The sequence below is a fragment of the Amblyraja radiata genome, chromosome 29 (assembly GCF_010909765.2).
Source record: "Amblyraja radiata isolate CabotCenter1 chromosome 29, sAmbRad1.1.pri, whole genome shotgun sequence".
Taxonomy (NCBI): domain Eukaryota; kingdom Metazoa; phylum Chordata; class Chondrichthyes; order Rajiformes; family Rajidae; genus Amblyraja; species Amblyraja radiata.
This window is the reverse complement of record NC_045984.1, coordinates 33,614,325-33,686,413: the sequence shown is the minus strand read 5'-3', so window position 1 is coordinate 33,686,413 and position 72,089 is coordinate 33,614,325. Positions and strand designations below refer to the sequence as shown.

The 72,089-nt window shown below is 45.9% G+C and overlaps 1 long non-coding RNA gene across 1 annotated transcript; it reads left to right on the top strand.

Annotated features, from left to right (window-relative positions):
• Positions 1 to 35,525: 35,525 nt before the first annotated feature.
• On the top strand, positions 35,526 to 50,471 carry LOC116989714. Its single transcript, XR_004416302.1, has 3 exons — positions 35,526 to 35,669; positions 37,330 to 37,477; positions 50,373 to 50,471. It is a non-coding gene; the product is annotated as an uncharacterized LOC116989714 (long non-coding RNA).
• Positions 50,472 to 72,089: the final 21,618 nt, after the last annotated feature.

Here is a 72,089-nt window from a genome sequence, read left to right as displayed (position 1 = left end):
TATGGGGCTGTGAGGCAGGGTCTATGGGGCTGTGAGGAAGGGTCTCTGGTGCTGTGGGGCAGGGTCTATGGGGCTGTGAGGAAGGGTCTCTGGTGCTGTGAGGCAGGGTCTGGTGCTGTGAGGCAGGGTCTCTGGTGCTGTGAGGCAGGGTCTCTGGTGCTGTGAGGAAGGGTCTGGTGCTGTGAGGAAGGGTCTCTGGTGGTGTGAGGAAGGGTCTCTGGCTCTTTATACATCCAGATATTCTGGGTCAAGCTCTGTGAGGATATCGGCTGTATTTATTTACAGTGGAGAGGTACACATCAGATGAACGTCGCTCAATGTAAAGATAACTGTCTCCATCACAAGGGAGCAAAGCATTAAAAAGGAATAAAGCAGCAGGTGAATGGATTGACACTGTGACAGGTCGGCCTGGCCTGGCCTTCCACATTTGGTGCTGGATATTGACTGTATCTGGGTAGATGATGATGAGGCTTCGAGCGGTGACATCACTCACCCCCTGACCTCTATCCCTTTGTAACGCTTTGACAAATGAACTGCTGGGATTGCTGAGACACAGCCTGGCTCCACTCCCTGTGTTCTGCCACTGCTGGCTGGCTGCCTGGCTGGTGTTTGCGGCTGCAAATTGGACTTTGATTTGCTCCTTCCGTCTGTCAGTTTGCCACCTCCCAGCATCTGGGCACCGTGCAGCTTCTGCCAAATATGTCACTGAATTATTCACAAGCTGCCACATTCCATCACACGCCTTCATCTCCTCCTTCAAATCCACACTCACTTGCTCTCTTTTTTCTTCTGATTTTGTTCTTTTGAGGTGGGGGGGAATAAACTCGGACTATTCATTCCATGAATCATTTCTGAGCTGAGCTGTAGCACTGAATTCAACCTGTGAGTGACAGAGTTGGAACGTTATTAGTCATGGAGTTGGAACGTTATTCAGCGTGGCAACAAGCCCTTGGTCCCAGCACATTTGCATCAAACATAGTAACATAGAAACATAGAAAATAGGTGCAGGAGTAGGCCATTCTGCCCTTCGAGCCTGCACCGCCATTCGATGTGATCATGGCTGATCATCCAACTCAGTATCCCATCCCTGCCTTCTCTCCATACCCCCTGATCCATTTAGCCACGAGGGCCACATCTAACTCCCTCTTAAATATAGCCAACGAACTGTGGCCTCAACTACCTTCTGTGGCAGAGAATTCCAGATTCACCACTCTCTGTGTAAAAAATGATTTTCTCATCTCGGTCCTAAAAAACCTCCCTCTTATCCTTAAACTGTGACCCCTAGTTCTGGACTTCCCCAACATCGGGAACAATCTTCCTGCATCTAGCCTGTCCAACCCCTTAAGAATTTTGTTCAAAAGGGAACTGCAGATGCTGGAATATCGAAGGTACACAAAATTGCTGGGGAAACTCAGCGGGTGCAGCAGCATCTATGGAGCTGTCTGAAGAAGGGTTTCGGACCGAAACGTCGCCTATTTCCTTCGCTCCATAGATGCTGCTGCACCCGCTGAGTTTCCCCAGCAATTTTGTGTACCCTTAAGAATTTTGTAAGTTTCTATAAGATCCCCCCTCAATCTTCTGAATTCTAGCGAGTACAAGCCGAGTCTATCCAGTCTTTCTTCATATGAAAGTCCTGCCATCCCAGGACCTCAAACCCTCATTTACACTAATCTGATTCATTTTATTCTTCCGCTCATCTAAACACCAGGGAAAATCGAAGGTGGACAAAAATGCTGGAGAAACTCAGAGGGTGCAGCAGCATCTATGGAGCGAAGGAAATAGGCAACGTTTCGGGCCGAAACCCAAAGGAAATAGGCAACGTTTAGGGTCGAAACCCGGAAGGGTTTCGGCCCGAAACGTTGCCTATTTCCTTCGCTCCATAGATGCTGCTGCACCCGCTGAGTTTCTCCAGCATTTGTGACTGCTCTCCTGTTGGCCAGAGAGAGTTGCAGAAAGTTCAGTGCAGCCAAGCTAATGCGAGTGAACATTTTACAAATAATTAGACTGTTCTTGAAACTTTCGTGTTCTGCTCTTGCTCATCAAAGTGCCAGGTAACAGGCAGCTATTTCTGTACAATACATTCTGATTGCAGCATGGCGATGTTTGCCAATCATTGTGAGGAGCATTTACCTTCCACTCCACAAATCCCTTCAAATTAGTTTTAACTATACAACAACTAAAGCCTGGAGCCCTGTGATGTGTTCTCATGATTAAAAGGCCTTCATGACCTAACAGTAAATTTAGTTGAAGCTATCAGAGATGTAATTGCATGTGTAATCTCTGGGGTTGAAGTACAAGGTGTTCATATTGTGATTATGGTTCAAAGACCTCATAAACAGAAAATAATTAAGTTATGATGCTTTGAACTGGATTTTTAATGAAATATGGAGAAGATTGCATGTAGAAATGTATTTTAATTGCTTGGGAACTAATTCCGTCTTTCATATTTGTTCGTGCCACAGCTGTGATGATGGAGTCACTTTGTGGCTGGGTGAAGACTAGTTTTCGATGAACAACACTTCCTACCTTGCCTCTCCTCTGCTGCCTAACCTTCATCACGCCCATGGTCAGGGGGGGTGTGAGTTGGGTGGGTATCATCGGAATGGACATGGTCCGATACAATACGACACGACACGATACGATAGAACTTTATTTATTCCAGGAGGGAAATTGATCTGCCAACAGTCATAAAACACAAAATACATGAAACATCCCTTCTCTCCAGAGATGCTGCCTGTCCCACTGTGTTACTCCAGCATTTTGTCTACCTTCAATATAAACCAGCATCTGCAGTTCATTCCTACACTAGAAATTAAAGTGACAGTGGAAAGGATAGGGGATGTGCAAAGATTGGGGTGGTGGGGGGAGGGGGGGGGGGGGGGGGGGGGGGGGAGTCAGTCTACTCCACGACAGAAGGGGGAGGAGTTGTACAGTTTGATAGCCACAGGGAAGATGGATCTCCTGTGCTGCATCTTGGTGGGACCAGTGCTGCACTGCATCTTGTTTCCAACTGTATCCATGAATACATGAGCAGATGGATTGCCTATTGGACAGCGGTAGAGTTGCCACCTCACAGTGCCAGAGACCCCGGTTCGATCCTGACTACGGGTGCTGTCTGTACGTTCTCCCCATGACCGCATGGGTTTTCTCCGGGTGCTCCGGTTTCCTCCCACACTCCAAAGACGCGCAGGTTTGTAGGTTAACTGGCTTGTGTAAATTGTCCCCAGTGTGTGTAGGACAGTGTTAGTGTGTGGGGTGATCGCTGATCGGCAAGGACCTAGGTATACAAAGAGTTGCCACTTAAAGGGCACCGACAAAGTCACAACATACGCCTTATTTTGGCCCAATGGTCCCCCCCCCCCCCCCTCCTCCACCCCCTTAGTTCTCAATTCCCTCCCCCACTCCTCACCCCCATAGTTCTCAACCTCCCCCCCCCCCTCCTCCACCCCCTTAGTTCTCAACCCCTCCCCCCCCCCCTCCTCCATCCCCTTAGTTCCCAACCCCTCCCCCCCCCAATGCCGGGCCCCCCTTTGTTCTCTGTGGCCCCCCCTTTGTGACCTGGGGACTCGGGCCCCAGGACTCCAGCCTCTGACCTGGGCTCTCCGGTAGATCGATGATACTCCAGTACCAATCCCTGTCACACAACCTTAATTCAACGTTCCCAACCAGACACCGACCCGTTTCACTGCCTCTCTGCTTCATGACATCCAGCTGCTCCTCATCTCCGCCAATTAGTTCTCCTTTTATATCCCTTCAGTAGCAACATGCCTGGTGGACATTAGGTGTAACACATCCACTGCCCCCCTTCAGCTACAACATATGTTACCTCTTCAGAGAGCTACTGTAAATTGTTTAAACATGATTTTCCTTTCATAACATTTTGCCCTGTGTCCATGCATTATTCTAAGTGCTGTAATATAGAGCTTTTAATAACAGCTCCAGGCATTTTCCCCGTGACAAATGTACTAACTGGCCATTACTTTCCTGCTTTTTACTTTCCTTTTTGAATAAATATTTGTTGTTTCCAGCTGTAATGGAACTTGCCCGAGAGCGTGCATTTGTTTGAGAGATTGAACCCAATGTATCAACTATTCCACTGCTCCTTCTCTGAAGGTCCTGCGATGAAATGCAGAAACTTACCAGCCCTCAGCTACAACCGTTTGCCTGGACCAACTGCTGGATGTAATCTTCTTCAATCCTTCTGTCCAATCCTATTCTTCACTATCGCTATTTACGGGATGTTACTTGTTTAGCTTTGTTTATTATTACCACATTTACGATAAAAAGCTTTCTTGATGCATGCTATCCAGTCATCAGAAAGACTACACATGAATGAATAAATGAATGAATGAATGAATGAATATGTTTATTGGCCAAGTATTCACATACAAGGAATTTGCCTTGATGCTCCGCCCGCAAGTGACAACATGACATACAGTGACAAAGGTCAGGACATACATGATCAAGCCGTCCACAGTGTACAGATCCTCTTTAGTGAAAAACAATGCAAAGGATATATTTAATACAGCTGCCCCTCCCTTGCTTTCAAATATGAATTCCCCAGCTTCATTGTATTTTTGACCAGCCCTTACTTTATAAAACCTATTCTATGTATAAATATCTTTAGAAATTCTTGCTGCCTGTTTTGTTTTATATTTCAGGCCAGTTTTATTTTATACTCTGATTTTTCCTACCTTATTAATTCTGCAAACATTTGATTTTTTTAATATCCGTTCCAATGTTCTGTCCTGCCATCTGCTCTATTTTTAGGTTTGATGGTATCTTAAACCGTTTTAATGGTCAAATCATCTTTAATCATTCCTCACTGGAATGCATCTATTTTATGGATTCTCAAAAATCTCCTTAAAGAGTCAGAGTGATATAGCGTGGAAACAGACCCGACTTGCCCACACCGACCAACATCCCCATCTACACTAGTCCCACCTCCCTACACCGACCAACATCCCCATCTACACTAGTCCCACCTGCCTACACCGACCAACATGCCCCATCTACACTAGTCCCACCTGCCCACACCGACCAACATGCCCCATCTACACTAGTCCCACCTGCCTACACTGACCAACATGCCCCATCTACACCAGTCCCACCTCCCTACACCGACCAACATGCCCCATCTACACTAGTCCCACCTGCCCACACCGACCAACATGCCCCATCTACACTAGTCCCACCTGCCCACACCGACCAACATGCCCCATCTACACTAGTCCCACCTGCCCACACCGACCAACATGCCCCATCTACACCAGTCCCACCTGTCTACACCGACCAACATGCCCCATCTACACTAGTCCCACCTCCCTACACCAACCAACATGCCCCATCTACACCAGTCCCACCTCCCTACACTGACCAACATGCCCCATCTACACTAGTCCCACCTGCCCACGCCGACCAACATGCCCCATCTACACTAGTCCCACCTGCCCACGCCGACCAACATGCCCCATCTACACTAGTCCCACCTCCCTACACCGACCAACATGCCCCATCTACACTAGTCCCACCTCCCTACACCAACCAACATGCCCCATCTACACTAGTCCCACCTGCCTACACTGACCAACATGCCCCATCTACACCAGTCCCACCTGCCCACACCGACCAACATGCCCCATCTACACTAGTCCCACCTGCCCACACCGACCAACATGCCCCATCTACACCAGTCCCACCTCCCTACACTGACCAACATGCCCCATCTACACTAGTCCCACCTGTCTACACCGACCAACATGCCCCATCTACACTAGTCCCACCTGCCCACACCGACCAACATGCCCCATCTACACTAGTCCCAGCTGCCTACACTGACCAACATGCCCCATCTACACCAGTCCCACCTGCCCGCATTTGGCCCATATCCCTCTAAACTGGGGGGTGGGGCTAAGGGAAGAGACGGGGAGAGAGAGAGAGAGAGAGAGGGAATATTGCGTTTGCGGACCAGGCCTCCCGTGTGACAGGGACCCAGCGTGTCCCACTTGCTCTAGTGTTCCTCTAAACCTGTCCTATGTACCTGTCCAAATGTTTTAAAACGTTGTGATAGATGTAGAAGCATAGAAATAGACAATAGGTGCAGGAGTAGGCCATTCGGCCCTTCGAGCCAGCACCGCCATTCAATATGATTATGGCTGATCATCCTAAATCAGTACCCCCATTCCTGCTTTCTCCCTATATCCCTTGATTCCATTCGCCCTAAGAGCTATATCTAACTCTCTCTTGAACACGTCCAGTGAATTGGCCTCACAGCTTCACAGGTTCCTTGTGCCTGCTTCTTACTTATGATCTAATGACCTAATGACCATGCCAAGCTGTTTATTCCACAGCAGCCTGTTCCACAGATACTGCAGGAACTTTTCACAAATGCCACCTTTGTCCATCTGATCTTCCCAGTCAATATGCAGGTTGAAATCTCCCATGATTATTCCTGTAATTTTCATGCCACATCACGTGACTTGTTACCTGTATTACTTCTCATCTCCACCCTAAATGCTTCTATCTCCTGGTTTCCTGAACTTAAATCATTACTTTCTGTCAGATAGATTCTTGATTAGTACGGGTGTCAGAGATTATGGGGAGAAGGCAGGGGAATGGGGTTGGGAGGGAGAGATAGATCAGCCATGATTGAATGGTGGAGTAGACTTGATGGGCCGAATGGCCTAATTCTATGGCCTCTCACATGATATGTTTGTGCCGAGACATTTATTGATTTACAGCCATATCTGCAACCATTACCTGGCCTCCTGTCCTTTGTTAAATTCACAAACCTTTCAATATTTTAGTCCCAATCTCTGCCACGCATCTGCCATGTATCTGAGATAGTTTTCTGGTTACACTTTAAGTCCATTTACAGTCCGTGTTCATCTATTTCAGTTTGATTGCAGCGTGCATCCAGACGCTTTGATTGTGTCCTGTTATTATGGGTGAAACCTCTCGTCTTATCTAACAATTTGCACCGAGATTTGTCCTCTCTTTGGCTTCCCGCCACAGCCTGTTTATGATTTCCTTTATGAATGCTTGTCTCTCAAGCCATGTCTCCTCTTGTTGTGGATCGCGAGGCTGCTGGTCCCAGCGTGACTGAGACGTGGACCATTCCTGAAGGTGCTGGCGATCTGGTTCGGAGGGGACAAGGTGTGTGACAGGACTTGTCTGGAGCAGATAGGCAAGATGTCAGAGCCCAAGCTCACTCTCAACAACTGGGGAAAAGGTGCTCGTCGTGTGGGAGGCTGTACCTGACGCAGGTGTGGCATGTCATAGGTTCATCAGTGATTGGAGCAGAATTAGGCCATTCGGTCCATCAAGTCTATCCTCTATTCAATCACGGCTGATCTATCGCTCCCTCCTAACCCCATTCTCCTGCCTTCTCCCCATAACCTTTGACACCTGTACTAATCAAGAATCTATCTATCTCTGCCTTAAATATATTCACTGACTTGGCCTCCACAGCCGCCTGTGACAAAGAATTCCACAGATTCACCACCCTCTGATTAAAGAAATGTCTCCTCATCTCCTTCCAAAAGGAATGTCCTGTAATTCTGAGGCTGTGACCTCTAGTCCTAGACTCTCCCACTAGTGGAAACATCCTCTCCTCATCCACTCTATCTATAAAGAACTTTAAATGAATAGCCAATGTTAGCGTGAAACAAATGGCTTTGCTTTGCTCCTGTAAATAAGTTGCAGATGTTTAAAATGTTAGTAACACTACTACAATTTGGCGTCTCTCATTGAGCCTGAATTTACTACCTTGTCAAACCGCATCAGAACTTTGTGTACGTCAACTGATGAGCTATAATTTCTTGTACTCCAGAATCTGTTTCTTTCTGCTTCAACGTGGCTTGTGGGATCATTTCCCGCCCCGTCGCTGGGATCAATCTGGTGATTGTTTACTGCGCTGCTTGCAGTGAGGAGAGGAGACCTGTACACAATATTCCAGATGTAATCTCACAAGAGCCTTATATAATTGCACTGAGATGTTTTTTGCTCTTATGCTCAAAGCCTCTTGTAATAAACAACACACAGCCCACATTCCTAAACGCACACACAAGCTGGATATTAAATTTCAATGACTTGTGTACAAGAATACCCCCATCCAAGTCCCATCCAACGTCAACAACTTTGAAAATCACACTGTTTAAAAATCATTCTGCCTTTCTGTTTTTACCATCGCAGTTACTCATGATATCCCAATTCAATTGTCCCTTCGGGTAAATATAGAATCATAGAAAACAGGTGCAGGAGCAGGCCATTCGGCCCTTCGATCCAGCACCGCCATTCAATATAATCATGGCTCATCAATCAGAATCAGTACCCCGTTCCTGCTTTCTCCCCATATCCCTTGATTCCGTTAGCCCTAAGAACTAAATCTAACTCTCTCTTGAAAACATCCAGTGAATTGGCCTCCACTGCCTTCTGTGGCAGATTCACAACTCTGTTTTTCCTCAGTGTTTAAGAAGGAACTGCAGATGCTGGAAAATCGAAGGTACACAAAAAAGCTGGAGAAACTCAGCGGGTGCAGATGTCTGAAGAAGGGTTTCGGCCCGAAACGTTGCCTTTTTCCTTCGCTCCATAGATGCTGCTGCACCCGCTGAGTTTCTCCAGCTTTTTTGTGTACCTTCTGTTTTTCCTCATCTCAGTCCTAAATGGCCAACCCCTTACTCTTAAACTGTGACCCCTGGTTCTGGTAGATGGTGGTGCAGCGGGTAGAGCTGCTGCCTCACAGCGCCAGAGACCCAGCTTCCATCCTGACCTATCCGCGTGGAGTTTGCACGTTCTCCTTGCGACTGCGTCGGTTTCCTCCCACATCACAAAGACGTGCGGGTTTACAGGTTAATGTAAATTAGCCCTGATTGTGCAGGGAGTGAGAATGTTGGATAGCGTAGAACTAGTGAGAACAGGTGATCGCTGGTCGGCATGGACCCGCTGGGTTGAAGGGCCTGTTTCTGTGCTGTATCTCTAAACTAAACTAAAGTGACATGATTTTCCCCATGTGCTTAGCCTGCCCATCCACTCCACTGTCGGGCGTGTGTTCCCCGCATCTTGTTCACCCACTCTGGTGCCCAGGGAGGCATCAACAGAAATGTTATCTATTACGGTGCCTCTATCTAAAACAACGACACATTTACTCCAAGATTCTACTCTCTATACGTTAACCAACCTTAATTTGTGCCAGAATATCACCCCCTCCTTGTATCATCACCTCCTGAACCACAGATTCTCCAACTATTTCTGAAAGTTCATATCGACCAAATTCACTCTCCCATATCCACTCTGATCAGTAAAACCTCAATCATGATAGACACAAAATGCTGGAGTAACTCAGCGGGACAGGCAGCATCTCTGGAGAGAAGGAATGGGTGACGTTTCGGGTCGAGACCCTTCTTCAGGCATATTGAAACAAGATGTCCCTTTCATAAAACCATGTTAATTCTATTATAGTTTTCCAGTCACACTGTTATCTTTGCCCCTCAATAATACTCTCATGCATGTTCAGTGTGACTGGCGTCAGGCTAACTGGTTTGCTGTTCTGTCTGACTTGAACCCACCGCGATCAACAAAATACAGAAGATGGTGACCAGTGTTCCATTATCTCATTTCTAAACCTCAGCGTGGTGGCCAGAAGGTCGTGAGGGTGTAAGTCATGTATTCACACAGTGTGGAAACAGGCCCTTCAGCCCAACTTGCCCACAACAACCAACATGCCCCATCTACACTTGTCCCACCTGCCTGCGTTTGGCCCATATCCCTCCAGACCAGCAAGGATTATCACCCCGGCCACTCCCTCTTCTCCCCTGTCCCAACGAGCAAGAGGTACAGAAGTGTGAAAACGCACACCTCCAGATTCAGGGGCAGTTTCTTCCCAGCTGTTTTCAGGTTACTGAACCATCCTACCACAACCAGAGAGCGGTCCTGAACTACTATCTACCTCATTGGTGACCCTCGGACTATCCTTGATCGGACTTTGCTGGCTTTATCTTGCACTAAACGTTATTCCCTTATCATGTATCTGTATGCTGTGGACGGCTCGATTGTAATCATGTATTGTCTTTCCGTTGACTGGCTAGCACGCAACAAAAGCTTTTCACTGTACCTCAGTACACGTGATAATAAACTAAACTTAAACCTATTCTATCCATGTGTCTCGATGGGCTGAATGGCCTAATTCTGCTCCTATGTCTTATGGGTGCACTTTGGCAGGTCGAATGTAAAGAGGAAGTATACAGATAGTTTAGTTTATTGTCACAAGTACCGAGGTACAGTGAATGAATCCCTTCAAAACCGATTTATTTTGCTAAAGTTAGTGCTTTCAGCTACGTCCAGGCCCAGTGTTTTCCACATTTGCTGGGAGATTCTTTTATGTTTTTTTCCATGAAAACAGACACAAGATATTAGTTCCCTTGTTGTACAGACGCAGTTAAAGGCAGCAGTCCAGTTTCAGGACAAACTCAATCCACCACACCTGCTGACAGGTACGTAGGGATGTCAGCAGTTCAGCCAACAATTCTCAGAAAAATCCAGGCCGATAAAAATGATTCATGAACTGCTCTGTGAAAAACTGTTCTTTGGGGAACCAGCTGACTTAAGCAAATTCCCCTTACACCTCCGTGAACGCTGTCATTCCTCGTTAAAGCTCTTTGCATTTCACTGCCAGGTACAGCCAGTTTTAGATTTTCAAATAAGCCTCATTGTTTAAACATTCAGTGGTAACTATGAAACATTACTTGGATTAATATTGTCACGCCTCTGCTGTTTGATGTTCTGTATTTCCTTTTACTTTCTCATGTGGATAGGATGTTTCCATTAGTGGGAGAGTCTAGGACTAGAGGTCACAGCCTCAGAATTAAAGGACGTGCTTTTAGGAAGAAGATGAGGAGGAATTTCTTTAGTCAGAGGGCGGTGAATCAGTGGAATTCATTGCCACAGACGGCTGTGGAGGCCAAGTCAGTGGATATTTACAGACTCACATTCAGAGCGTTAAGCTCACCCAGACACACTCAGACTCATGCTCAGAGCATTAGACACACCCAGACACACTCAGACTCACACTCAGAGCGTTAAACACACCCAGACACACTCAGACTCACACTCAGAGTGTTAGAAACGCAGACTCACTCCATGATAGTTAAAGCCTCTGCTCCTTCACTACATAACAAAGAACACGGGCCGATTGAGGGAATATAAAATGCCCCAACATTTGAGGCTGGTACCTGCTCCCAGGAAAGGAATGACTGGCTTGAGTGACTGAAGCTTCAGCTACTGGCTCTGTGTAACTCTGCACTGCACTGCACATTGATGAAGATGGATTGCTAGTGCACCTTAGAATGACCTTGCCTACAGTCTGCAGACTCTGTGAAGCTATCACTTCATCAATTTTGTCTGAAAGAAAAGAAAGCACAATTGTTTATATGGAGAGAGACGGCTTTACAGAAGGATCTGGGCGTCTTTGTACATGAAACCCAGGAAACACAACTACAGTATTGGAAGCAAATAGAACCAGTGTGGAACTGGAAGAAACAAGCCCTTCAGCCCATCTCCTCCATACACACCACAGTGTGGCACGGTGGCGCAGCGGTAGAGTTGCTGCCTCACAGCGCCAGAGACCCGGGTTCCATCCAATCCCGACTACGGGTGCTGTCTGTATGGAGTTTGTACATTCTCCCCGAGACCGTGTGGGTTTTCTCCGGGTGCTCCGGTTTCATCCCACATTCCAAAGGTGTGCAGGTTTGTAGGCTAATTGGCTTCTGTCAAATTGCAAATGGTTCCTAGTGTGTAGAATAGCGCTGAAGTTGAACCAAAAATGCTGGAGTAACTCAGCGGGACAGGCAGCATCGCTGGATAGAAGGAATGGGTAACGTTTCGGGTCAAAACCCTTCTTCAGACTGATAGTGCCAGTATGCGGGGATCGTTGGTCAGCATGGACTCGGTGGGACGATGGGCCTGTTTCCACTTACCCACACCCGTTCCTCACCCAACCTTTCCTATCCACTTACTTGTTGAAATGTGTTTTAGATGTGGTGATGGTACTAATCCCCTACAGCTTCCTCCGGCAGCTTGTCCACATATAAACGCACCCCCCTCATTGTGGAACAGGTCCCCCTTTTAAACCTTACCCCTCCTCCACACAAATAGATGGGCAAAGCCAAAGGAACATTGCAAGTAATTAGCAAAAACCAAGCTAGGACATGGGACAGTTTATAGATAATAACATAACATCGCAGTGCATTGATAAATGGAGAATCCTTCATGCCAGTAGCGATACTGCTGGAGACATTAAGGGCATTCGAAATGGCAAATAACCAGCAACCATCTCAGAATTCCTGGCTGTAGCAGGTGAAACCATTTGCTTCACTTGTTTTCCAGTGGCATCATTTGTAATCATAAACAGGGCTTCTGAATACCGAGTGGATACAGTTGTGCAGTGCAGTCAGTGGGCCAGAAGACTTGGGGAAAGTAATGGCATATTAATGGAGCAACTATTAAGAGCTCATTAAAACTCCAACAAATGAGGGCGATTCTCCACAATTAGCTGGATGATTTGTGCCAATCTTTGACAAAACTGAAGAAAGGTAACCTTGTCATGAAGCACTGTGGAGATTAATGACGTGTCATGAAACTGCTGGATTTGGGCCATTAATAAAAATGAATCTTGCTGCAGTCATTCGGATCTGGTCATTCATGTCAAAGAGGAACTGACTAACGACATGATCTGGAGTCGGGGTATGTCACTCAGACTCAGAAGCTCATAAAAACAATCATAAACTCCTGGAGCCTCTTCCCGATGGCAGTAAATTGTTTCTATTGGGTTTGTTCAACATTGGCCACACTTTCATCCAACCTTCCCCTTCTATGTTATGCCCATTGTCACAAGCTTATCACTTTCAGGATTAAAAAGATAGACACAAAATGCTGGAGTAACTCAGCGGGTCAGGCAGTATCTGTGGAGAACATGGATAGGTGACGTTTCACAGAGTGCTGGAGTAACTCAGCGGGTCAGGCAGCATCTGTGGAGAACATGGATAGGTGACGTTTCACAGAGTGCTGGAGTAACTCAGCGCGTCAGGCAGCATCTGTGGAGAACATGGATAGGTGATGTTTCACAGAGTGCTGGAGTAACTCAGCGGGTCAGGCAGTGTTACGACTCCCGAATGCAAGTACTTCAGAGCCACGTAACACAAGTCAAAAACCAGGTTCAGGTTCAAAAACAGTTTTAATTATTCACTGGAACCCAAAACTCAAACCTGATATAAACAACCCAGTCAGGGATATGGATAAACCGACAAACAATTTTACAATGCTCCAGCCAGCCACTCCATGGGCCGTCGAACCGGAGATTCCAAAACCTGCCCAAAGAGATACAACCCTGAAACCAAAATACATGTAAACTCTAAGGTCAGCCCTTATCCGTCCCAATACAATATCTATCAACAAGGAATGGTGAAAATACACAAAGTTCTATGCCATGTGGTCAGGCTGCCTCGGCCCCCACCAACAGACTGCTTCAGTCAGAGTCCACGACGAAGAGCGAGAATTCTGGGAAGCTCTGGTCTTTATACTCCAGATGAGTCACCCGTCACCTGACGCAGCTGGGCCAATCGGGTACAGGAGCCTTTGACCCCTCGATTCCAGACTCACAGCCACGAGGCCTGTACTTGGGATAGAAAACAGAGAAGTAAGTACATAGCATTCACCAGGGGGGGGAAGCGCCTAACACCCCCACCCAAAGATACTGAATAAGTTTCTGAAAATGAACAAAAAAAACACCACCAAATTTCAGCAACTATTCAGTAACACAGACATCACTGGCGCGACAATGCATCAGCCAATACATCATCCTTGCCACGGATATGCCAGTCAAATGAGACAACCGCAAGGGAAGCGTCTCCAAAGCCTCAGAGTTACTCAGCTTTCCCTGCGTTACTGCCACAGACAACCGTGCCTCCCCCACATCACCACCCGTGTCAGGGGGCAGCACCACTGCAGCCAAAACATGCTTAGAAGGACATAGCTCCGACCCATCAACCTCCACAGGCTCCTGCTCATGGTACTTTTTCATCATGTTAACATGACAGAGCTGAGTCTTACGCCTCCGATCAGGGGTACCAATAACGTAATCCCTCTCACCAACCTTCTTAACCACCTGATAGGGACCGCTATACCGAGCCTGCAGACTGGAACCAGGAATAGGCAACAACACCAGGACCTTGTCACCCGGAGAAAAATTCCTACTAGAAGCCTTCCTGTCGAACCAGTCCTTCATCCTAGACTGAGCAGAGGCAAGATTACCCATTGCCAGTTCGCATGCCCTCCTCAGTCTAGAGCGAAAAGTACAAACGTGGTCTAAAACACTACGTTTTGTATCCTCCTGCAACCATTTTTCCTTCAGGACCCTCAAATGTCCACCCAGAGGACCATCATGAGCCAAACAGAGTATCTCGTCCCTATACCGACGAGGCATCACAATCTGATCAACCACGCTCCAATCATCATGCCCAGATATATCCAAGGGAGACCACTTTCGCATCAGTAAGCCATCCCTTAGAAAATACCCCTTTGCTGTGGAATCCATATCCCCCTCAGGCACTGCGCAGTCGCACAGATCAGATAAACCTGGATCACTCTTTTGCTCCTCAACCAGCCGGTCACGTGACAGTGACACCGGCACATTTCCAGACACTATCCCATCTTGAGATGGAGAAACACCCTTCACAACACAGGATCTATCATCCTGATCCCCAAAAATGCTCTCACTCAGGTCCACCACATCCTCAAACTTCGCCTGGCTCTTAGCCATAGCCCTCGTGACAGCACAAGCTGCGAAGACCTTTGGATACTGCATAGCCAATTTATCAGGACTCTGCACCATCGGAACAGCCGTCACCTCAGGAGTGACTAAAACTCTACCTCCTGCCAAGTCATTCCCCAAAATCACAGAAACTCCCCCAACGGGAAAACACGGCCGTAACCCAACAGTTACCCGGCCTGAAACCAACTCGGACTCGAGACGCACGGTATGCAAAGGCACTACCATGTCATCCATCCCGAATCCTACCACTGGGACACTTGACCCAACCGATGATTCCCCAGAAAACGGCAGTACACCATCCAATATAAAGGACTGAGTAGCACCAGTATCACGCAAGATGGATACTCGAACTCTGTCACCCCCATCCTCTAGAGAAACAAAACCATTCATGATGAACGCAGAATAATTCCTACACTCATCAGACTCAGGCACCTCAGGTACGACAGGTGCCTTCTGTGCACCCACCAAAGCCACAGGCTTTGCATTTTTCTGCTTCAGAACGGGACACGACTTTAACATGTGCCCTCTCCTTCTACAATAGTAGCACACAGGACCTTCATCAGTCCTTACATTTCCGTCAACCTTATCAGCTCGGACCTCCCCCTGTATCAACGTGCTGCATTTTGCAGGCACAGAAACAGCTTTGACACTGCCACCGGCGACACCACCACGATCAACCGGCCGTGCACCAAAACTATAGGATCGCCCAACAAAATCAGATTTATGAGTCAATACATACTCATCTGCCAACACTGCAGCCTTAGACACCTCATTCACCTTCTGCTCATTAAGGTAAGTAGTAACCCTCTCAGGGAGACAGTTCTTAAAGTCTTCCATAATTATCAAGGCCCGCAGTAGCTCAAAATCCTTCACTCCTTGAGAAGCGCACCACCTGTCAAAAAGTGCCTCCTTCTCCCTAGCAAACTCCACATAAGTCTGACTATCAAACTTCCTAAAGCGCCGGAACTTCTGCCGGTACGCCTCTGGAACTAATTCATAAGCCCTTAATACTGTAGACTTCACACACTCATAGTCCAGACTGCTTTCAACAGATAAAGACGAGTACACCTCCCGTGCTTTACCCACAAAGACACACTGCAATAGCAAGGTCCACACGTCCCTAGGCCACTTCAAGGACAAAGCCACCCGTTCAAACACTGTGAAATACTTGTCCACATCCTCCTCACGAAATGGGGGAACCAGGCGGATGTTCTTGCTCATATCAAACTCCCGTTCCCTAGAAGAAACCCGGGAATTATCTATTTCTTTTGCCCACAGCTTAAATTCAGCCCTTTTGGTTTCCTCCTCAAGCCGTTTCATTTCAAGAACATGCATGAGCTCTTTCTCTTTTAACAAAGAGGCAATTCTCTGTGACTCAAGCTCCATCTCCTTCAGTTTAATGATGGCCTCCATGTTCTGAACTGGCTGAACAGAAGGTGGGGGACTGTCTGCACCACCAGGCAAAACTCCACCCTCCACCAACGCAGCCCACAACTCCGATTTAATGGAGTGTTTCTTTGAATGCTTGTCAATAGTAATGGCATAGTTCTCAGCCAGTAAAATCAAATGCTCCTTCGTACATCTATCAAACAACTCCCGACTAGGAGCCTCAACAAATTCTTTCACCTTAAATTCCATTCTAAAGTAGCCCTAAACCACCAGCTAAAACCTGGGCACTAATGCTACCACAAACAGGGAAGAAAAAATTCCTTCACAACACACAGACTTCCTCAGTCCAGAAGCCTACCAAAAATACCCCCTAAAAACGTCTAGGGTCCTCAAAACTTCGGACGAGCCCCCATTTTGTTACGACACCCGAATGCAAGTACTTCAGAGCCACGTAACACAAGTCAAAAACCAGGTTCAGGTTCAAAAACAGTTTTAATTATTCACTGGAACCCAAAACTCAAACCTGATATAAACAACCCAGTCAGGGATATGGATAAACCGACAAACAATTTTACAATGCTCCAGCCAGCCACTCCATGGGCCGTCGAACCGGAGATTCCAAAACCTGCCCAAAGAGATACAACCCTGAAACCAAAATACATGTAAACTCTAAGGTCAGCCCTTATCCGTCCCAATACAATATCTATCAACAAGGAATGGTGAAAATACACAAAGTTCTATGCCATGTGGTCAGGCTGCCTCGGCCCCCACCAACAGACTGCTTCAGTCAGAGTCCACGACGAAGAGCGAGAATTCTGGGAAGCTCTGGTCTTTATACTCCAGATGAGTCACCCGTCACCTGACGCAGCTGGGCCAATCGGGTACAGGAGCCTTTGACCCCTCGATTCCAGACTCACAGCCACGAGGCCTGTACTTGGGATAGAAAACAGAGAAGTAAGTACATAGCATTCACCAGGGGGGGGAAGCGCCTAACAGGCAGCATCTGTGGAGAACATGGATAGGTGACGTTTCACAGAGTGCTGGAGTAACTCAGCGGGTCAGGCAGCATCTGTGGAGAACATGGATAGGTGACGTTTCACAGAGTGCTGGAGTAACTCAGCGGGTCAGGCAGCATCTGTGGAGAACATGGATAGGTGATATTTCGTGTTGAGACCCTTCTTCAGACCCTTCTTCTGACTGAGAGTCAGGGGAAAGGGAAACGAGAAATATAAATGGTGATGTAGAGAGGTATAGAACAAATAAATGAGAGATATGCTAAAACAAGTAATGATGATAAAGGGAAGGGAAGAAGCTGTTCCTGAACCTGGATGTTACAGTTTTCAGACTCCTGTACCTTCTTCCTGATGGCAGGGGTGAGATTGTTAGCTGTGGGTTGTGTGTAAACAAGTTACAGACAATGAGATCAACAAGACGACTTTGAAACTTATCTGATCTGTTTGGTTAGCATGCAGAAAGAAACTGTTCACTGCTCCTTATACAAGTGACAATAATAAACCTGACTCTATATCTAGTAAAGGACAACATTATCTTTGGATCCTATTGTATTTAAGAATAAGGGGTCAGCCATTTAGGACTGGGATGAGGAAAAGCCTCTTCACCCAGAGAGTTGTGAATCTGTGGAATTCTCTGCCACAGAAGGCAGTGGAGGCCAATTCCCTGGATGTTTTCAAGAGAGAGTTAGATTTAGCTCTTAGGGCTAACGGAATCAAGGGATATGGGGAGAAAGCAGGAACGGGGTACTGATTGTGGATGATCAGCCATGACTTTGGCTTTGACTCTGACATCGGGAGGAGAATGAGGAGTGCAGGGGAGAGATAAGACTTTGCCTTCCATCACAGTGAGGAGGAGATTCGCTGTGATGGATGTTTGTGTAAATTGTGTTGTGTCTTGGTTCTTCTACTTGTGTGTATGACTGCAGAAACCAAATTTCATTTGAACCTCAATGAGATTCAAATGACAACAAATAAATTGTATCATTGTATCATGATCCTATTGCTGGCTCGAAGGGCCGAATGGCCTACTCCTGCACCTATTTTTCTATGTTTCTAATATTAGTAGAGGGAAAGAAGGCGTAGGAGGCAGACCTTGGTCTGTTGTTATTCATTCCCACACATCAATGAACATACTTCTACTGCTGATCTTGATGGATGGGGCCATTGATTTTATACTTCATGGGTCAAGAACAATTATATACTTTGTACAGCTACCCCTGTCACTCACTCAATAGCATTCCAAATACCAATGTAATGATTCCCAATCCAAACCGATCACAATCTGCTCACACTCGATGTGCTCTCCTGTACGTTTAACTTAATCTGCCCTGTGTCTCTCTTTTCATTCCCTCATGTTTGTTTCTTTCATTTCTTCTTCTGACTTGACCATGTCCCTTTCTCCGTTGTTTGTCGTGTATCTCTCTGCATCTCTTCTTTCATTAGTTTAGGTTAGTCTAGAGATACCGAGTCCGCGCCGACCAGCGACCCCCGCGCACTAACGCTATCCTACATGCACTAGGATGGTGCTAGCACAAGTGTCTGGTGCAATAAGTCCACCGCTGCACCACCATGCCGCCCCAAAGTGCTGGCAGGAGTGCATCGACTGAAAACTCCAGCTTTACTTCCCTCTCACAGCTCCGTGACCCCAGGCAGTTCCCGCACTTTCAGTATCTGTTCCAATTTCAAATTTCCAGGACCTGGAGCAGTTTGCTTTGGATTCCAGATGTAAAGAATTAGCACTCTGTGGAGGCAGATCCTGGCCATGGGAATGTATAGAGTCAAAGTCACAAACAATGAACAGGAGGTAGACAAAAATGCTGGAGAAACTCAGCGGGTGAGGCAGCATCTATGGAGTGAAGGAATTGGTGGGGGGGCGGGGGGGGGGGAGCTTCCCAGTTCTCCCACTAGTCCCATTGTCTCCGCCTGCATTGTTTCTTTGTCCTATCCCCTCCCCTGACATCGGTCGGAAGAAGGGTCTCGACCCGAACGTTGCCAAGAACTGCAGATGCTGGTTTAAATCCTTCTCTCCAGAGATGCTGCTTGTCCCACTGAGTTACTGCAGCATCTTGCGTCTAATTTTGCTTTAAAATAATGTTGTTAGCTATTCAGACCTGAGTACAGGGCGGCTCAGTGGTGTAGTGGTAGAGCTACTGCCTTCTACCGCTAGAGACCCAGGTTTGATCCTGACCACCGGTGTTTCCTGTACGGAGTTTGTACGTTCTCCCCATGCCCACGTGGGTTTTCTCCAGGTGCTCAGGTTTCCTCCCATACGCCAAAGACGTGCAGATTTGTAGATTAATTGGCTTTGGCCAAATTGGAAATTGTCCCCGGTGTGTGTAGGATTGTGTTAGTGTGCGGGGATTGCTGGGCGGCACGGACTCGGTGGGCCGAAGGGCCTGCTTCCACGCTGTTTCTCTAAAGTCTATATTTCTTGTTTTTAATTGTTCTTTGATACAGTGCAAATTAATCGAGTTCAATTAAGCTGATATTAGTCAAGCATTGACTGTAAACAAAGTATCTGTCCATCTTATTATCACTCATGCCATCAGTCTGAAGAAGGGTCTCAACCTGAAACATCACCCATTCCTTCTCTCCAGAGACGCTGCCTGTCCCGCTGAGTTACTCCAGCATTTTGTGTCTATCTTCGATTTAAACCAGCATCTTCAGTTCTTGGTGATGTTTTGGGTCGAGACCCTTCATCAGATTGATGTCAGGGGAGGGGGTAGGACAAGGAAAAAACGTAGGCGGAGACAGTGGGGCTAATGGGAGAACTGGGATGCCCACCCCCCCTCCCCCCCTCAACCCCCCTTCCCCCCCCCCCCCTCAACCCCCCCTCCTCCACCCCCCTACCCCACCCCCCCTCCCCTCCTCTCCCCTCCCCACCACCCCTCACCCCCCCCCCCATCCCAGTTCATTCAGTGGTCAACAGAAAGTGCTGGAACACATGGTCATGCCCTCCCTGTCTATCCCCTGCAGACTTGTTTGACTGATCTCTCGTCCACAGCTACAAAGCAAGGCAGCCGATACCCAGCGTGGACGGGGTGGAGGGCAATTCACCAACATCAAGGCAGCCAACAAGGACTCAGCTCCTCCACTGAGGCCCATTATCTATTTTCAACGCTTTTTTCAGGTACGTCTCATTGCTGAAACATTATCTCAAAGCCAGCGCGTTCTGAGAATTCTCGGCATCAACTATTAATTCCAAGTATGTCAGTCAAGTCTAGCTGGGCTCTCCCCTGTGTTCTTTGTCTCCTCCCTCGTGGCCACTTGGAATGGAGTAACTACAACAATCCTGGGCCTCCAGCAGAAGAATGATCTACACAGAAACAGAAGCACTCTGTCTATTTCATACCTGCCTACAGGCTGCACCTACAACTCAATTACCCAGACCTACTTCAGCTGCTGTGGGGCAGAAATGTGCTTTTGCTGACTATATATATTTACAGCAACAGGATCTTGATTGGTTGTGTGGCTGGGCTGAGGAATTGTTAATAGAATTTAATACAGATAAGTGTAAGGGTGTTGCATTTTGGGAAGTCACACACACGTTCGCAAGTAATCGGAGTAGAATTAGGCCCTTCGGCCCATCGAGTCTACTACACCATTCAATCATAGCTGATCTCTGCCTTATAAATCCCATTTTCCTGCCTTCTCCCTATAACCCTTCAAGTCCGGTTCATTACACAACACTAAATCCAGAATTGCCTTCTCCCTGGTAGGCTCCAATACAAGCTGCTCTAATAATCCATCATGGAGGCACTACACAAACTCCCTTTCTTGGGGTCCAGTACCAACCTGATTTTCCCAGTCTACCTGCATGTTGAAATCTCCCATAACAACCCTAGCATTACCTTTGCTACATGCGAATTTTAACTCCTGATTCAACTTGCACCCTATATCCAGGCTACTGTTTGGGGACCTGTAGATAACTCCCATTAGGGTCTTTTTACCCTCACAATTCCTCAGTTCTATCCATACTGACCACATCTCCTGATTCTATCACCCCTTGCAAGGGACTGAATTTCATTCCTCACCAACAGAGCTTTCCCACCCCCTCTGCCCACCTGTCTGGCTTTTCGATAGGACGTATACCCCTGAATATTTTGGGCTGTCACGGGTTATGGGTAGAAGGCAGGAGAATCTGGTTAGGAGAGATAGATCAGCCATGATCAGTCAAAGTGGAACCCTCCCTACAGTCACAGCAGTCTGTAGCAGGGTCTCGACCTGAAACATCACCTATTCCTTCTCTCCAGAGATGCTGCCTGTCCTGCTGAGATACCATATAACCATATAACCATATAACAATTACAGCACGGAAACAGGCCATCTCGGCCCTACAAGTCCGTGCCGAACAACTTTTTTCCCTTAGTCCCACCTGCCTGCACTCATACCATAACCCTCCATTCCCTTCTCATCCATATGCCTATCCAATTTATTTTTAAATGATACCAACGAACCTGCCGCCACCACTTCCACTGGAAGCTCATTCCACACCGCTACCACTCTCTGAGTAAAGAAGTTCCCTCTCATGTTACCCCTAAACTTCTGTCCCTTAATTCTGAAGTCATGTCCTCTTGTTTGAATCTTCCCTATTCTCAAAGGGAAAAGCTTGATCACATCAACTCTGTTTATCCCTCTCATCATTTTAAAGACCTCTATCAAGTCCCCCCTTAACCTTCTGCGCTCCAGAGAATAAAGACCTAACTTATTCTCCAGCATTTTGTGTCTATCTTCAGTTTAAACCAGCATCTGCAGTTCCTCCCTACACCATACAGCAGCACTTGGTTTAAATATGGAAATGAAAGGGGTGAAATAATCATACTAACGATAGTCTAAATATCTCATCAAGATGGAGACTGGCCTTCAAAAATCACTTGTTCATTAAAAAAATATCAACATTGAAACTTTTCCCCAGAGAGCAGGCAAGACTGGTTAAAACAACCGGATAGATTTGAGTGGACAACCGGATAGATTTGTGTGGACATGGGAGGTGAGATTGTAGAATCTATGCAGCTGGCTGGATTTCCAATCAGTGGCATCGACCCAGGAACTGGATAACCTACAAGTATACTTCAGTGTCTTTTATTTATCCTGTCTCTACTCCTACATTTAGTATCATACTGCAGCACCGTAATAGTATTTCCAGATGATATCATTCATCCTTATTACAGGAATTAAAATATATTGAGCCTCTCACAATGCTGAGTTATATCGGTACATCAGTGATATATTTAGGATCCTCGCTGAACCACACACACACACACACACACACACACAAATAATTTAGACGTTCTTCCTGGGCAGAGCATCACTCTTCTCATCGGAAGTGCAGGCATGTACGGTGTGTGTGGTGGGAGAGAGGAGAGAGATGCATCGCATATACAATGAGCAGTGATGGACTGGTTGTAGGGATGGAAGCTCAGCTTGTCTCAGCATCCCACACCATAGTACACAGCTTTGTTCAGCTTGAGCTGGCACGTATTGGATGGATGACAAGAGAAACATCTTTTATTCCTGGGAGCCAAGGCTGGCTTTTGCAAACTTTCATTCAGAGGAAGTTCTGGCCGACGCACAGATCGATGTGGGACAACACAGACGTGGACAACACACATACATGGACAACACAGACGTGGACAACACAGATGTGGACAACACACATACGTGGACAACACAGATGTGGACAACACAGACGTGGACAACACACATACGTGGACAACACAGATGTGGACAACACAGATGTGGACAACACAGATGTGGACAACACAGATGTGGACAACACAGACGTGGACAACACAGACGTGGACAACACACAGACGTGGGCAACACAGATGTGGACAACACAGATGTGGACAACACAGATGTGGACAACACACAGACGTGGACAACACACAGATGTGGACAACACAGATGTGGACAACACAGATGTGGACAACACACAGACGTGGACAACACACAGACGTGGACAACACAGATGTGGGGCAACACAGATGTGGACAACACAGATGTGGGACAACACAGATGTGGACAACACAGATGTGGGGCAACACAGATGTGGACAACACAGATGTGGGGCAACACAGATGTGGGGCAACACAGATGTGGGGCAACACAGATGTGGACAACACAGATGTGGGACAACACAGATGTGGGGCAACACAGATGTGGACAACACAGATGTGGGCCAACACAGATGTGGGCAACACAGACGTGGACAACACAGATGTGGGCAACAGATGTAGACAACACAGATGTGGACAACACAGATGTGGACAACACAGATGTGGACAACACAGATGTGGGGCAACACAGATGTGGGGCAACACAGATGTGGGCAACACAGATGTGGACAACACAGATGTGGACAACACAGATGTGGGACAACACAGATGTGGGCAACACAGACGTGGACAACACAGATGTGGGCAACACAGACGTAGACAACACAGATGTGGGCAACACAGATGTGGACAACACAGATGTGGGACAACACAGACGTGGACAACACAGATGTGGGACAACACAGATGTGGGCAACACAGACGTGGACAACACAGACGTGGGCAACACAGACGTAGACAACACAGATGTGGACAACACAGATGTGGACAACACAGACGTGGACAACACACATACGTGGACAACACAGACATGGACAACACACAGATGTAGACAACACAGATGTGGGACAACACAGATGTGGGACAACACAGATGTGGACAACACAGATGTGGACAACACAAATACGTGGACAACACAGATGTGGGACAACACAGATGTGGACAACACAGATGTAGACAACACAGATGTGGGACAACACAGATGTGGGACAACACAGATGTGGGACAACACAGATGTGGGACAACACAGATGTGGGACAACACAGATGTGGGACAACACAGATGTGGGACAACACAGATGTGGGGCAACACAGACATGGACAACACACAGATGTGGGCAACACACAGAGGTGTGGACAACACAGACGTGGACAACACAGACGTGGACAACACAGACGTGGGACAACACAGATGTGGACAACACAGATGTGGCCAACACATGGTGCAGCCAATTAGACGGTGTAGGGGATTCACACACCACTCACCTACAGACTGGGGGTGATGTAAAATGGCGTACTCTGTGTGGCTGGGATGTGCGTGCAAGTGAAACTCACACACTCACATGGAGAACGGGCGAAGCTCCTCACAGAGTTGAACCGACCTCTCCTTATTCATCTGGTTGACCCGCAAGGTTTTCTAAACAAAGGCGACACCAGAGTGTTTAGGGGATTATGGTGGAAAGGCTGTTAAATGCTGAACATTCATGAAAATGGCTACGATATGTGAAGTGTGATGATGGCATCCTTTGAGTAGGTGTTTGGGAATTAGTTGCAACAAATATCACTGCGCTTGAGACTAGCATGGTCACAGGAGATTCAGTTCAGTCCGCTCAGTTTATTCAGTTTAGTTTATTGTCACGTGTACTGAGGTACAGTGAAATGCTTTTGTTGCGTGCTAACCAGTCAGAGGAAAGACAATACATGATTACAATCGAGCCATTCACAGTGTACAGATACATGATAAGGGAATAACGTTTAGTGCAAGGTAAAGCCAGCAAAGACCGATCAATATTCATAATATTCCCATTGTATCTTGGCAACAGGAGGATGGGCTTGGCATGGAAATGTCCAGGCCTGATCAGTACTGGTAGCCTGTCAAAATCCTCAGCACGTTTCAGTCTTTGCAAACCATTGCAATAATCCGTCACTGTTTTATCCCCCCCCCCCCCCCCCCCCCCCCCGCTTGCCCAACACTTGCCCGAGATTCTGCCACTCACTACCGTGCCTCAGACCACTCACCTCTCAACCTGCATGTTGTTTTGTTTCAGAGATACAGTGCGTAAACAGGCCCTTCGGCCCACCGAGTCCGTGCCGACCAGCGATCCCCGCACATTAACACTATTCTACACACACTAGGGACCATTTACATTTATGCCAAAGACAATTAACCTGCAAACCTGTACGTCTTTGGAGTGTGGGAGGAAACCGGAGATCCCGGAGAAAACCCACGCTGGTCACGGGGAGAACGTGCAAACTGCGTACAGACAGCACCCGTGGTCGGGATCAATCCTGGATCTCTAGCGCTGTAAGGCAGCACCTCTACCATTGCTTTGTGTCTTTGGGACGTGGGAATACTCGGGGACACGTGCAGGAATCTGGGACAATTGGTGGGAAAGGTGGGAATTAAACAGTGGAGGATTAGTGCAATAGCGGGGTGGGAGATTGCAACCTTCACGTGGTCCACCATGTTTCGACGAATGCAATCAACCTGGCGTGCACAAACAAAAGATCAAACAGAACACGTTGTCTTACAACTTTAGGCTGTGCACGCCATACGCAAGAAGAAGAAATGCAATGGTTTGCTGAGAGACTCAAATGGGCTGAAGATTTGGACTGCATACCTGTATTGATCAGTTGCAGCAATACCCACGAGGCCACATTTAGTCCGGTTTGAAGAAGCCATTTTAAACAGGATCCTTCCTACCATCTAATTAGTCGGTAACACATAAACCAGGGTGTTACCATAACAACCGAGACATAGCCTAATAACATGAACATGATTTAAATTTCATAAAGGAAACCAAAAGTCCATACAACCATCGTGGAGCCTTACAGATAGAGGATGAAAATCCCAGTCAAGGATGGACTTTAAATATCAATGGAATCGAGAGGTGGGGAGTTATTGCAGGAACGTGGCAGTGAGATACAAGATCAACTATGGCAGAACAAGGGGAAACCTCATTGAAACTTACCGGAGAGTGAAAGGCCTGGATAGAGTGGACGTGGAGAGGATGTTTCCACTAGTGGGAGAGTCTAGGACCAGGGGTCAGAGCCTCAGAATAAAAGGACGTTCCTTTAGGAAGGAGATGAGTAGACATTTCTTTAGTCAGAGGGTGGTGAATCTGTGGAATTATTTGCCACAGATGGCAGTGGAGGCCAAGTCAGCGGCAATTTTTAAAGGGAGAGATAGATAGATTCTTGATTAGTGCGTGTGTCAGTGGTTTATGGGGAGAAGGCAGGAGAATGGGGTTAGCAGGGAGAGATAGATCAGCCATGATTGAATGGTGGAGTAGACTTGATGGGCCGAATGGCCTAATTCTGCTCCTATCAGTTATGAACCTGTGACAAAGGGGAAACAGCCATTTCCTGCTTCGATCGTTTTTTTTCTCCAGTGAAGCACGATGAATTTTATTCAAATTTGTCGCCAATCGTGTGCCAACAGAGTATTGCACTGAAATGTTCATAAATAACAAATATATCTGCTGCTCCCTTCAGACTAAACCTGAATTGAGTTTAAATTGTATTAATTGACTGTTGAGTTCAGATCAAATCCAATCTTATGAGGCAATGTGCTTAATGTTATTAATGTGAAAAAGATGCTGAGCAAATGAAGCCATGTCCTAGTGTGTACGTGAGCCAGCCACACTGTGAGCAGTTGGATAGTGCTGTCATTACTCAGCTTCTTCGTACAGCTTCCTCTGATAAAACTTGTACGCAATGATTTTCAGGAAGTTTTAAATTACCCACCAGATTTCCTTACTAGTCCCAGAGGCCAAACTAAAAATAATCAACAACATTTGAATCGTAGGTTTCTCAGTTTAGAATGCTTGCCGTGCCTTCTCTCAGCTGGCCAACTCGAGCCTTGAGAGGTTCCTTCATAATCATAATCAGACTCATACTCATATTAACCAAGTATGTTTTACAGCATACGAGCAATTTTCATATAGAGTCACAGAGTTACGCAGTGTGGAAACAGGCCCTTTGGCCCGTCTTGCCCCTGCTGACCAACATGCCTCATCTATACTCGTTTCTGTTTGGCCCAAGATAGATACAAAAAGCTGCAGTAACTCAGCGGGACAGGCAGCATCTCTGGAGAGAAGGAATGGGTGACGTTTAGAGTGTCGAGACCCTTCTTCTGAACTCCGATCAGCGATCACCCACACACTAATTCTACACTACATACGTACTAGGCACAATTTACTGAAGCCAATTAACCTGTAAACCTGCACATTATTGGAAAGGGGGAGTTAGCCGGAGCACCCGGCCACAGGGAGAGTGTACCGTCAGCACCTGTAGTCAGGATCAAACCCGGGTCTCTGATGCTATAAGACAGCAACTGTACCACTGCACCACCTGTCCTAAAATGCAAAACACAGAGTGCTGGAGTAACTCAGCGGGTCAGGCAGCATCTGGGGAGAACATGGATAGGTACAATTCATACTAAATGTAGTGGAGGGTGAAAGATGGGAAAGAGGTGGGGCAGGAGCAAGCCAGGCAAGTGATAGGTAGATATAGGTGAAGAGGAGGGAGGTTGATTAGCAGATGGATGGACAAAGAGGTGAAAATGGGACAAAGGTTTGTCAGATAAGGAGAGAAGAGGAGGGAAATGTAAAGCTGGAGAGAGGGATGTGAGTGGAAGGGGCTGGAGGGGGACTAAAGAGGGGGGGGTGGTAGTGGGAGATATGGGCATGAATCGCGGGGAGGGGGGGAGGGGAGGGCATAAGATACGATACGATAAAACTTTATTTATCCCAGGAGGGATATTGATCTGCCAACAGTCATAAAATACAAAATACATGAAACATGAAATTAAAGTGACGAGTGGAAAGGATTGGGAATGTGCAAAGATTAGGGGGGGGGGGGGGGGGAGTCATTCTCAGTTTACCCACTGCAGAAGGAGGAGGAGTTGTACAGTTTGATAGCCACGGGGAAGATGGATCTCCCGTGGCGTTCTGTGCTACATCATGGTGGAACCAGTCTGTTGCTGTAGGTGCTCCTCAGGTTGACCAGTGTGTCATGGAGGGGGTGAGCTGTATTGTCCAGGATGCTCTGCAGTTTGAGGAGCATCCTGCCATCCAAGAGCCACCTCCCGTGAATCCAACTCTGCCCCCAGGACAGAGCCAGCCTTCCTGATGAGTTTGTTGATCCTACTGTTGTCTGCTGCCTTCATCCTGCTGCCCCTGCACACGGCAGTGAAGAAGATGGCACTGGCCACCACCGATTGGTAGAACATCTGCAGCATCTTACTGCAGGCGTTGAAGGAGTGGAGCCTTATCAAAAAGTACAGCCAGCTCTGCCCCTTGTACAGAGCCTCAGCGTTCCAGGACCAGTCCAGTTTACTGTCCAGGTACGCCTCAAGGTATTTGTGCTCCCTGGTAAACCGCACACCCACAGCACAGGAAAGAAAGTGGGGGAAGAAAGGGAGAGTTACTGCAAAGCTGCAGATTGCAACGTTCATACTGTTGGGATGTAAGCAACCTAGGAGCAATATGAGGTGCTGTTCCTCCAGCCATCGTGCGGCCTCACTCTGGCAATGGTGGATACTCTGAAACTGGGTTTCAAACCCCATGGGAATGTCTGGAAGTGTTTAGACAAAGACAATGAGGCAACATACCAGCGAGGAAATATGCCCGCCAGTTAAAAATGTCGGAGATCGTAAATCAGTCGAGAATACTTGCATTAGGGTCAACGTTGAGGAAAGTCAACCATCTGATAATGGTTAACGTGTGATGAGTGTTTGTCGGCACTGGGCCTGTACTCGCTGGAGTTTAGAAGAATGAGAGGACACCTCATTGAAACGTACCGAATGGTGAAAGGCCTGGATAGAGTGGATGTGGAGAGGATGTTTCCACTAGTGGGAGAGTCTAGGACCAGAGGGCACAGCCTCAGAATTAAAGGATGTTCCTTTAGGAAGGAGATGAGGAGGAATTTATTTTGTCAGAGGGTGGTGAATCTGTGGAATTCATTGCCACAGACGGCTGTGGAGGCCAAGTCAGTGGATATTTTTAAGGCAGAGAGAGACAGATTTTTGATCAGTACGGGTGTCAGAGGTTATGGGGAGAAGGCAGGAGAATGGGGTTTGGAGAGAGAGATAGATCGGCCATGATTGAATGGCGGACTGGACTCGATGGGCTGAATGGCCTCATTCTGCTCCTATCACTTATGACCTTATGACCTAAAGATTGCAAGAGTAACAAATACAAGTGGAGGAGCGCCACCTAGTGCCCGCTCCTGATGAACAAACAGATGTTCAGAGGACAGATGTTTTACCAAGATGGACGATGAGCACATTGTCGGCTTGTATGTAGCTTATTGACATTTTATAATTTCATTCACAAGTAACTCGCAGGTGGCAGGTACCTTGCAGGTACTATCACGATGCTTACAAAACCTTGAGGCAGGTACATGGATTGGACAGGTGTTGAGGGATACGGGCCAAACACAGGCAGGTGGGACCAGTGTAGATGGGGCATGTTGGGCGGCATGAACAAATTGGACCGATGGGTGTGTTTTCCTGCTGTATAACTCTGGGAGTATATGGGACAACCCTTACACTATTAAATGAAAGGAGAAGCCAAAACTAAGACCAAGCACAATAACTGATAACTGGACATAACCCAGTTACCAGGGATTTATTAAGTTAAGGCAGCATCTTTAGAGGATAATGATATGTGGGAGACCCTTCTTCATACTGATTGTAGCAGAGAGAGAAAGCTGGGAAACTCTATCACTTGGATTTGTTACTCTTTAGATGGTTGACATCCCACAATGTCGACACCAATGGAAGTAATCTCAGTTGATTTACGATCTCCAACATTTTTTACTGACAGGCAGATGTTAAGAGAGAATGATTGCGAAACAGTTTATATTCAGTCCTCTATTATTCCAGAAGTATGACTGAAATATCTGTTTAAATATCTCAGAATTAATTTTAGCGAATATAATAAAACTCCATCTGTAGTTGGTAACATCTGTCGTTGGTAAGTTACTGGTGAGTATTATGAGAGATAGGATATACAGGCATTTGGATGGGCAAGGGACATTCAGCATGGTTTTGTACATGGGAGATCATGTCTCACAAATATGATTGATTTTTTTGAAGACGTGACCAAAAATGTTGATGAGGGCAGAGCAGTAGATAGACAATAGACAATAGGTGCAGGAGGAGGCCATTCGGTCCTTCGAGCCAGCACCGCCATCCAATGTAATCATGGCTGATCATCCACAATCAGTACCCCGTTCCTGCCTTCTCCCCATATCCATTGACTCCGCTATCTTTAAGAGTATCTAACTCTCTCTTGAAAGCATCCAGAGAATTGGCCTCCACAGAGAATTCCACAGATTCACAACACTCTGGGTGAAAAAGTTTTTCCTTGTCTCCGTTCTAAATGGCTTACCCCTTATTCTTAAACTGTGACCCCTGGTTCTATACTCCCCCCAACATCGTGAACATGTTTCCTGCCTCTAGCTTGTCCAATTCCTTAATAATCTTATACATTTCAATAAGATCTCCTCATCCTTCTAAATTCCAATGTGTACATGCCCTGTCGCTCCATTCTATCAACATATGACAGTCCCGCCATCCAGGGAATTAACCTGGTGAACCTACGCTGCACACCCTCAATAGCAAGAACGTCCTTCCTGATGTGGAAAGTTGCTTCTCAGACTGGAGGCCTGTGACTAGTGGTGTGCCTCAGGGTTCGATGCTGGGCCCTTTACTGTTTGTCATCTGCATCAATGATTTGGATGAGAACATACAGGGCAAGATTAGCAAGTTTGCTGATGATGCAAAAGTTAGTGGTTGTGCAGATAGTGAGGATGATTGTGAACGATTGCAGCAGGATCTGGATCGATTGGCCAGGTGGGTTGATGGAATTTAACAAAGAGAAGTGTTACATTGTGAAGTGTTACAAGAGGTGTTGCATTTTGAGATGTCGAACTGAGGCAGAGATAGATAGATTCATGATTAGTCCGGGTGTCAGGGGTTATGGGGAGAAGGCAGGAGAATGGGGTTAAGAGGGAGAGATAGATAAGCCATGATTGAATGGTGGAGTAGACTTGATGGGCCGAATGGCTTGATTCTGCTCCTAACACTTATAACCTTATGAGCTTATTATTCCCATCCGCCCTCATATTTCCCTGTGCTCTATTCTCCATCGTTTTTCTCCCCACTACACTCCGATTCTCCTGGTGCCCAGCTACACTAGCTTACAACAACCTCCTAACCAATGTTACCTTATTTGTCACATGCACCGATGTACAGTTTCTGTTTACAGTCCAGCTCTAGTATCACTATACATAAACACAGATGCATCTTAAATAAGCATCTTAGATACGGTACAAGTGTATTGCAGCAATACAGTGAGACAGTGTACAAGAGTCTGTAGGTAGGAATTGCAGATGCTGGTTTAAATCAAAGGGGGACACAAAATGCTGGAGTAACTCAGCAGGACAGGCAGCATCTCTGGAGAGAAGGAATGGGTGACGTTTTGGGTTTTGGGTCGAGACCCTTCTTCAGACTGTTGTCAGGGGAGTGGGTGGGTCAGAGGTGGAATGTAAGACTGGTGGGAAAACCATCAGAGTTCCTCCAGCATTTTGTGTCGACCTTCGATATACAGTCGCCAGTTTGGCACCAGTTCCAAGTCCCAGTACACGCCAACTAACGTACCCGCCATGGTGACTCTGGGATGTGGGAGGAAACTGGAGCAAGAGGGAACTCCAAGAAAAGCACGTGCAGACATTACTCAAACAGTTAGTCAATGAAGTCCAGACTCACATTATTTTTTCAGTAATTTAAAATAATCCTTTAATTCCTTTTAAATCCATGTAACATAGTTATAGCAATACAGAAACACATGTTTCAGATGTGACCCATGTCTGCAGGGCAAGATTTTATCTAATTAAGGGTTTTGAATCTGAATTCATGTAATTATGAGTTTAAATCAAAGATAGTCACCTCTTACATAAATTATTAAAATATAAATGATGCAGACAATGGAATACGTACGGATAAGTTCTTTCTTGAGAAGCCAGTCCTTGTGTAGTTGCTTGTAAAATACTGGCCAGAATGACATCAAGAAACTGGAATGTGTCCCAAGACTTGATACTTTTGAGAATTTACTTCCATTATTGTTGCAACTATCTCATTTCTCTCGGTCATTATATTTATGTTTGATTCTAATTTATTGGTTTCCTCCCACAGTCCAAAGACGTGCAGGTTTGTAAGTTAACTGGCTTGGTATAAACGTAAATGTAAAATTGTCCCTGGTGTGTGTAGGGTAGTGTTAATGTGCGGGGATCGCTGGTCGGTGCGGACTCGGTGGGCCAAAGGGCCTGTTTCTGTGCTGTATCTCTGAACTAGAAAATAAATTGTCCCCATTCCCCAGTGCCGTTCCTTACCCAACCTCCTCACTGCTGTGTTGTTTGTAACTGAAGTACATCTCCTCAATCACAGGGGCGGCATGGTGGTGCAGCGGGTAGAACTGCTGCCTCACAGCGCCAGAGACCCGGGTTCAATCCTAACTACAAGTGCTGTCTGTACGGAGTTTGCACATTCTTCCCGTGACCTGCGTGGGTTTTCTCCATGTGATCCGGTTTCCTCCAACATTCCAAAGATGTGCAGGTTTGTAGGTAAATTGGTTCTGTAAATTGTCCCCAGTATGTAGGATAGAACGAGTGTACGGGGATCGCTGGTTGGTGTGGACTCAGTGGGCTGAAGTGCTTGATTCTGCGCTGTATCTCTAAACTAAACTAAACCCTTACTCAGTCATAAATAACCATCAGGAGTAGGAACGTCTCCTGCCTAGATCACAGAACCCATGGCCTTTTGCAAAGACAAGTTCTCTTTAATTGCCCACTTCATTCCACTCTGTTTTCTACCTGTTCCTAACCAAACAAATCCAACACAAACTTGGGCTACAAACGTTCCGATCACATGACTTTATGACTTATGACCTTCTGGTAATTTCAGGCTTCATTTGATTCCAACTACACTTGTTCCAGAACATGTCCTCAGTTGGACATCTGCCTTCACCCCTCAAGAAGAATGAGGGGGGACCTCATTGAAACGTACTGAATAGTGAAAGACCTGGATAGTGGATGTTGAGAGGAGTTACTAGTGGGAGAGTCTAGGACCAGAGGACATAACCTCAGAATAAAAGGACATGAGGAAGGAGATGAGGAGGAGTTACTTTAGTCAGAGGGTGGTGAATCTGTAGAATTCTGCCACAGAAGGCTGTGGAGGCCAAGTCAGTGGATATTTTAAAGTCAGAGACGGATAGATTCTTGATTAGTACAGGTGTCAGAGATTATAGGGAGAAGGCAGGTGAATTGGGTTAGGAGGGAGAGATAGACCAGCCATGATTGAATGGCGGAGTAGACTTGATGGGCCGAATGGCCTAATCTGCTCCTATCACTAACTGAATGGACTTATGAACCTCAGGCTGGTGAGCAGAGGGACTCAGGTGTCAATCCTAACCTTTGCGACTGTCTATGTGGACTTCACAATGTCTCCCTGTGGCCACACAGGTGTGAATCGCGTGCTCCAGTTACTGTCTACGTGCAGGTTGACCACTCCCATGCCTCCCACCCCTTCTCTGTATTTAAGTTGGTCGGAAAATCTGGGGGAAATTGCTGGGAATGAATGAGTAGGGAATAAAATGAGACGAGTGTAGGTGAGACTAGTCCCTCTAGCTACTTAATGGTCTGTGCAGGAGCCAGTGGGCTGAAGGGATAAAGCTTTAAAATGAAACAAATGTTCGATTGCAGAAAAAGCTGTAAACACAGGAAGCACCAAAAAGGCTGTGAGAGTAGGAATTATTGGACAATAATTTTTTGTTAGGCTGCACTTATGAGCATAACAGATGTCTCTGGTTCCTGGATTATGAAAGGAATATGGAAATAATTGTATGACTACAGGACAGCTTTACGAGGAGGAAACATGAAATGCAGGGTTATAAAAATCAAGAATAGATATTAGCCCTGTATTCTAAAGAAAAAAAACAGACCAGCAATCTCCACCATTTAAAACGCTGGGAGAATGGATACAGGGCTTAATGAATCGGTGACTCTATGAGAAACAGATTGTTTGTCCCCGGCCTCTGATGCCATTGTGTATGGTTTATTTCCCCCCCCATCGTTCCTCTAATGTACGTACAGGTTTAACACTCCATTCCATCCTCCCCAGCCTACCATGAAATACGTTGCGGTTCCTTCCTACACGTGCCTGTACAGCTCACCCAGCCACTCCCTGTGGCAGCAATTTCCTCAGTCTCAGCTCTAAGAGTAAAGCAGATTTTCCAATCCCCTGGTGGATCTCTTGATGACAATCATAAAACAGAGACCACTAGTTAAAACATTCACCACAAGTGGTAACATTGCACTTACATCCACCTATACCAGCGTTTTAAATGTTGGACATCTCTCTTCCTTTCTTCTTCCCCCCCACATCAGTGAAGAAGGGTGTTGGCCCAAAACGTTGCCTATTTCCTTCGCTCCACAGATGCTGCCGCACCAGCTGAGTTTCTCCAATATTTTTGTCTACCTTCTGTTCCTTTTTTGTTTAGTTTAGTTTAGTTTATTGTCACGTGTACCGAGGTACAGTGAAAAGCTTTTTATTGCGTGCTAGCCAGTCAGCAGAAAGACAATACATGATTACAATCGAGCCGTCCACAGTGTACAGATACATGATAAAGGGAATAACGTTTAGTGCAAGGTAAAGTCCAGTAATGTCCAATTAAACATAGTATGAGGGTCTCCAATGAGGGGGCTCGTAGCTCTAGAATAGAGACCCAATACCTTTTCTTGATTTCTATACCCCCGTATTTCTTATCATAAGGTCATAAGTGATGGGAGCAGAATTAGCCCATTCGGCCCATCAAGTCTACTCCGCCATTCAATCATGGCTGATTGATCTCTTCCTCCTAATCTCATTCTCATGCCTTCACCCCATAACCTCTACACCTGTACTAATCATGAATTTATCCATCCCTGCCTTAAAACTGTGGCCTCACCAGCACCTTATTGAGCGGTTTCATATTGTTTCATCCTTATAAAGCCGTGCTTTTCCCTGTCAATTATTTCCAAATTCCTTTTTACAATCTAGGAACCAGAACCGTATGGTCTATGCTTAGGTGTAGTCTAACAAAGAAATTGTTAATTAATCTTTCCTGGTCTCCACTCCTGCGCAGACCATTCCTCAGTCTATCGCTTTGATTGCTTTATCTCCAATCTGATAAGTGTTTTATTTAAAAACTTTTCCCAGTTCATTTAGAGGATCATTGAAGCATGAATGTTGTCTCATTCTCAACAGATGCTGCCTGACCCAATATCGCTGTGATTTTTGGCCATCTTACTCACAGTCCTCCTCCGCTGAGGCAGCCCCGAGGATTTTTCTGATCGATGAAAAATAAAAAAGCTATGAGTGTTTAAAAAATATTGAGATCAACTGATTGGTCCTCTCGCCTGTCAATCACCATGATGAAGGTATTGCCCTTTCCGGGGGCGGGGGGCAGGACTATAAAACCCCAGATGCCTGGACGTGAGTCAGTCTCTCTGGAAGTTCGCGAGGGAGAGACAACTGTGATTCGATGCTGTGAATCAACTGAACTGTGAGTCTGCAATGTACTTGCAATAAATGATTTATTAACCCTTAATGACAATGCCATGAGTTGTTTGGCCTGCCCTGTGCTTGAGACTGCCATGAGGCTATACATACATTCAATACAGTTTCCCCAAATCACAAATTTGTCCCCCACCCTTGCCACTCATGTGGTCCACTGGCGTGGGATCCTTTCCCTTATTTTGAGGGGCGTCTCCACCACAGCCTGTCCCCCATGTCCAGCAGCGGAAGGACCCTAGACTATGGTCCTCCCCCACCGAGCCTTGGCGTTGGCTGCACCGAGCTTCAGTGCGTCCCTCAGCTCCTGCAGTCTGCAGCGGGCCAGTCGGCACATTCCCCGACGAACATCTCGCTCTGCTGGGTGGTGAACAACGCTCGGGCAGACCAAAGAGCATCTTTCATCGAGTCGATGACCTCCCAGCAGCACTCGATGTCAGTCACTGAATGCGTCCCTGGGAACAGTCCGTAAATCACAGTCCTCTGTGATGGAGCTGTTCGGAATAAACCGTGACAGGGACCTTGCAGACCTCTCCAGGCTCTCTTTGCCAATCCACACTCTGCAAAGAGGTGGGCAACCGTCTCTTGACAAGAGAATGAACAGAAAGAAAACTCTCCTTAATTCTTATCTGTGAAACTGCAGTCTTGAGTTTTGCTTCAAGTGAGGCAGCCAGCCCCCTCTGAGTGACCCTGAGCTGCAGTCAATTGGAATCCTCATGCCTGCTTATCTTCTCCTTAAAGACCACATTTACATTTCAAACTGTTACCCATGGGTGTAGTAATCTTATTGCCCGATGCAATGCTTTTAGAATCCCACATCTTTAATGGTACATCTGCTCTATTTATTTCTGGCCCATCATTTAATATTCCGCAGAGACTCGTCGCACTTGTCAACGTGCTACACATTACTATTTCTTGTTTCATACAATTTCCTTCAAATCCAGGCCATAAAAGAGGCTTTGATTAATACTAATAGGTACAAATGTTCTCCTCTTTCAGTTTGCTTCTCTGTTCTCTCTCTGCTGGTTCATGGTGAAGAGCCTTTACAATAAGTTCATCCAAGCAGCATCTCCTCGCCTGTGAGAAGATCGATAGAGGGCGCAGGGACAGAGGAGAGCGTTTGGTCTCCCACTGGTATCATTGTAAATTGTCCCCAGCGTGTGTGTGGTAATGTTAGTGTGCGGGGATCGCTGGCCGGCACAGACTCAGTGGGCCGAAGGGCCTGTTTCTGTGCTGTATCTCTAAACTACACCAGCAGTCGGCAATGTTGACAAGTGCCGGCAGGGACTAGGCAGTGAGAGTTACCGAGACTTTAATGTGCCAGATCCTACCCCACCATCAGGCAATGACAACACAATCGACAACAGGTGCAGGAGTAGGCCATTCGGCCCTTCGAGCCAGCACCGCCATTCAATGTGATCATGGCTAATCATCCCCAATCCGTACCCCGTTCCTGCCTTCTCCTCATATCCCCTGACTCCGCTATCTTTAAGAGTATCTTGAAAATATCCAGAGAACCGGCCTCCACCGCCCTCTGAGGCAGAGAATTCCACAGACTCACAACTCTCTGTGTGAAAAAGTGTTTCCTCGTCTCCGTTCTAAATGGCTTACCCCTTATTCTTAATTACCCTTGTTAGCCTCAGCATCTGCAGAACTACAGAGTGAAGCACATATTGGCTCATGACACCGGCCCAAACACACCTGATGGAGAAAGTGGACCTCCTGCAGCAGTTAAAAGGCGTGTTGTATCATCATTCTCACCCAGCAGCCCTACACAAATCAACACTTCAAGGTTTCAAGGTCAGTTTATTGTCACATGTACCAGTTAAGGAACAGTGCAACTTGAGTTCCCATACAGCCATACTAAGTGAAAGCAACAAGCCACACAACCATGTAAAAGCTCACATAAACATCCATCACAGGGGATTCTACATTCCTCACTGTGATGGAAGGCAATAAAGTCCAGTCTTCTTCCTCTTTGTGGGGTTTATAGCAAACCCTCTACAGTAGTTCCCCATAGAGGGCGGATGGATGCAGACACGTGGACATCCAGGGTAATGTCACAGGGTGTAAAGCTGAGAGAGGTGGCAGGATGAAGATGTACGTCAGATTGTGAAGCACGATGGACCTCTAACCTGTCACATCAAGATAGATGCAGAGTGCTGGAGTAACTCAGCGGGTCAGGCAGCATCTGTGGAGAACATGGATAGGTGACGTTTCACAGAGTGCTGGAGTAACTCAGCGGGTCAGGCAGCATCTGTGGAGAACATGGATAGATGACGTTTCACAGAGTGCTGGAGTAACTCAGCGGGTCAGGCAACATATCTGGAGAAAAAGAAATGGTGATGTTTCAGGTCGAAACCTATCTTCAGACCATTTCGGGTTTTGACCCGAAACGTCACCCATTCCTTGCCTCCAGAGATGCTGCCTGTCTCACTGAGTTACTCCAGCATTTTATGTTCATCTTCGATTTAAACCAGCATCTGCAGTCCCTTCTTATGCCTCTCATCTTTATTAAGCAATCTGAAGAAGGGTCTTGACCCGAAACGTCACCCATTCCTTCCCTCCAGAGATGCTGCCTGAGCCGCTGAGTTACTCCAGCATTTTTGTGTCTGCAGTTCCTTCGTGTCACACCAAGCCACTCGACTAAATAGGCTTGGCAGAGCTAATGAGGAGCAAGAGCTTCTGATTTGTACCGTGGTATTCTGCCTGCATCTTACTATGTGAATGAATGGTTGATTTATTTCATCTTTCAGGCTGTCTGTATGTTTCTCAACTCACGACACCCCCTCTCTACACCCCCCCCCCCCCCCCCCATAGTGTACAGGGAACGTCACTGTTCTTGTGCCATTGAGTATTTGACAGGTCCCCCCTGTTGTAATGGAAGTTGATGTATTCTGCCAGACACAGATTGATTGATTGATCTGCGATACACACTCTATCCCAGTTCATTTGTGATTTAGCAAGTTACGCAGCTATTTATCAAGTGCCTTAGTGTGTCCATGTTAATCTGGTTCCATTCCAATGTGGCCTCATACTGAACAACCTACAGAAGATAGCTGGACAATTAAATAAAAACGACGAAGGAAATACAAGGCCAGAAGTCATCGCCTCAAGAATGAAAGGACGTTGAAACAACAAAGCAAAATATCACATCACTAGAGAGAGAGTATTGCAGGCGTGGAGCCAAAGACAGATTCCCAAATTAGTGGACATGCACTACATTCTTTTAGAATGTTCCTTTCGGAAGGAGATGAGGAGCAATTTCTTTAGAGGATGGTGAATGTGTGGACTTCATTGCCATAGAAGGCTGTGGAGGTCAAGTCAATAAATATTTTTACGGCAGAGAGAGAGAGATAGATTCTAGATTAGTTCGGGTGTCAGGGGTTATGGGGAGAAGGCAGGAGAATGGGGTTAGGAGGGAGAGATAGATCAGCCATGATTGAATGGCGGAGTAGACTTGATGGGCCGAATGGCCTAATTGTGGCCCTATCACTTATGAACTTACTGCCGATATTGAAAGAGGAAAAGGAATGTGGTGTTTTGGAAATGGTGCATGAGAAATGTAGAATGGAAATGTTGGCTCATCAAAGAAAAGGGAATATCGAATCCATGTGAAGTTCTTTATCAAAGACTAGCAGCTGGTCCCCGTGACCTGTCATCACGGCACAGTTACTTTCATAAGTTCTAGGGGCAGAATTAGGCCACAGAATAATGTTTAGTCCAAAGTAAAGCCAGCAAAGATCGATGAAGGATAGCCCGAGGCTGACATCCTTACTACCGCTCGTCCCTGCAATATATCAGCACCTCTGGGTCAGTCCCACGGTGGGACATGATGTTATATTATCAATAGAAAATCAGCTCAGTGGTCATTCATAAGGTCATGTCATAAGAATTAGGCCATTCGGCCCATCGCGTATATGCCTGTCACACTTGCCACACTTCCCAACACTGGAGACTCGCTCCACACTCATCCCCTGAGCTATTAGTAGTTACACCTGCATTTAATCTGCTGCCCTCATCTTTCACTTGGTATAAATACCTGAGATCATCACCAATTGGGTGCTGACTAATCAGTTCTGTATTCTGTCGGCTTGATGTCGGTTCCTGGTCTATATCTTTCGGTCCCATCTGCATTTGGATTTTGGGTTCTCTTCAGTACTTCGTGGTGAGCCTGCATTCCTTTCCATTTCTGAGCCTCCTGATAACACCATTCAATCATGGCTGATCTATCTCTCCCTCCTAACCCCATTCTCCGGCCTTCTTCCCATCACCTCTGACACCCGTACTAATCAAGAATCTATCTATCTCTGCCTTAAAAATATCCACTGATGTGGCCTCCACAGCCGTCTGTGGCAAAGAATTCCACAGATTCACCACCCTCTGACTAAAGAAATGTCTCCTCACCTCCTTCCTAAAAAAACGTCCTTTAATTCTGAGGCTGTGACCTCTGGTCCGAGACTCTCCCACTGGTGGAAACATCCTCTCCACATCCATAGTTAACAACCTTAGAAAGTTAGTCTCTTCAAACTTTCTTTGAGAGATGTGCACAGACTTTAAAGTTGTATTGTTACGGGCTGGATGGTGTTAGGGAATTAGTGTTTAGCTTGCTACTGTTCTTCCTTGTTCAGGAGGTCTGCTACTGTATCTAACCCTAATTATTTTAACTGTGCCACAAGTTTTGAAAATTGATTTTGGGTCCTCGAATATTGTGCTCTGCTGTTGTGCGTGACCCCACAAGTTACTGGATGAGTAGCCGGAGTTCTGATCATTAATCCGGACACGTCACAGCTGCAGATTCACCTTCAATATCTTGAATAAACCTGGAGTTGAAAAATAAACTTCTCAATAATGATAATCATGAAGCTACTGGAGTATCTTAGAGACACATTTAGTTCTTAATGTCCTTCCTTACCCATTGTATTCACTATGTGACATGACATCACAGTTAGACAGGTACATGGACAGTATGTAGTATGTATGATCAGTCTGAAGAAGGGTCTCGACCCGAAACGTCACCCATTCCTTCTCTCCGCAGATGCTGCCGGTCCCACTGAGTTATTCCAGCATTTTGTGTCTATCTTCGATTTAGATACATAGACAATAGGTGCAGGAGTAGAGGCCATTCGGCCCTTCGAGCCAGCACCGCCATTCAATGTGATCATGACTGATCATCCACAATCAGTACCCCCGGTACATGGAGAGGACAGGTTTGGAGGGATATGGGCCAAACGCCAGCAGGTGGATTAGTGTAGCTGGGACATGTTGGGCCGTATGGGCAAGTTGGGCCGAAAGGCCTGTTTCCACATTTTTAAATTAATTAATTTATTTATCTACTGATATGTGTGTTTATTTGTGGGTTTTTTTCTTTTTCTTTTGTTCCTTTTTCTTCTCACACCGATGACCATGACCCCAGCTCCACCAATGTAAATGCCACGTAATTGCCTCCTCAGTTTCAGAGCAGTGTGGGATAAACAGTCAGTCCTGAGTGACATGGCTGGCAATGTCCACATCCTGAGAATGATTTTTTTTATAACACAAATAACTATTTCCAATGCCTGTCAATCTGCACTGTGCATTTTTATTGCTTTTCTGTCAAAAATGGATGTGAATTCTCAGATGGTCAGTTCAGCCATCTCCATGATTGGAAAGACATCTTTGAGGGTCAAGCTCGGCACTGTTGACAGACAGTACACGCCAAGACGGCATACACAAGATCACTATCAATATCTGTAGCCTTCAGTTTTACAATGTCATTATGTTGTGAGTGCGCGCACATCAGAGAAGCATCCTCTCGGGCATGAGTGCTGCCACTTTGATGGCCCTCAACTTCAGACATCTGTGATCCACGGACAATCTGCCTCTCTTGTTGTGAAATGGCCACATGTCCACATTCTGTTACCTATCATAATCTGTCGAGTCCCTTTGACAGTTTGCCCAAAGAAGTAATTTCAGAAAAATATCCTTCTGTATGGCAGCACTTTCACACAATAGTTGTGAGTGGGAATAGACAACAGGTGCAGGAGGAGGCCATTCAGCCCTTCGAGCCAGCACCGCCATTCAACGTGATCATGGCTATTCATCCCCAATCAGTACCCCGTTCCTCCCTTCTCCCCCATCCAGTCACCATCCAGTTGTGTGAATGAACATCCGCGATTGTGTTTTCTTAGGAGACCACATTTCAATTGTACTCTCAGTTTGGGAACATTTTGGAAATTGCTGATGTTGGAGTCACTAATGTTTGACCTACGGTAGTTAATATATATGCGTTGTGATCCACAGCCTGAGTACAAATAATCTTCCTAAAAGAAAATGGTACAGATTGAAACAAAAGGTGGCGGGTGTGTGGAATGAGCTGAGTGTACGGTGATACAATAGTTGAGGCAGGGACTATCGCAACGTTTAAGAAACAATCAATTGGGTACATGGATAGGACAGGTTTAGAGGGATACGGGCCAAACACAGGCAGATGGGACTGGTGTAGATGGGGCATGTTGGTCGGTGTGTGCAAGTTGGGCCGAAGGGCCTGTTTCCGTGACTCTGTGGCTAGTGTAGATGGGGCATGTTGGTCGGTGTGTGCAAGTTGGGCCGAAGGGCCTGTTTCCGTGACTCTGTGACTAGTGTAGATGGGGCATGTTGGTCGGTGTGTGCAAGTTGGGCCGAAGGGCCTGTTTCCGTGACTCTGTGGCTAGTGTAGATGGGGCATGTTGGTCGGTGTGTGCAAGTTGGGCCGAAGGGCCTGTTTCCGTGACTCTGTGACTAGTGTAGATGGGGCATGTTGGTCGGTGTGTGCAAGTTGGGCCGAAGGGCCTGTTTCCGTGACTCTGTGACTAGTGTAGATGGGGCATGTTGGTCGGTGTGTGCAAGTTGGGCCAAAGGGCCTGTTTCCGTGAATCTGTGACTAGTGTAGATGGGGCATGTTGGTCGGTGTGTGCAAGTTGGGCCAATGGGCCTGTTTCCGTGACTCTGTGACTAGTGTAGATGGGGCATGTTGGTCGGTGTGTGCAAGTTGGGCCGAAGGGCCTGTTTCCGTGACTCTGTGACTAGTGTAGATGGGGCATGTTGGTCGGTGTGTGCAAGTTGGGCCGAAGGGCCTGTTTCCGTGACTCTGTGGCTAGTGTAGATGGGGCATGTTGGTCGGTGTGTGCAAGTTGGGCCGAAGGGCCTGTTTCCGTGACTCTGTGGCTAGTGTAGATGGGGCATGTTGGTCGGTGTGTGCAAGTTGGGCCGAAGGGCCTGTTTCCGTGACTCTGACTAGTGTAGATGGGGCATGTTGGTCGGTGTGTGCAAGTTGGGCCAAAGGGCCTGTTTCCGTGAATCTGTGACTAGTGTAGATTTGGGCCAAAGGGCCTGTTTCCGTGACTCTGTGACTAGTGTAGATGGGGCATGTTGGTCGGTGTGTGCAAGTTGGGCCGAAGGGCCTGTTTCCGTGACTAGTGTAGATGGGGCATGTTGGTCGGTGTGTGCAAGTTGGGCCGAAGGGCCTGTTTCCGTGACTCTGTGACTAGTGTAGATAGGGCATGTTGGTCGGTGTGTGCAAGTTGGGCCGAAGGGCCTGTTTCCGTGACTCTGTGACTAGTGTAGATGGGGCATGTTGGTCGGTGTGTGCAAGTTGGGCCGAAGGGCCTGTTTCCGTGACTCTGTGGCTAGTGTAGATGGGGCATGTTGGTCGGTGTGTGCAAGTTGGGCCGAAGGGCCTGTTTCCTCGCTGTGTGAATCTATAACTCTTCCCGACACAATGCAACTGAGCGCTTATTTTTGTAAACCATTGGTAACAACTTCTCATCATTGAAGTGCAACTTCAGTTTGGACAAAAACACATTTACTTGAGACTCCTATTTTATTGAAGTAATTGTTTGAGAGAATGTTCTAGAATGTAAAGCTTGTGTTCTTTTCCTGGTTTGTGGCAATGAAGCAATTGGCCTGATTACACACTTGATGACCTGTGCCTTACTGAGTCTTGTCGATCACTAACAAGTACATTTCTTCCTGTTTAAAAACCTCCTGGGTGTTTATAATTAGGCAATATTGACTCTTCTTGTGCGTATTTAATTAAGTAATGGGTTTGGACTTTGTGACGAATCTGGCTCCCACTAATTCTGCACAATAACCTTGCAAAATGCAAGGCGTCCAACGCAGGCGGCTGTTTACGTGCTGGCCACAGAAGCCAATCTACAATCACATATTACACTCGCTCCACATTCTTAAATCCCTGTACCTTTTATCCTGTATCTAAACACTGTAAATGACTCGATTGTAATCATGTGTTGTCTTTCCACTGGCTGGTTAGCACACAACACAAACCTTGGTACACATGACCATAAACTAAACTGAAACTGTAGGAGAACAATGCTCCCCATTTGGTAACTGGTTCAGAGTCAGTTTATAGTTGTAATACAATCTAACCATCTCGTTAACCTTCAGTTCCTCACCAACTAGAGATTTTCCTTCATTTTGAGTCATTTTTACTGCTGCTTGTTTCTCGCTAACCTTTCTATTGTTTTTCTTCCACCTGTGTATTTTTGTTTCAATGTGCCGCTGGTCAGCATTCACAATTTACTGACAAAATCAGGCTTGATGCTGCTACTCGCCCTCCAGCCAATCATGCCAGAACTATCCTTAAAGATTACTTCCTCTTTATATAATAACACATGTTTTGATGGATATGAGCCAAATGCAGGAAGGTGGGACTAGTGTAGATGGGCTAGTGTGGGCAAGTTGGGCCGAATGGCCTGCTTGCATGCTGTATGACAGTATAACTCCATAACTCTAAGTGCAATTTCAATACTTCTGCATGGACCCTAAACATCTCCAAAAATAGACACAGAGTGCTGGAGTAACTCAGTGGGTCAGGCAGCATCTGTGGAGAACATGGATAGGTGACGTTTCACAGAGTGCTGGAGTAACTCAGTGGGTCAGGCAGCATCTGTGGAGAACATGGATAGGTGACGTTTCACAGAGTGCTGGAGTAATTCAGTGGGTCAGGCAGCATCTGTGGAGAACATGGATAGGTGACGTTTCACAGAGTGCTGGAGTAATTCAGTGGGTCAGGCAGCATCTGTGGAGAACATGGATAGGTGACGTTTCAGTTCGGGACATTTATTTACCTTGTACTCCAGAAGTTTGTGTCTTTCCTTGGTAAACCAGCATCTGCAGTTCCTCGTTTCTCCAAACCTTGCCAAATGGCTCTAATATTTCAAATGGCACGAGAGGAATAGATCGGGTAGATCCACAGAGTCTCTTGCCCAGAGTTGGGGAATTGAGGACCAGACGACATAGTTTAAGGTGAGGGGGGAAAAATTTAATAGGAACCTGAGGGGTCACCTTTTCACGCAAAGGGTGGTGGGTGTATGGAACGAGCTGCCAGAGGAGGTAGTTGAGGCAGGGACTATATCAACATTGAAGAAGCATTTAGACAGGTTCATGGATAGGACAGTTTTAGAGGGATATTTACCAAACGCAGATATGTTGGTTGGTGTGGGCAAGTTGGGCTGAAGGGCTGGTTTCCACCCTGTGTGACTCTATCACTCCATGGCAGTGGATTGCAGTAATCCTTCAGTTTCTAAATGTGTAGGAAGGAACTGCAGGTGCTGGTTTAAACCGAAGATAGACACCAAATGCTGGAGTAACTCAGCTGGACAGGCAGCATCTATGGATAGAAGGAATGGGTGATGTTTCGGGTCAAGACCCTTCTACTCCACACTATGATCAATTCTTCCTGCATTGAATGCTAACTTGTTTCCCACAGTGCCACTGTGTGTAGCTGGCTTTATAACTGATGGCGCTGCAAGGCTGTGCATTAATTTATAGAGTCACGGAGATGCCCCAGTTATTGTGTCTCCCCTCACTGCAGAGTTTGGAGGCATTACTCGTCTCGGCCCTAATGCACTTCCTGCATCCAGACCCGGCCTGTACTCCACATGATGTGTTATGTTACACCCTCCCTTTGTTGCGGTAATCGGAGGGTGTTAGACCTACAAATGCTGTGTAACAGCCCATCCATTACTGCATCAAGCTCAGTCCCTGACACTGCTGGAGACTAACAATGACTCCAAGTGAATGCACCTCATGTGTATATGTACTTCACCCAGACAGTTGTGAATCTGTGGAATTCTCTGCCACAGAAGGCAGTGGAGGCCAATTCACTGGATGTTTTCAAGAGAGTTAGATTTAGCTCTTTGGGCTAATGGAATCAAGGGATATGGGTACTGATTGTGGATGATCAGCCATGATCATATTGAATGGCAGTGCTGGCTCGAAGGGCAATAAGTCTACTCTGCTATTTAATCATGGCTGATCTATCTCTCCCTCCTAACCCCATTCTCCTGCCTTCTCCCCATAACCTCCCATGGGAGAGGGGAAAAGAGGGAGTTGTCGGGGTACGTCTCGTCTTTGATTATGTTGCTGGCCTTGCCAAGGCAGCGTGAGGTATACATGGAGTCGATGGAAGGGAGGTTCGTTTGTATGATGGTCTGGGCTGCGTCCACAATTCGCTGCAACAATGTCAGTTACGGCGCGCGCAATGCTACATGGAGTACGACTACAAAATCAAGTTGAGTCATTTCTGGGTCATGGTCTCTGCACTGAATCAAATGGTTAGCTTGTCAATTAGTAATTGGTGGAGCAAGTGAACGATCTCTCTGCCTTGGTCTTTTTTTTTTCAAGTCAAGTCAAGTCAAGAGAGTTTATTGTCATGTGTCCCAGATAGGACAATTAAATTTCTTTCATTGTTCTGCTGGAGACATGTACTTTTCCCACATCAAACCTCCGAGCAGGTTTGTATTTAATTGTAGTTTACTTTAGAGAACTGCTGATAACAAAGCAATTGAGAGTATTGTTCAAGGGCAGGGTGGCCAAACCTGCACGTCTTTGATAAACCACAGTAAACGCAGTCATTTATTTCCTGACAGCCGGCCAGCACAAAATCAAAAACCTGTACTGGCGGCACTTAGTACATGCAATGATTCAATGAGAATTCACTTCAGAAAGATTGCAAAGTTAAGGATGAAATTAACGAACAGACTTTTTTTGCAAGATAGAGCAGTGTGCGGATTTGGCCACCAAATGTTAAACTCATCATCAAAGTGCGAAAGATGGGATTTAGTCTCAATGGGATTTCTGCTCACACTGTTTAGTTTAGCTTAGTCCAGAGATACAGCGCGGAAACAGGCCTTTCGACCCACCGAGTCTGCACCAGCCAGCGACCCCCACACACTCACACTATCCTACACACGCACTAGGGACAATCACGATTATACCAAAACAATTAATCTACAAATCTGTACGTCTTTGGAGTGTGGGAGGAAACTGGAGCTCCCAGAGAAAACCCACGCAGGTCACGGGGAGAATGTACAAACTCTGTACAGACAGCACCCGTAGTCGGGATCGAACCCAGGTCTCCTGCACTTCAAGCGCTGTAAGGCAACGACTATACCATTGTGCCACCATGCCACCTTGTATATGTAGCAACATGACATGCCAACTCCTGTACGTAATGCCCTGACCATTGATGACAGGTGTGCTAAAGGCCATGTTTACTACCCTGTTACCTGTCAGGCCACCCTCACGGTCCTGTGTAGCTGCACTCCTTGGTCTCTCACACCTACAACACTCTCCAGATTATTTCTGTGTACTGTCCAAGTCCTGCCCCTGATTTAACATCAAAATGCAACACCTTGCACTTGACGGTGTTACACTCCACCTTCCCCACTTCATCCAGATATTCCTCGTAATCTTAGATAACCTTCTTTACTGCCCCCTACTTCACCAGGTTTGATATCGTAAGGTCATAGGTGATAGGAGTAGAATCAGGCCATTCACCCATCAAGTCTACTCCGCCATTCAATCATGGCTGATCTATCTCTCCCTCCTAACCCCATTCTCCTGCCTTCACCCCATAACCTCAGTCACCCGTACTAATCAAGAATCTATCTAACTCTGCCTTAAAAATATCCACTGACTTGGCCTCCACAGCCTTGTGTGGCTTAAACTTATCAAACTTACCAAGTAGAAGGGTCTTGACCCGAAACGTCACCTATTCCTTTGCTCCATAGATGCTGCCTCACCCGCTGAGTTTCTCCAGCATTTTGTGTCTCATCCTGTATCCATGTTGCCACCTCACCCTGGGTTCATGCCAGCTAATGATCCAGACCAGCCTTGTCAAGTCTTGCTACAGACAATATCTACCACCCTGCCAACCTCCATTATATCTTCGCAAACCTCAATCAACCTCCCATGAATAAAGCCATGCTGATCATCCCTAATCAGACCTTCAGTCTTTTCCCAAAACTGTTAGATCCTGTTCCTCAGATTCCATTCCACTAGTTGCCCAGCCTCTGATGTTGGGCTGAATGGCCTGTAGTTACATGGCTTGTTCTTGCAGCTTTTCTGAATTCAGAGTTCCCACATTATTCTTTCTCCAGTTTTCTGCTACCTCCTCCTTGATTGAAGATGATGGAAATATATCTGCTTGGCCACCTGCAATTTCCTCCCTAATGTCCTCAGATACATTTGCAGCCCATGTACAAATCTAATTCAAGTTTCAATTTGCAGACGACACCACCATTGTGGGTCGGATATCAAATAATAATGAGAGAGTACACATGACAATAAACTAAACTGAACTGAACACTTGATTATTATTATTAGGCCTCAGGGATTTATCCATCTTAATACGTCTAAAGATCTCCGGCATCTCCTCTGTTGTAACGTAGACATGTTTTAATACATCGCTCTTAATTAGCCTTCATTCTTTAGCTTGATGACATTCTCCACATAATATAGTTTGGTACGTTGGACTCAATTTCTCTCTCATAAACCAGGCTGTGCTCAGAGCAGTGCATGAGAAAGGTATTGAGATGTCTCCTGGTGAAGCCTCCAGAAAGCGTCATTCTCTCATTCATGACAGCAATCCTCCCATTCACGTGTCATCTCTCTTTATGTCCCAACCTAGTCTAAATACTATCTGAGAAAATTCTTCTCTCCCTGGTGTAAGTGAAAAATGTATTTACACAAGGAATAATCGATAGCAGTCTGCGACTCTTCCCACGTCTATGTGGCCCCCAATCCACCCGCAATTTCTTTGCTCTACTAATTCTGCTCCTATCACTTGTGACCTGATATACAGTTGACCTGATCAACTTTTTCACTGAGGGTGCTGAGTGTATGGAACAAGCTGCCAGAGGAGGTAGTTGAGGCTGGGACTATCCCAACGTTGAAGAAACAGTTAGACAGGTAAATGGATAGGACAGGTGTGGAGGGATATGGATCGAATGCAGGCAGGTGGGACAAGTTCAAGTCCACACTTATGTCACATGCACCAATTAAGGTACAGTGATATTTGAGTTGCCAAACAAGTAACAACAACACAATACATGATAAATGTAATATAAACATCCACCAACATTCCTCACTGTGATGGAAGGCAATAAAGTTCAGTCTTCTTCCTCCTTGTTCACCCGTGGTCTGGGCCTTTGAACAAGGCCGTTGCCGATGGTCTGCTGCCCAAACCCTCTCGTCGGGATGATGGAAACTCTGGCATCAGGAAGGATCGGACACTCCGCGTATGGAACTCCTGAGACAGCCTTTCTTTACTGGAGACCGCGGCTTCACACTGCTAAAGTCCACAGGCCCCGCAGTCGGAGCACTTCCACAGCGATCCTTGGCAAAGGATCGCCCGCGCCGCGCTTGCGGCTTGAAGCTCTTGGCCGGTCTCCAGGAAAGGCCGCACCAATCCAGTTGTTAGGCCACAAGGGGGGTGTAACGGAGAAAGATCACATCTCCGTCAAGGTCAGTAACTGTAAACGGTTTCCCCCTATTCCCCACCCACCCCCCACATAAAAACATACCGAGAAACACTAATAACACACAGGCTGCAGGCGAGGCTGCCATCTCGACGCCACCCGGTGGCCAGTGTGGGCAATGTGGGCCGAAGGGCCTGTTTCCACACTGTATGGTTCTATGACTTATGACCTATGACACATATAAACTGTACAGGTTCCCGATGTTGGGGAAGTCCAGAACAAGGGGTCACAGTTTAAGGATAAGGGGGAAATCTGTTAGGACCGAGATGATAAAAAAAATTCACACAGAGAGTGGTGAATCTGTGGAATTCTCTGCCACAGAAAGTAGTTGAGGCCAGTTCATTGGCTATATTTAAGAGGGAGTTAGATGTGGCCCTTGTAGCTAAAGGGATCAGGGGGTATGGAGAGAAGGCAGGTACAGGATACTGAGTTGGATGATCAGCCATGATCATATTGAATGGCGGTGCAGGCTCGAAGGGCCGAATGGCCTACTCCTGCACCTATTTTTGCAAGAAGATTTTAGGTGACTTACTTCTTTTTTTTAATATATTTTTTTATTAAAGATAATCAATTACAATGCTTCAAACAACTTTATATCAAATTAATTCAATTTGCATTAAGTAAAACACTAGTAATACTTATCTACTATTTTTTTAGAAATAATGATAGAGAAAGAATAGAACAGTTATAAATCATTAAGAGAGTGATTAAATAATAATTTGATTATATATAAGAAAGAAAAGAGAAACGAAAAAAAAAAATTTGAGTAACCACAGTATGTATTATTAATAACACTACTACAAGTGATAGTATCAATAAAGACATATATGTTAATTCAGGTGACTTACTTCTGAATTGCCGTTTGAATAACAATGGGTAATTTTATCTTACAGTTATGTGCCGCACTTTATGGACCTCGTTGAAAATCTTCTTGCAAAATATCCTTAAGATTCAATCACCCATTGCCATTGAATCACCAATTCAACAGTAAGTCACCAGACCTACTTGCACAACTGCATTTCAACTTTGTGGTCTATAATTTGTATCTGTATTCATACTCAACGTTATATTATTGAATATACTAATTTTTCCCCCCCCATTTGAAGATTATTCACTGGAATTTAGAAGGGCGAGAGAGGATCTTATAGAAACATGTAAAATTCTTAAAGGATTGGACAAGCTAGATGCAGGAAAATGTTCCCCGTGTTGGGGGAGTTCAGAACCAGGGGTCACAGTTTAAGAATAAGGGGTCAGCCATTTAGGACTGAGATGAGGAAAAAATTTCTTCCAGAGAATTGTGAATCTGTGGAATTCTCTGCCACAGAAGGCAGTGGAGGCCAATTCACTGGATGTATTCAAGAGAGAGTTATATTTAGCTCTTATGGCTAATGGAATCAAGGGTGATGGGGAAAAAGCAGGAACGGGGTACTGAATTTAGATGATCAGCCTTGATCTTATTGAATGGCTCAAAGGGCCTATTTTTCTATGTTTTCTATGTTTCCTGCCAGATAGCTTTGAGATGATAAGACTGTGGTACCATGTCAATGTATTTCTGTTCACTGGCCAAGTTCCCTTTATGCAGGGTATATATATTACCAGGAAGCTCAGCAGTTAACTGGTTTGAATGGTAACAACTTTGACCTGATCAATTTGAAAGATATGCAATCGCTGAGAATGGACTCTCTGTGCAAATGTTTTTGCTAAATCTCTGATTCTAAATGTTTTTTTGTTGCTCACACTCTTTACAAGATTGCAGTTGCTGTTCTGCTCCCCGTTTGTGGGGCTCGTTATACTTACCTTATAGTTGTGTCAGGAAGGCATTGACTTAGCTTGTGGCAATGTGGCAATGTGGCAATGGAAATTACAGACACGAAAATGTTTGCCGTATGGTTCTGGGGGGATAAATAAAGTGCTGACATTGACATATCGGTAAGATGTGCGAGTCTGAGTTAAATCAGCGATTCCGTCATAGACCTTGGAACTGTGGAGATTTAGAACAGAAATAACCCATTCAATCCAAGGTGCCCCCCCCCCCCAGCGATGCTGATTGAATGCAGCCACACACACGCACGCACACGCACACGCACATACACACGCACATACACACGCACATACACACGCACATACACACACGTGCGCGCACACACGCATACATACGCACGCACACACACAGACACACACACAGACACACACAGACACACACACACACGCGCGCACACACACACAGACAGACACACACACACGCGCAAACACGCACGCACACGCACATGCTCTCACACACACGCACACGCTCACACACACACCCACACACAAAAACACGCTCACACAGACACAGACACAGACCCCTCTCCACAGCGCCTGCAACCACCTGTACTTCAAATATTCATCACATATTTTTTTTTTTTTTTTTAATTAATTGTATTTTAACTTGTATTTTAACGTATTTTAACTTGTTATGTATGAAAGCGTGGTGTTATGTTATGTTTGTCTTGAAGCTGTCGTGGCAAATAATTTCCTGAAAAGGATTATTAAAGGAATATTCTATTCTATATCCCTTCAAAAGATGCAGCACTCTCAACCAATCCCTGTGGCAATGTGCTCTAACTTTCAGCAAACCTCTGTGGAGAGATTGGTCAAAATCTTTCTCCAAAGTGTTTGAGTGAAATGATAATTCTCTTCACCTTCAAAGGCTTTCTCCGTTCCGCTCATATTCTTTTAAACGTTTCCTTTATATATTCGTTTTAGCTTTTCCTGCTCTGTTCCTGTTCATTGTCCCATCTGGGACACATGACAATAAAACTCTCTTGACTGCCTGGGTGCTCCCAGTGTTTGCCACAGTGATGCTATGGGATGGGATGTGGGAGGAGGGAGCAAGGTCTGGAAAACAATGGCCATCCCATGGTTTGTATGGATTGTTTGGACAGGATCACCATTGGAAAGGTCGCCTCATCGCCTCAATTTGAGGAAGGACATTCTTGCAGTCTGAAAACGGGTCTTGACCCAAAACGTTGCCCATTCCTTCTCTCCATAGATGCTGCCTCACCCGCTGAGTTACTCCAGCATTTTGTGTCTACCTTCTATTTTACCAGCATCTGCAGTTCTTTCTTAAACAATAACTACATACTGGATTGAACCTGCAGCACATTTGACCTTGCAGATAAACCTATTATTTATTCACTCTTACACTGTCCCAGTTTTCAAGTCTAACATTCGATGGGATATTCCATGTCTGCCTTCACTCACACTTCCAGCTAATCCATTTGGCCTAGCCATTCATCTACATTCTGCAGTCTGTTATCGAGTGTATATTCCAATTATTTTTTTGCCCTCCAGATATTTTGCCTTGCATTGGACCACAATAAATGCATTTCAATGTTATTGCTGAAGTGTTTTGAGTCAGCAGGTCTATAAGTCTTACATAAACCTCAGCACCCTGGCCACAAATGGACACAAAGGACCAAAGTGGAGCAACTCACGACCTCTCCAATCGATTCTTTCTCTCCTCCTCCAGTGCATTGATTTTATTGCCACAGGTACCAAGGTGCAATGAAAAGCTTTTTGTTGTATGCTATCCAATCAGCAGAAATCTAGGTTCACCCACGCTCATTGAATCTAACTTTCTGCTTCCTGTTCATCAAGCAATATCCTGTAGTTTAGAGATACAGCGCAGAAACAGGCCCTTCGGCCCACCGAGTCCGCACTGACCAGCGATCCCCGCACACTAACAATATCCTACACACACTATGGACAATTTACAATTACACCAAGCCAATTAACCTGCAAACCAATATGTCTTTGGAGTGTGGGAGGAAATTGAAGATCTTGGAAAAACCCACACAGGTCACGGGGAGAACGTACAAACTCGATACAGACAGCACCCGTAGTCAGGATCGAACCCGGGTCTCTGGCGCTGTGACACCCCAGCCCCATTTTACTTCGGAGTCACGTGAGTGACTACGTGAAGAACCCCGCCAGGACGCATGCGTGCCATATCGCTACACGCATTGCAACGAGTCACAGCAGGGGGAAATGACGTTCCCCTTAGCGGCAAAAATTGAAAGCCGGGAACAGCAGGTAAGGAGACTCTGCGTTCCTTCCACTTACCTTACAGGTGGAGACATGGACCAGATCCACGAAGGCTGCGGGAAAGCTGGCGGGGGAGAACCGCGGAGTTGCGGGCAGCCGGCAGCAGCAGCCAACGGCACGCCAATCTCCCGTATTGGGAACAGCTGTGCCCGACTTCGCTCCCGCACCAGCCAAGGCCGGGCGGTAGAGCGAAGCAAAAAACCAACAGAGTCGTTGACTCCGATGAGTCCGACTCTGAATAGCCGCGAGCGGCCAGTGCCCGTGAGCTTTGGAGCCGGTTGGAGCGGCTGGGAGGAGGGAACAAAGCAGCCGCGACGGCCAGTGCCCGTGAGCATTGGAGCCGGTTGGAGCGGCTGCAGGAACTGAAGCAGCAGCGAGTGGCCAGTGCCCGAGAGCATCGGAGCCAGCTGGAGCGGCTGTTGGAGCAGGTAAGTGGCAGGCTCGGGAGATGGAGACTAGTCACAGGGGGCAGCTAGTAAGTCCTACAGCAGTACCTCTTGTAGGGCTGCACAGTGTTTCCCCCTCATCAGAGGGGAGTATGGGGGGTCAGTTCTGGGCTGAACCTGAAGAGGGGTGCAGAACATACCCCTAGTACACATGGGGTGCAAGAAAACCTATAGGGTGATTTCACGAAAGGTCACTGGATCATAGATCCTCACCCACGTGACCGCAAAATCCAACTGGGGTACAAACGTCACTTCCGGTACATGTTATTGATGCTGAAAACGCGCACTTTCAAACCTGTTAAAAACCGCGAAAATTGCCCTTTTTTGAGCTGTAAATAACTGTGCCAGTCGGGGTGACCGCGAGGCACAGTTATCTTACTTTAGAGTCCAGAAGATAAAGAAAAACGAAGGTAAAGACAAGACGGAGCTGAAGGGAAAATAACAGCGGAAGTTGTTGGCCGTGCAGATATAAAGATCGAAAATATCGGGAATTATCGCGTTTGCTCGCTGCATTTCATCAAAACATCAATAATGCCTTAGTTTTGATGAAATGCAGCGAGCAAACGCGATAATTCCCGATATTTTCGATCTTTATATCTGCACGGCCAACAACTCCCACTGTTGTTGTCCCTTCAGCTCCGTCTTGTCTTTACCATCGTTTTTCTTTATCTTCTGGACCGTTTTCGCGGTTTTTAACAGGTTTGAAAGTCCGTGTTTTCAGCATCAATAACATGTACTGGAAGTGACGTTTGTACCCCAGTTGGATTTTGCGGTCACGTGGGTGAGGATCTATGATCCAGTGACCTTTCGTGAAATCACCCTATTGGAAGACACTTACCATCAGGGAACTGCAAAACACTGAATGTTCCCAGTGTCAACCAGTGTATTTGAAAACATGGCAGAGCCAGGGACTTGAAACAACAGAAAGTTCTGAAAGTCCTAACAGCGGGAATTACGGGTTTCGCCCGCACAATAAACAAAAAAGACATGCCACAAGATCACCAGGATGCACTGGCTTTATTTTGCAACTACCAATACGAGTAAACAGCATTAGAAGAAGTGCCATCCAACCGGCTTTAGACCCTAATTTGCAGGCCTATGCAAACCTGGAACCTCCAAACCACCAATATTACTATTTGGAGGCAACATATCAAAACAGGTAAAAGAACTTGACAAAGAGGGTAAAACCCTGGGGCTCATTAAAGCAACGTCTAAAAACTACTTCCTGGGGAATGCGCTAACCCTCAACACCGACCCAACTACAGATCCAGACACCGGCACCTCAACGTCCACGGAGGATGCCGAAAAAGTAACAAACCTACCAATAGTAACCATGGAGGTAGGTGGGTCTGGTTCCTTACGAGGTTGGTGGGAGATTACAATTCTATCTGGATGTATGGAATAAATTAACTACCGACACTTATATTTTCAGAAGTATAGGGTTATACCATAGAATTTATACAAAACATAATCCACCAGTTCAGCATGTACCGAACCGAATGTTCGTGCTTACAGGCAAAGAAAAAATCAATAGCGCATGCTGAACTACAGTGCCCATATAAAAAAGGAGTAATGGAGGATATCCAACACGAATCACAGGAATTCGTGTCCAAAATCTTTATCATAAACTAGATGGTGGTTGCCATCATAGATTTGACTAATTTGAATACTTTCGTACTATATATTCATTACTAGATGGGAACCTTTGTTACTGCTAAGCAATTGATTCCTAGGTTACTACATGGCAAGCATCGTATTAAAAGATGCTTACTATACAGTACCCATTAGAGGTGACCACAGATGTTATTTAACACAATGGATCATCTGCAGTACACCCTTAACACAGTTCACATGTCAGTGACTTTGCCGAAAGAAAAGGTTACAGCCTTAATGGAGGCTTGCAGCAAAACAAAACCATCCATCAGACTGGTAGCAAGAATAATTGGCATTATAGTGGCTGCGTTTCCAGCCACACAAATCGGACCTTTACATTATCAAAAATTACAGAGGGCAAACATTCGTGCACTCAAAAATTATGGGGGTCATTCTGACAGACCAATGAAGCTACCAACAGAGGCCACAATGGAACTAAAATGGTGGAAACATAACATTAGGCATTGTTCCGATCCAAACATTATCAGCTACCCGTCTATGGAACTACAAACTGATGCCAGTGCACTTGGATGGGATGCTACCAATTCCATCTCCAGCTGTGGGGGAGATGGAATGCACAGGAGGCATCATTATTACAAACACTGGGCATAAACTACCTGGGAATGTTGAGTGCATTCCATGGCTTTAAGTCATATTGTTCTGGGTTATATCACCAGCATGTTAGATTACAAATTGACAACACCACCGTGGTAGCATATATCAACCATATGGGTTGAAACATATCGACATAATTTGACAATCTGGCCAACACAATTTGGCAATAGTGTATCCAGAGAGATATTTGGATATCAGCTACCTACTTACCAGGTAAACTAAATTTAGTGGCAGACAACAGGTCACGCAAATTCTATGAAAACACTGAATGGATGTTGGATAAAAAATGTATTGCTGAAATTACAGCACGGTATGGAACACCAGATATTGACCTATTCGCATCCATGCTCTCACCAGTTATCGAATTATGTTCATGGGAACCAAACCTGGGGCAGTGGTACAGATGCATTTTCGCTACATTGGGGGATTATTTATTTATGCATTCCCTCCTTCTGCCTCATCAGTCGGGTATTTAGGAATATACAGTAGACTCCGCGTCTGGTATTTTGATAGTACCCGATTGGCCTACTCAACCATGGGTCCCGGTGATACACGACATGGTATTAGAACCATGCATCACCATCCATCATAGACCTAATTTACTGGTTCATCCCGCAACAAGGGGAAGTTACCCGTGTCATAATTATATAAACCTATTAATTTGTAGAGTTTGAAAGCACCTCTACTACACCTGGGACTGACGGACCGAACAGTGGATATTATTTCAGCGGCCCACAGACAGTCCACCAAAAAACAGTACTTGGTGTCATCAAGAAATGGGAAGTACTGTCACAACAATAAACATCACCCACAGATCTATGAACATCCCGTCTGTTCTGCAATTCCTGGCAAGCCTCCATTACGATGAGAGGCTCAGTCATAGTGCCATCAACTGCGCCAGAAGTGCTCTGTTAACATACCTGTGGCAAGGAACAGAGCGGCATTCTGTTGGGACACACCCTGGTAACCAAACTCATGAGGGGCATTTTAATGTTAATCCCCCAAGAACCAGGTACTCCCAAATATGGGATGTGAGCATTGTACTGACCATGTTAAGAAACTGGTCTCCAGCTACAGCTCTGTCCCTACAGAAACTGACTATGAAAACAGTCATGCTGATGGCCTTGGTCACGGCACAAAGGGTCCAGTCACTACAGAAACTAAGGCTGGACAACATGATTATTTCATCTGGAAATTTAACTTTTCACATCAATGAAATAGTCAAACGGAACAGACAGGGGTCAGCAGGCCTAAAAACAGAATTCAGGGCCTACCCTACAGATGGTCGTCTCTGTATTGTAACACACTTACTATTATAAATGGAGTATACTAAGATCATCAGAGGGAAAGAAATGTCACTTTAATCAGCTACAAACAGCCACTCAATATAGTGACAGTCCAGACCATCTCTAGATGGCTAAAACAGGTCCTAATAAAGGCTGGAGTAGACATTAGCATTTTAAAATCTCACTCCACCAGGGCTGCAGCTACATCGGCAGCTATGAAGTTGGACGTTCCTATGGACCAAATCCTCAAGACAGCAGGATGGTCAACGGAGGTAACTTTCCAACGACTTTATAACAAACCAGTCATTGAACCTGGAACATTTGCAGAAACAAATTTAAGTTCTGTAATATAATTTACCCCATAAATAGGGGCAATAATTGGTGTTAATATATTTATCGTTGGGTTTCAATATCGTATTGATGTCTAATGATGTTAACTCTATTCTCCCCATAATCAAGGCAGATGTGATGCATGGGCTCGTTTCCACGGCATGAAATCACAGAGCTTTAAAATCTTCACGTAGTCACTCACGTGACTCCGAAGTAAAATAGTAAGATTAAACGAGAACTTACCAGTTTGAAGTTTGATCGTTATTTTATGAGGAGTAACGTTGAGGGAATACGTGCCCTCTGCTCCCACCCTTGATCATATACTCAACTGGTATCTCTTCTCTAATCTTACTATGTTTAGTCATTATTACAGTTATCTGTGATTTCACACCGCTGCTTTGAAGAATGACACGCATGCGTCGTGGCGGGGTTCTTCACGTATTCCCTCAACGTTACTCCTCATAAAATAACGATCAAACTTCAAACTGGTAAGTTCTCGTTTAATCTTACTATTTTTTCTCACACACGGGATCATTTGTTTGACAAACTATACCTGGGTTGTTGGTCCAGGTACTTAATGCCATCGCGTTGTTCATTTCAGCAGCTGGCAGATCTTCTTCTTGCGTGTGGCGTGCACAGCCTGAAGTTGTAGGACAGCTTGTTCTATTTGATCTTATTTGATTGTGCACGCCAGGTTGATTGCATTTGTTGAAACAGGGCGGACCACGTGAAGATTGCAATCTCCCATCCCAACAGGCAGATGAAAATGAAAATTTCTTGCAGTGAAACACAAGGGTGATCGTTCCGTATACTCCGTGTAGGAAGGAACTGCAGATGTTGGTTTAAACTGAAGATAGACACAAAATGTTCGAGTAACTCAGCGGGTCAAGCAGCATCTCTGGTGAGAAGGAATGGGGGGATGTTTTGGGTCGAGACCCTTCTTCAGACTTCCATCTATCCAGTCAGGCGTTTCCCACTCATCCACGTGCATGCACTCCCCTCCGCCCTTTCGACTTCCCTCCCTCCCCCCCTCCCTCCCCCCTCCCTCCCTTCCCCCCCTCCCTCCCTCCAGCTTTACATGACACCTCTCCTCTTCCATCCTTGCCTGGCACCCTTTTGTCTCCGGTTCTCTTCTTGCCCATGTTATTATCTCCACCCACCTGCCTGTTACCAGTCCCCATCGGCACTCACTTATCACAGAGAAACAAAGAACTGCAGGTGCTGATTTACACCAAAGGTAGACATGAAGTGCTGGAGTATCTCAGAGGGTCAGGCAGCATCTCTGCTGACGTTTCTGGTCAGTCTGAACAAGGGTCCCAACTCAAAACATTCATCAGGTCATAAGTGATAGGAGCAGGCCATTCAGCCCATCAGGTCTACTCCGCCATTCAATCATGACTGATCTATCTTCCCCTTTTAACCCCATTCTCCTGCCTTCTCCCCATAACCTCCGAAACGTCACCTATCCATGTTCTCCACAGATGCTGCCTGACCCGCTGAGTTACTCCAGTACTCTGTGTCTATCTTTTGCCTTGTCAAAAGACCATTGATGATGGGGGTCTGATCTTGACAACCGTTTGTTTGTGAAACTCGTTGTAACTTTTTAAAACTTTCAATTGTTTTTGGGGTAGTTTTGGCTGTGAAATCACATGGTCTTTCTATTAAAAACGCAGTCATTTAATTAAAATGGTTTCTGTGATCCATGAATATTTCCCACCACTGATAAGGGCATCGTAAATCTTACAACCTTTTTTTAAATTGCCTGCACAGTGTGAGTTGGGCAAGCCTGTCTCAGCTTGAATTAGTTTTCACTTATCTCAAGCTTCTTACAATGTTTCCAAATAAAAGTGTTCTTTAAGTTGGCCGTGCTTTGTGGCAAAGCAACTGTGCTATTATCCTATTTGCTGCAGTTTGTCCTGTGTCAATTCTGGGATTTGTATACATGTGGGAAGGAACTGCAGATGCTGGTTTAAACCGAAGGTAAACACAGTGTGTTGGAGTAACTCCGCGGGTCAGGCAGCATCTGTGGAGAACATGGATAGGTGACGTTTCACAGAGTGCTGGAGTAATTCAGCGGGTCAGGCAGCATCTGTGGAGAACATGGATAGGTGACGTTTCACAGAGTGCTGGAGTAACTCAGCGGGTCAGGCAGCATCTCTGGAGAGAAGGAATGGGTGATGTTTCGGGTCGAGACCCTTCTTATCCCTAACCAGAATATCTCTCGTTTCTCTTATCCCTAACCAGTCTGAAGAAGGGTCTCGACCCGAAACGTCACCCATTCCGTCTCTCCGTCTGCTGCCTTACCCGATGAGTTACTCCAGTATTTTCTGGGATTTGTATACATCGTGTGCCAAGCACATTTTCTGGTTAAGTAATGAATTTTAGTTCTGCCTTTGATGTTAAAATAGACTATTTTTTGGAATTTGTAACGGGGAATCAGCCAATCTTACAGCACTCAAAGGTCTGCTGCATTTTACAGATTGTAGTATTAGTCCAATATATTTCACCAGAATTTGGAATGAATTTAATAAGATTTCAAAAGTTTAACGCCATCACATCAAACGAGTTTACAGAGTCATCATTCAATTTATTTGACATAATGAACTTCAGCAAATGTTTAATCACAGTTGCCTTCTGGGGTGAGCTGGACAACTGTCTGCTTGACAATTTTCTTTTGTGCAAAGAAAAGCAAGCTGACAGAACTGCAAAGTCCTAACTGAGCTGTGGAGGAGATAAGGATGTTTCTTGGTTTAAAGAGGAAAAGTGTAAACCTGGGCCTTGTTTGTTACCTGCAGGAAGTGTGTATGCCAGACAGTGGCAGCCTTGTGTGACAGTCTCTCCACACTAGATTAGCTTGGTGCTCTGTATCTGTACCTGTGCATGCCCAGGGGCGGTGTTTGTGTGAGCTGCCTGCTGTAGTCGCTGGTACACCCCCACCCCACAAGCTACGTAGAGAGTCATCTTGTGGCAGTATGTATGGAGAAAAGAAAATGGAGGAATCAACACGAAAAGAGAGGATGTGAAGCAAAAACTAATGCAGATGCTGGAAATCAGGGGTTATGGGGAGACGGCAGGAGAATGGGGATAGGAGGGAGAGATAGACCAGCCATGATTGAATGGCAGAGTATACTTGATGGGCTGAATGGCCTAATTCTGCTCCCATCACTTATGAACTTATGAAATCAAATAAACCCAGCAAACGCTGGAAATACTCAGCATGCTGACATAGCTAGGGTGGTCAAAAAGGCACACGGGCCTTCATCAGTCAGAGTATTGAAGTCGGGAGATCATTGGTGAGGCCACATTTAGAATATTGTGTTCAGTTTTGGGCACCTTGTTATAGGAAAGATGTTGTCAAGCTGAAAAGGGAGCAAGGAACAAGGCCTACCGGAGCGCGCTCCTGTCAGCGGTACGGCTGTTTGGCGGCTGGATCGGACCCGCGCCGCTCCCCGGACACTAACCCAACATTTAAGAAGCAGTTAAACAGTACATAGATAGGACGGGTTTGGAGAGTTATGGACCAAACGCAGGCAGGTGGGACCAGTGTAGCCGGGACATGTTGGGCTTTGTGGACAAGTTGGGCCGAAGGGCCTGTTTCCACGCTGTATCTCTCTATGACTCCTTTTGATTGACTACAATGGTCAGCTCAGGGCTTTATCAGTCCCTTCCACCGAGGCTGCGTGTGCAGTGAAGATCAGCTAACGTGATGTTGTGAAAGGTCGGGCACAAGTACAGGAAGCTGACACATTAATTCTGTTGTCGTGGTGCTATAGTTATGGGCGCACTTTGCCCTTTACATTGTTTAGGCTGTTTGAATATATTGTCACATCTCTTGTCCTTGTTTTCTTTCCCTTTCTGTGTATCTATTTAATCTGTCAGCCTGCAGATGAGTTCTGTCCTGAGTCATTATCTCATCTCCAGCTGGGGATTGTTCTCTTTATCTGTTGAGATGCTGTTTAGGTTTTCTTGTACTCTGTGACATTTGAATTATTTTATTTTTCTGGTGATGTTCAAACATTTAATTCTTTCCCATTTTTCATCCTATCTAAATGTGCTTGTCCATTGTCTGATTTAGTCGCAACATGTTGTCTTTCTCCATTCAGATGTAAGATGCCCCTCCATCAAGTTTGTATTTGGTTTTTGGGATGCAAGTATCAGTAGTCAGGCCCCATCTGTTTCCACTAGTGAGATAGTCTAGGACCAGAGGTCACAGCCTCGGAAATAAAGGACGTTCCTTTAGGAAGGAGATGAGGAGGAATTTCTTCAGTCAGAGGGTGGTGAATCTGTGGAATTCTTTGCCACAAAAGGCTGTGGAGGCCAAATCCGTGGATATATTTTTCGGTCCCAGCTGGAAAGGATCCAATCCATGTTTTCCACAGATGCTGCCTGACCCGCTGAGTTACTCCAGCACTCTGTGAAACGTCACCTATCCATGTTCTCCACAGATGCTGCCTGACCCGCTGAGTTACTCCAGCACTCTGTGAAACGTCACCTATCCACCATGTTCTCCACAGATGCTGCCTGACCCGCTGAGTTACTCCAGCACTCTGTGAAACGTCACCTATCCATGTTCTCCACAGATGCTGCCTGACCCGCTGAGTTACTCCAGCACTCTGTGAAACGTCACCTATCCATGCTCCACAGATGCTGCCTGACCCACTGAGTTATGGTGCAGCAGCATCTATGGAGCTAAGGAAATAGGCAACGTTTCGGGCCGAAACCCTTCTGGAAATAGGCAACGTTTTGGGCTGAAACCCGGAAGGGTTTCGGCCCGAAACGTTGACTATTTCCTTAGCTCCATAGATGCTGCTGCACCCGCTGAGTTACTCCAGCACTCTGTGAAACATCACCTATCCATGTTCCACAGATGCTGCCTGACCCGCTGAGTTACTCCAGCACTCTGTGAAACGTCACCTATCCATGTTCTCCACAGATGCTGCCTGACCCGCTGAGTTAAGCGGCCTTTTCACGGGGCGAGTTGACGCAAGATGTCACCAGAGTGAAGAGGTCGTGGTCCAGCACGAGTCTCGCACGATATAACGGCAGTAGATAAAGAGTTCCCACGGTACTCGGCATTTCTGCTATTTGTGCGATTGACTTGTCCGTTTCCCGAGCTTTCCCGTTAAATCTTGAATGAACATCGTGAACTACACGTGACACAAATGATGTAACTTTTTTTTTCACACACTATAAATATCCTCCCTTGGTTGAATTGGCTCATTTGGAGACATATTTTACTGTGTATGTGGGAGACACAGATGGACTGAGCACAGTACCTCGGTCTTACTGTGTGTGGGAGAGGGGGAGAAAGAGATGTACACTCACAGAGGCAGAGTCTCTCAGCCTGTGTAAGAGGGAGGGAGAGAGGCACACACAAGGTGGATGTGAAATCTCACCTGCCTGTTTCAGTGACAGACACCCGCCGTCAGTAAATGAAGACACCCCCATCTGTCTCCCCCTCCTCTCCCTCGACTCCCCCACCTTTCTCTCCCAACTCCAGTCCCGTCCCGACCCCCTGGGAAATGGAATAGAGCAACAGTCAACTGCTGCCTGTGCGCTGATATGACAATAAAGGCTACTTTACTTTACTGAGTTAAAGAGTTCCCACGGTAGACTGTAAAACTGGGACCCTGGTTCTGGACTCCCCCAACACCGGAACCCTTCTTCAGACAGCCTAATCGGAATTGAGTCTGAAGATGTGTCTCGTCCCGAAACATCAGCTTTTTTTCTCCAGAGATGCTGCTTGACTCGCTGAGTTACTCCAGCTTTTTGTGTCTGTCTTCGGTTTAAATCAGCATGTGCAGTTCACTCCTTACACGGGTCTCTGTACAACATTGATTGGTAGCGTTCCGGACCCCTGGACCCGAGGACTCCGACCTGTATCTCTCAAAGAAGTACATGTGAAAAATTTCTCACGGACCATAAAAATGCGTAACCTTTCAGTAAAGTCCCTTTTAAAGTCCCTTTTAAAGATTATAGTTATTTTCTTGAATCTCATTAACATAACTCATGAATAAGTTGATGTCCATATGCGGATGCAAATCTTTATTTTTATTTATTTTTTAAATTCAATCCCACATAAGATAATTTTTACTCACCTTCTGTCCCCTCTGTCCAGCTTCCGGGTTCACCGTTCGCAGGAGTTCCCACGGTACCCGCAAGAGTTATTACGGATATCGCACTGGCCACTACGTTCATATAATGTTGCAATGCTCAACCACAAGTGTACAAGTCACTCTTGGAGAAATTCAAACTTTCTTGAATTTTCTCCCGAGTGACCAAGTTACACGATGACCTGCCGTTAGCGCTACGGTGGTCCACGGTGGTCCACGAATGCCGCACTGTTATCGCACGAGGTTCCCACGATGTTAAACTCCGGTTAACTCTTGCGTCAAGTCGCCCCGTGAAAAGGCCGCTTTACTCCAGCACTCTGTGACCTCCTGCCATTGCCCGCGTGCCGTTGATGAATGTGGATCGTGGGAGAAGTCGCGTCAAAGTGTTGCACCCATCTTGTGGACCATACACATTGTAGCTTGGTTGGACAGTGATAGACCAGAGCTGGACGTCTGTGACTAATGGGGTGTAACAAGGATCTACAGGCAGTCTGTAACCTTTGTAATTATATTATAGTTTTATCCAGTGCCAGTCGTATAGAGTCTTACATCGTGGAAACAGGCCCTTCGGCCCAACTCGCCCACACCGACCAACATGTTCCAGCTACACTAGACCCACTTGCCAGCATTTGGTCCATATCCCTCCAAACCTGTCCTATCCATGTACCTGTCTAACTGTTTCTTAAATGTTGGGATAGTCCCTGCCTCAACTACCTCTTCTTCTTCCATACACCCACCACCCTTTGTGTGAAAAAGCTACCCCTCAGGTTCCTATTAAATCTTTTCCCCTTCACCTTAAACCTATGCCCTCTAGTTCTCTAATCCCCTACTCTGGGCAAGAGACTCTGTGCGTCTACCCGATCTATTCCTCTCATGATTTTGTACACCTCTGTAAGATCACCCCTCATCCTGCAAGGAATAGAGCCCAAACCTGCTCAATGTCTCCCTGTAGCTCAGACCCTCGAGTCCTGGCAACATCCTCGTATTGCTGCTGTTTGTAGGCAATGTCCTCTAGACAGTTTTAACTCGATACGATGCCGCATGCTCCAGTACAACCTGTCGCTGTTTAGATTCCATTCTTTGACTGAAGCAACCTTGCCTCGCTCTGTGAAAAGTCTTCCTCTGGTCACTGACATGATATTATTAATTCCCCTGGGCACAAAGTGCCGAGCCAGACCCTAGCACAATGTATCACTGCAGGGTGGCTGCAAACTCATTTACCGACACCAATGCCATGTCATGTTTGTAAAATGTGATCATTGTGATAAGAAAAGTTTTGAAGACGGCAGAATACTCTCTGTGCAAAATCCTCTGCCTTCGGGCAGTAATGTTCATTGTTCTCGAGATATCTATAATAGTTAATACTTTCAGCTACATTGCTTTCCTGTTTTATCTAACTCTTTCAACTGGGATTGTATTCACTGGAATTTAGAAGGATGAGAGGCGATCTTATAGAAACATATAGAATTCTTAAGGGATTGGACAGGCTTGATGCAGGAAAAATGTTCCCGATTTTGGGGGAGTTCAGAACCAGGCGTCACAGTTTAAGAATAAGGGGTCGGCCATTTAGGACTGAGATGAGGAAAAACTTTTTCACACAGAGAGTTGTGAATCTGTAGAATTCTCTGCCTCAGTAGGCAGTGGAGGCCGATTCACTGGATGCATTCATGAGAGAGTTAGATAGAGCTCTTAGGGCTAGCTGAATCAAGGGATATGGGGAGAAGGCAGGAACGGGGTACTGATTGTGAATGATCAGCCGTGATCACATTGAATGGCGGTGCTAGCTCGAAGGGCCGAATGGCCTACTCCTGCACCTATTGTCTATGTATCTATGTATCTAAATCGAAGATAGACACAAAATGCTGGAGGGTCAGACAGCATCTCTGCAGGGAAGGAATGGGCGACGTTTTGGGTTGAGACCCTGCTTCAGACTGATCTTTCTGAAGAAAGGTCTCGACCCGAAACATCACCCATTCCTTCTGTCCAGAGATGCTGCCTGACCCTCTGAGTTACTCCAGCATTTTGTGTCTATCTTCACTAGGATGTCTGAGGATTAAACGTATTGGCTATGAAATTAAACTGGGTATAAAGTCCTATCGTATCGTATGAAAGCAGCGGGCAGCCCAGATGACCACATTGCCTGCAGCAAGGGGTTGATCACTGATGGAGATCCCTATGCTTGTTCTAAGGCACAGTCGTGTTAAACCTGGGGATGTACACTCACGTGTGGGAAGTTGAGTGGACCTGCAAACATGAATTCATATGGATATAGTCTGATTAGTTGGATTCATTATTAAACTTCACTTTGAAGCTGTGATATTAATTGTGCTGGCAAAGGGAAGGTTTGTTTTACAATTAACTTTCAAGGTTAATTTGCATAATCAAAAATGTTTTGGTTTCAGGACAAGAGTTTAGTATTAATGGCAGCGGGATTATATTTCAATCCCAGCTCCCAGTGTTGGGGAATCAAAAGGTGCCATCATTAATAATCTGCAGAGGGAAGGAATCACGTGTAACCTTGCCCCAAATGGAACCAGAAGCAGTTGTTTAAAGCAGGAATAGACACGCCAAACTTCACACTATTCTTCCATCGTAAATCAAATCTGTAAGAAACATGATATGAATCAATGTTTATTTTTCATTGAAGGATTATCAACCAATCTCCTTCCTTCCTTTCACAGTGGGTCAGATGGATTTTATATAGACCAGCTGGTTGCCATGGTATTCAATCTCAGCAAGGGATTGAGATGTGCAACCATTGACCAAGTTGTTATTGCTAAACACTTTCATTCTCCTTCCCATTCCCACACTGACCTTTCTGTCCTGGGTCTCCTCCATTGTCAGAGTGAGGCTAAACACAAATTGGAGGAACAGCATCTCATATTTCGCTTGGGCAGTTTACAACCCAGTGGTATGAATATTGATTTCTCCCACTTCAGGTAGCCCCGGCATTCCCTCTCTCTCTATCCCTCCCCCACCCAAGTTACACCAGCTTCTCGTTCTCACCCAACAAACAGCCAACAACGGCCTGTTGCCTTTATCATCGTTACTTTTTTGCATATCTTTCATTCATTGTTCTTTATCTCTCCACATCATCATCTATATCTCTTGTTTCCATAATCCCTAACCAGTCTGAAGAAGGGTCTCGACCCGAAACGTCACCCATTCCTTCTCTCCACAGATGCTGCCTGTCCCACTGAGTAACTGCAGCTTAAGTTGTTGTTGCAGCTTCACGAGGGTTCGTCTCCGTTATCCCCACTCATTACTTTATTACTCATTACGTTGTTCGCTTGTGTAAGGATGTGGGCGTGTCTATTCATTGAAGGTGTGTGTTTGCTGATTGGTTGGCAGTGGGATGACCACTGGAAAATACAGTGGCACAGGCGACCCGAGGAATCTTTAGACTTTAGACATACAGCGTGGAAACAGGCCCTTCGGCCCACTGATTCCATGTTGACCAGCGATCACCCATACATTGGCACTATCCTACACACTAGGGACAATTTACAGAAGCCAATTAACCTACAAACTGTATGTCTTTGGAGCGTGGGAGGAAACCGGAGCACCCGGAGAAAACCCACGCGGTCTCAGGGGGAACAGGCTTTCTATTTCTAATAATTTCTCCAAGAAGATAGAAAGTGAAGGTAATGGCCAGGGTGGCAGGCATTCTTGACAATACTTCCAGTCTTCCTGATGCATGGCAGTGTGAAGATGGACTGGATGGAAGGCAGTGTGGAGCGTGTGGTAGACTGGGCTGTATCCACCACTCTCTGCAGGTTCAGCTGGTCAGGATCCCAGGCTGAATTAACATCTCAGATGAATGACCGCTCATCAGAGCCATTCTAATCACAGGTCATCAAGGGGAACCATTCTGATGAAAGATAGTTGAACTGAAAACTTAGCTCTAAAAATCTCTCTCTCCAATGGCTTTTGGCACATTGACTTTCTTCAGTCAGAGTATTGTATAGATGTTACGAGATCAGATATATAAGACTTTGGTGAGGCCACATTTAGAGTATTTTGTTCAGTTTAGGTCACTGTGTGATGGGAGAGATATTGTTAAGCTGGAAAGGGCGCAGAGAAGATTTACGAGGATGTTGCCAGTACTCGAGGCTGACAGTGGCAGTAGTTGACGCTGGGACTATCCCAAAGTTTAAGAAACATGTAGACTGGAACATGGATAGAGTAGGTTTAGAGAGATATGGGCCAAATGCAGGCAGGCGGGATGAGTGTAGATGGGCCATGTTGGTCGGTGCGGTCAAGTTGGGCCGAAGGGCCTGTTTCTGTGCCGAATGACACCATGACTCTTTCTATGACTCTGCATAGATGCTGCCTTGTCTGCTGAGTATTCCCAGCTTGTTCTGCTTCTGATTGAATGACAGGGCCTGGAGTAGGGGTAGGGCTATGTGAAGAATAAGTGCAGACAGCTAACATATGCCTCCGATAATCTCAGTCGAAACATATCTGATATGCGTCTCCACCCACGGAGCGGGAACATTCCAATTATCTGCCGTCCTGGCTATAAAATAGCAGCTCCACACACAACCCGCTCACAGCAGATGCTTTGTTAATTATTCATTTGTTCAATATTTGGCTCAAAAGAGTCAAAACAGCAACAAAGCATTTATAGTGTTTATATTCTCTTTGTTTTCTGTCGTCTACTGAATGAAGACTCTGTGGGGGGTGAGATGCAAGCATTGCCAATTCCTCTGCTTGCCATCAATTCTCTGCACAGATCAGAAAGTGTGGAGAAAGGTTCACAAATTGGATGTGGAGAGGATGCTTCCACTAGTGGGAGAGTCTGGGATCAGAGGTAACAACCTCAGAATTAAAGGACGTTCCTTTAAGAAGGAGATGAGGAGGATTCATTTTTAGTCAGAGGGTGGTGAATCTGTGCAATCCATTGCCACAGACGGCTGTGGAGGCCAAGTCAATGGATATTCTTAAGGCAGAAATAGATAGATTCTTGATTAGTACGGGTGTCAGGGGTTATGGGGAGAAGGCAGGAGAATGGGGTTGGGAGGGAGAGATAGATAGATCAGCCATGATTGAGTAGCAGAGTAAACTCGAAGGGCCGAATGGCCTAATTCTGGACCTATCACTTATGACGTTCCCCTCATGACTCCCTCATGAAGATGCCGACTTACATAAGCAGAAGGTCCTTCCCCAAGAGTGAGTCACGATAGTGACCAGGACCAGATGTATCTGCCGTGGAGATTGTGACCTGGTCACCTTTCTCTCTGTTCAAAGCTGATCTCCAGACATGGATGCACAAGAGCCTGAAGATGCTGGAATCTGGAGCAGAAAATGGAGAACAGCTGGAAGAACACAACAGGTCAGGCAGCATCTGCAGAGGGAATGGATCATCAACGTTTCGGGTTGAGCCCCTTCATCTAGACTGAAATGGTAGAGGGGAATAGTAAGATTAAACTAGAACTTACCAGTTTGAAGTTTGATCTTTATTTTATGAGGAGTAACGTTGAGGGATTACGTGAAGACCCCGTCCAGTACGCATGCGTGGCAATCTTCAAAGCAGCGGTGTGAAATCACAGATAACAGTTATTGAACTGAACATAGTAAGATAAGAGAACCATAATACCAGTTGAACTTTATAATAGAGGACTGGGAGCGGAGGGCACGTAATCCCTAAACGTTACTCCTCATAAAATAAAGATCAAACTTCAAACTGGTAAGTTCTCATTTAATCTTACTATTTTACTTCGGAGTCACGTGAAGATTTTAAAGCTCTGTGATTTCATGCCGCGGAACCGAGTCCAGGCATCATACACTGCATCAGTAGGTCAATGATGAGTGAACATTAAGAATGCATTCAGACATGACATAGATATAGACATGTTGATGCTATTAATGAATAATAGTGGCACTATTAACCTCCCTCAACCTGGAGGAAGTATGAACCATACCTAACATAGAGTTGGCAAATACCCCTGATCTGGCAATAGGTTTATTCTGAATATTTGGACAGATCAATAGTTTGACCATCCTGCAACCACTAGGATGTGGTCCACCCCTGCTGCTGAGGTATAGCGGTCCTGGTGGAGTGAGACTCAATGTCAATGTACACTCCTGTACATGCCAGACCCATATAACCATCTGGAGAAGGTTCGTAGTGATTCCTTCTAACAAGATTTTATGTAACTAATAATATTGCTGTCAGTCTATAAAGCTGTTAGGAACCTTGACATACTGGTGTAAATGCGTGATCACACGCAACCCAAGGTCCATGGGATATGCAACATCTAGTTTGGTCTTGTGTCCCTGTCTACTCTGCTTGATTAATCATAAACAAAACATGTTATTATAGCCCGCAGATATGATCATTCTATCCAGTGTAGCAATGACTGGACCCATAGCGCTGTACTCAGTGCCATGGCGTAATCACTAGTACGTGAGTATGACCATGGACAGGGATGTTGCTGGTGCCCATCGGCGAAGTGACGTAGTACAATGTTAACAACCCATATCTCTGCGTCCCTAAACCTGGGAGGTTTTAAGCTGACGATACCTTCATTCTCTGGATATCAGAGGGTGAGACCGGACAGAGTGGTTTATGCACACATCAACCAAATGATGAGGAGGTACTTAAGGCACAGTAATGGAATAGTAACTTAATGTTATAATCCCATAAAATTGAATTTTAATGTCAGTCATCCGTGCCGAGTTAAACGTAAGGAAGCATAAACAATGCTTCCCATCTCCTATGCAGATAGCTGCTATACGGTGCTATCCCTGCAATCTGTAGTGAGCACTCTTAACGCTCATGGTTTGACAACCCGAGCCGCAGAAACGATCTCTCAGAGTCTGTAAGTCTATGATTGATTATATCATGCAGAGGATAGTTTCAACATCACAACTGAACCAGCATCTTTTTATCCGGAATTAACCATGTAAGGTTTTATGTTCATTCTTCGCCTCAGCGGGAGCCATAGGTGTATAACCCAGGCAGGCACTATGAAAACCCGGAAGCGGGAATCTTGCTGAATTTTGCAAAACCCGTCTATTGAGGCCAAATGGAGGAAGACATAAAAGAACATTCCTTCCTAGTGTAGCGAGAATGCACCCTTCGCCACTATATGCCTCGTTCACTGTTGATTGAAACTGGATGCAAGCAACTCAATAGTTAGAGTTTTATCAATCCACATTGTCATTAAATACTTTGTGATCACACATTCATTCTGTGTTGTCATTGATTTTGCATAATAATACACCAGTGCTAAATGTGGTTTGGTAAAACTATCACCGGATACTTTGATTTGATTGTACCTTTGTGATTAACATATACCACCACCAAAGTGTATCACCTTGGACTTGTGCATGCCGTATATGCATATCCACACACCCTTTAATGCACAGAATGCACCTGGTGTCCATTAGCAGTTGATACCATGACTGAACACTTGATAACTCATGCTAATCCCATCTGCCTCCGTAACTAGAGATGGTATTAGTAAATTACCCATCTTTGGGCAATAGCATCAGTTGGAAATGACTGAAGATTTACGGATAAGAGGTTTTAGTGGAGCAAAGCTGTCCATCATTGTGACTTTGATTGTTTCAGCTAAAAATAGCAGAGGTCTAATTTTTTTGTCTCAGAGCTGATCCCAGACCAATAAATGGATGATTGTGTCCCAACAATTAATAGTTTCAGTTGGTATCAACTTAATTTAAATTTAACTGGACGGGTGAGAACCAATTCCTCAAATAGCTATGTGGCTGAGAAGGCTAATTTAGTAAAATACAGTATGTTCAATATCATCCAGATTGGCCATGCTACTTATTTGTTAGCTCTGTGCAGTCGAAGCACTGATAGTAGTGATTTGGTAAATAATCTGGAAACTGGAGTTAGCCAATTGTAACGCTACTGAGTGAATCGTTGCCTCATCCAGTTAAATTTCAAATATCTTCAACCCTGTGAGCGGAAATGATCACTTGGAAGTTATTCAGAAAAGTCTATATTGCACATGCGGTTTGAGGCTGTTGACAATGATCAGTCCACATCCCATTCTTGTGAGCCTTGTCTTGAAAGGCAACTCCAACCATACCTGTGTGCAGTATAAACT